Here is a 72,089-nt window from a genome sequence, read left to right as displayed (position 1 = left end):
ATCCAAAAATGAAGTATAAAGACAAAAAAATGGTAATAATAATACTAGTAACTTTATAACTCCCTAGGGAAAACGCTTTTTCTATAGTTCCTAAGCCTGCGTGCAATTCCACATTTCCTGAGCGAGTGTGATGATAAAATATAAAGTTGATTTTAATTTCGACAGTTAAAAGAAACTTGAATTCTTATAAACATTAGGTATTTTAGTCACTTTCAAAGTAAAAATAATAAACAACACTATACTTACTTACTTATAAGAAAACAACTTAAATATTATTGACGTTTTTTTTATGATGAATAGGCAGGCGTTTGACCACGGTCCCACCTGATGGTAAGTGATGATGTGGTCTACGGTGGAGCACGCTTACCTATGAGATACCTATTAACTCTTGCCTTGAAGAGCCCCAAATTGTACTCATGCGGAAACACAGACTCGGGCGCGTGATGAAATAAAGATATGCCACTATTATCAAACAAATTAATCCTAGTTACAGATGTAATGTTGATGATGTATGTTGTTGATGTGTTGTTGTCGGATGTTGCCTATATATTATGTACCTGCGCCATACGACTAAATAACAGATGTAGTGAACATGAACAATCAATCATTTGTCATCGTATTTTCTCGGAAACGTTCGTATTTGTCATTCTACTTCAGTCAATCTTTGTACTTTTTGTACCGAGACTGACTGAAATAGCATAACACGTTTTCACACCACCAATTCGAAAAAGGGGCTTTTCTTCCCTGCTAGGAGGGACCAAAGTGGCACTTTTCTTCCCTGCTAGGAGGGATCAAAGTAACACTTTTCTGTTCTAGGACACTATTTTTGCATATTTTTGCACATTATTTTTTTAGCTTATATAATATAATTACCTCATAGGTGATGTGAAAAGCAGTATGTGTCACATGGTAGCAAAATCATTTCCATCTTGGGCGTAACACACTTGAATCCCTCACTACGCTCAGGATTCTACTTTAGAATCTCTCGTTACTCTCGGGATTCTATTATAGAATCCTTCGCTTCGTTTAGGATTCAATGTACGCCCTCGCCGTAAATATGTCATTTTGCTCCCTTGTAACACAATCTACTATTGTGCGTTTCCGTGAAAATATGAGAGCAAAGGATTATTCACTACATCATCTGTGGTATTTTAGTACTAAAATAAAAGTATCTCACGTCGTTTGAAATACTACAGACATCGTTACATTCTTCATACTTATTAACATGTTTAATACATATTTATTTCCCACACAAGCAATAATCATATTCTCAGTACGGGAACGAAGTTAATTTTGTAAAATGAACAAGTTATTTTTCTAAAATACCAATTAGCTACAGCTCGAATGCATCATGAGTAATTTTATCTGAATTCAGGGAAGAAACGCGATGTGGATTTTCCAACGAGAAGAAAATAATTGCATTAAGCAATGCAGGGTTCCGCGAACGGTCGCCATCAGATATATCAGAGCGGCCGAGGCCAGTGTTCAGTTATTTGTGAGCACCTTGGCCGCTCCGATATATCTGATGGCAACTGATATACCCGAAAAGTTTTTAAAGAATACAGCCATATTCTGACTTGACAGCACTGAATCAGTACGTAAGTTTTTTAGCGATAGGTGTAGTATCAGCCGTATCTACGCAAATCGTAGTGGCATATATGGGGTAATATAGCTTTTTGCGAAATATAAATTGTAATGTTTGATATAAAATGATGAAAAACATATATGTATACCTACGCTGCGTATTACCTAAGAACCACGTAAGTATTGGTCTACTCCAGCTTCCATATATTTGTATATAAGTTAAATACCGTGCCTGTTTGTGAAGCATTTTTTATCATTCCTGAATAAATAATATCCGTATTCGTCCAGTTTCCATACGCGCTCGAGATAATTATATTTCTATTCCTTTTCGACTCGAGATATCTTTTAAATTAAAACGTATGTGGACTTCACGTTTTTATAAATACATTTAAGAATTTGTTTTTGAAAGAGATAGGTATTTCAAATTAATTTACCAAACAAAGGCAAATAATTGTCAGTGAAACGACAGCTACATTTTCTTTTGTATCTAAGTGTAGAAATTATGCTTGGATATTTGAAACACAAAAAACGTTTTTATTTTAATGTAAGTACTTATACTTATATTGACCGGGATATAGACCGTGATTACCTTTTGTATTGTTTTTGAGCTCCCGATATTTCAACTCAGTTACATGCATCTTGTTCACGAGTGACTGAAGAATTAGCGGGTAGTATATCCCGGTCAATATAAGTCTAGTGAAACTAACCGTGAATTATTCAAAAATCGTACTTATAATTGTTAAGAATGGATACCTAGTTGAATAGTTTTATAATGGATAGTTGAATAGTGTTTAATTTTATATACTTGAAACACTGTTGGACTTTAATAAACCTTGTTTTCCAAGTACCTAATAGGATGTTTTGTTCTGTTAAAAAAAATTATTGTCTAGATTTTTAGTATTAACTCAATTCTTGAAAATACATAGTTCCACAATATATTTCATTTTACGTACTTGCAACGTACAACGTAACGTACTTCCAATTTTTATTTAACCACAATTACACCAACTTTATGTGTCAGATAAAAAACCGGCCAAGTGCGAGTCGGACTCATGTGATTTGGCGTATTTTTCATGTGAAACGTGAGTGAAATTTCTTTAAAAAACCCTTAGGGGTCGGATCAAAAACTAAGCAATTAAGTCCGACTCACGCTTGACTGCACATTTCTAATAGGTTTTCCTGTGGTAAAGATTGATTATGTGTATTTTTTTCAAAATTTTTGACCTAGTAGTTTCGGAAATAAGGCCTATTTTCTTGAATAACTTCTAAACTGTCTATCCTAAAATTACAAAAAATATATATTTGAGATTCTCATAATGAGCTCTTTCATTTGATATATAACACGATATAGTTTCAAAAACTTTATTTTTTAATTTTCTCATCTACCCCCCAAAAGTGGCCCCCGTGTTTAAAATTCATTTGTTTACGTTACATGTCTGGCTTTGGGTCACAAACTTACATATGTATACCAAATATCAACTTAATTGGTCCAGTAGTTTCGGAGAAAATAGGCTGTGACAGACGGACAGACAGATAGACAGACGCATGAGTGATCCTATTATAAGGGTTCCGTTTTTTTCCTTTTGAGATACGGAACCCTAAAATGGATATTGAATATAAATATAGCCAAAGTACTAATGTGACTACAGTGTGAATATTACGTTAGTTTTAACGTTGCTATCTTTAGTTAGAACATTACAGTGTTACTCGTACTTTAAACGAAATATTAAAATTCTTCATTTACAGAATTTCTTTGTTAAACAATGAAGAGAATAACATCAAAGCACTACAATTAATCAGTTTCAGCGTATTTCCAGTCACCTAAATACCCTTACTTTTTCTTCGTATTTACAAAATACCAGACATAACAAATAACAAAACCTCATTTTCTGTTAAAGGTTTAGAATAAACTCAAAGGAATAGCGAAGAAAATATTTAAAAAAGGAAGAAGATCAAACCGGGGTTGTAAGAAAAAACTTGTTTCCACAACAATATCTGTCCGTTCATTTATAACAAAATAGTTTGTCTGGATGCGCCTTCATTATTTGCAAGAGGAACTAAAATGGATAAAGCTTTCTATTCACAAAAGGTAGAAAAATATGTAACCAAAACTTTGAAATAATTATTGGCTTTGGCCAACCTCACTTTAATCTGTTAGTCTTTTTATGCTTTTAAAACAGGTAACTCATGTGATCATAGAAGGGAAAGTTGAAGCAAAGAGGAAGGAGGGAAGACCAAGGAGAGCGTACATGCATCAAATAAAGGAAAAACTCAACGTCGTGTCGTATCAGGCTGTCAAAGAGAAGGCAGAGGACCGCGAAACATGGAAATTGCTCCACCGACAAGAGACTTACTCTTAAGTATATGATGATGATGAACTCACGTGAGTTCCGAGTACGCACTCGGAATAAAATTGAAGTCGATTATTGCTCAACGTGTTTCGATAATCATTAACAAGAGCTGTGGGTATGGGTCATACACATTAAAAAACCTGGGATAACACGGGGCACTTATACTACATTGACGTAGCAAAATATTTTATCGACAATTAAATATATCGATGTTACTGTCAACATCTAAATCCAAATGTTCTTTTGTCTGCATGCTTTTCTTTTTTGTGTACTATATTGTGGCGTCAAATAAATGTATTTTCTTTCTTTCTTTCTTTCTTTAAATGTTCTACAAAATAAATATATTTATTAAAAAATCGCTATACTGCTTCTTAAATTCTAAAAAGGTGTTTTTAAACTAGATCAGTATTTCCACATTGCCACTAAATGTTTTATTAACATTAAACATTACTCCATCTTCATTTATTGCTAAAAGCACATAAAAAATGAAATTTGCCTTAAGTCATAAAAATACCATTAGGTAGGTAACATTAACCATTTCGAGACAAACCTTATTTATTATGTAAAATATGCCTGAAAGGAGTTCTTTATCAAAACTTTTTTGACAATATAATGACTGCAGCTGATGGATGCAAAACATATATCGACATCTTTTTTATCGATATCAAATCCCTAGAATGTGGCCCGAGTAATCACAGGTTTGCACATTACACACTTTATTGTATGTTTAATTCGTCGGCATCTTTCCTGCAGATATCTGACGAAGCTTTTTGCAGAAATTATGGTTTGAGTATTAATGCGGAATAGTTAAGTTTGTGAAGATGCTTGTGAGGATTACCTTTGTATTTGATTATGTTTTTTTTTTCTAAATGATGTCATTTTGTTATCATTCTCCCGTGTGTCTCGCTCACGCCAATACATGTACGGATAAGTACGAGCCAAATGCACTCGCGAACGATAACTAAATATGTCATTTATTTACATACAAGATATATACAGTGGTACTACGTAAACGAAATTAATAACTAGCTTAAATCTAAAATAGGCCCTTGAGGCATTGTACCAAGGATGCTGGCGGCATTTCCCCGCTGTATCGCAATGCTGATACGTTGTGCGAGAAAGTGGCCAGCTCTTCGGTCACCAGTTACGTCAACCAGACGCTTCGCGATTTCTGCAAACAACTTATGCGCGCTGGGACCCCATGGACCTAGAGTTTCAACTCCAAATGGAACGAAATGATACTCTCTACCGAGGCTAATATGTCATTTAGATGTAACTTTGTAATTTTCAATTGGCCTTATGGTTTAACCAATTACTTATCAAAGCCTTATAAACGGAAAAAAGCTTAAAAAAGCCTAAACTCGATTCAAGCGTTATTTTGTAGAAATCGTACCATAAATAGCAGTCAGAATTCTCCTCACTCAGAGCGCAAGCCAAAGATGTCCGTCTTTCTTATACATTGTTATCAATAAAATTTCATTTTCATTTTCATTTTCATTTAACATTCCTGTATTATTCAAGTTCATAATTATAAAGCTTAGAATAAATTTAAAAGTGGAAAAAATTACTGCTTTGGGTGAGACTTGAACTCACGGCCTCTGGATCTGAGTTCAAGTCTCACCCAAGGTAGTAATTTTTCCACTTTTAAATTTATTCTAAGCTTAATAGCATCGATCGCAGACGTTTCTGCTTGTTAAAAATTAATTCATAATTATATTCATTCGGTTAATATCGTTACTTGGTCATAACACAAAAAAGAATAACATCTGACAATTGTTTTTTACTTTTTGGATGTCAAGTCTCTTTAAAAGGATGTCATACGATTTTACAGATATCATCCGAGATGTAAAAAGCTAGATGAAACTTAAGCTGGTACGATACGTATTCAAACTGCACCAGCATTAAGCTGCAGTTGCGCTGACACTGGTTAGCAAACGCGTGTAGCTCAGTGAGTTGGTGAAACAGCCAGCAAAGTAAGCTTCCATAAGCCGAGCTCAAAAATACGGTTTTATTTGCAAGTTGAGCTCTTATAGTAGGTAAATTGGGAACTCAAAATCCGTAATAATAATTCTAACACTAATTGCCGGCTGCATATAATTATAGGCAGCTGTCTGACCGACGGAGAGTGTTTGTACTTAAAGTAAAGTAAAAATCATTTATTGTACACAAAGATTTAGGCAGAAACAAAAATTAACTGGTCTTAAAACTAAGGGACAATTATGTACATGTATGCATTAACAATGAAGATTGTATCGGTTCTTACACTAGGCGTAGCCTGTCACGTAGGTAACCAATCCAAACTTGAGTTATGGGTGTTTTCTATCTTCTTCTTCTTTATCCAACCCTCTTCTCAGCAGCTCATCTGGAGTCGAGTCTCCTTACTCTCCTTATACAATTGCGCCAGAGAGCTCTGTTGTCTGAGTAGTTCGGCTATCCTGTCTCATTTCCTTTTGTACTTTGGCCCACCAAGTAGCGGGATCTACCTCGTCTTATTGGTTTGGTATGTTTAGAACATTTTTGACTACATCATCGTCTTCTCGTCTGGAGACGTGTATGAACCAACGTAGTCGGCTTTCCTTTATTTTTTCAGCTATTGGAGCTACTTCAAAGGATCCTCTCACATGTTCGTTGCCGACTTTGTCCAGGTGGTTCACTCTGTCTGCCCTTCTGAGCATTATCATGTTTTCTATTATCTATATGTAGGTATCTATTATATTATATTGGCGTCTTGTCATGTCAATGCAACATTGCGGGGCTAGGTCAATTTGCGATGATTGTCCTATAATATTTATATTTTATTTATTTCTAAAACGGAGTTGTACTCTATATAAATATTTTTTGGTTGGTTTTAATGGAGTAATATAAAAGAAAATGATAACTTGATTGAATAAACATATTCAACGCCATATTAAAATTAGATTCTCAAAACCTCCCTGTCTTAAAGCGTGTATGTAATAAATTTGCATTTTATCTTCAACAAACGACAAAATCTAAACGAAGTTATAAATAGACAAGACCCGAAATTACGTCTTTAACCAGAAACACAAATTAATCGTCTTTCAAGAAGCGCTTAAACGACATTTGCATCTAGGACTCATAATACCTTTTTACAATTAAGCAGTATATAAAAACGACGTAAGTGGTATATGTTTTGGGGGAGTTTAATGCGTTTTTGTAAAATTGTTTGGGTATTCTGTACATTTCGTTAATCGGGCCCCGCAGCGGTGGCACGTACGCAGTATTTTCCCGGACTAGCGACAGCCTATCAAAGAATCATTGTTCTGACACACAGCCAGTAAAATGGCACAATATTGTTTTAAGTGGGCGGATCTTACAAAGTTTTAACCGTGATATCATTACTGATGTCTTCATCACGATTGTTACGTGAGTTTGTTTCTTTACATAAAAAACGTGTATTTACATAAAAAGTAAATTTCAAACTTCCCCTCTAAATTCTCATTTAGTTAAACTAAACAACTCTAAAATTTTAGACATGTAGGCATTTATAAAATTGATCTAGATTTTTTTATGGACATGATCTGTCAGTGTCAAAAGTGATGTTTCTGGTTAATGTAACGTCACTTTTGACTGACAGATCATGATAATGGTCACCCGTGAACATGATGCATGTAACTGCGTCGAAATATCGGGAGCTCATAAATAATACAAAAGGTGACAGATAATATCCATAACAAATTCAGATCAAAATTTCATAACCCGTTAATACAACCCCGCAACCAATACCCGTAAAAGCGTAGCAATATTTAAAAACAAATTAAAGAAATGGTTAATCGAGCAAGCGTTCTACGACCATAAAGAGTTCTTTAAATTAGGAACTTAGGTAGATGTAAGAGATTAAATACAACCTACATTATGTAGCGAAAATTCATACTTAAATATAATCTTTATACACTGTATAAAATGTGACATGTAATTTATATTATTAATAAATATTATGATTATGATTATACAATCACAGTAAGCCTCTGATACACGTGGCAACGCATAACAAGCTGTAACTATAATTAGTTATCTCTGTCTATATTTGGTCGTTCCCTCATGATTACAATGTATGATACGTCTTCGTCGGCTTCTATTCATGTCGTTTTATTGATTTAACCACTTGGTAGGAGACTTGCCTCGACGGTTGCCTTCAGTGTTCCCAACTGCGATCAACTTTTCTTGGCTTTCACAATACCTTTGAACCACGAATACACGTTAAGTTACTATTGTTTGTTGTTAAGTTACTTATACAGCTAAAAATAGCTTAATAATGAGTACCCAGCATTTAAAAAAATAAGAATCTAAACCGTTATACAATAGCTATAAAGTTTTTTAAATCAAGCAGCCGTGTGTCCACGATTCTGCTCGCCTAAGCAACGGCGTGACAATAAGACGGATTGTAATGAAGTTTCATTACACGTGATAAATCTCCGTCTTCGCTTTGCAATTTTCACATTTTCTCAAACTTAGGTACTAAGTTATTGCAAATCTTCAATCAAACACGTTCTTCATTTTTATATGGCTTTACCGTTTTAGAAAACTTGTTCATTCAAGCATAGAGACGTTCTTTGACATTGACAATTATGTACGTGACATCGCCTAGAAACTTTTTAACGTGGATAAAAGTCTGTGTCATTATATTTTATTAAAATTTCAAATTCTACGTGTACGATATGAATTTATTTTTGGGTACCTGTCGAATTGCCTAACTACCTAACGAATTACCTAACGCAGCGTATTACGTAGACGAACAACACGCGAACGCAAAGCGGCGCGGCGCGGAGCGGGGTGAATCAATCCTTTGATACCTATAGAAGTGTCCTAAGTGGGCGATCTCGTTGCGAACGCAAACGCCTTGGGCCCGCCGCACCGCGACTCGCCGCGTCGCTTCGCGTTTGCGAGTGTTCGCCTACGTAAGACGCAGCGTTATACAATCAGTTTGATACTTTTACTTCAATATCTATTTTCTTAAGGCCCAATAAGACTTAGAAACATTTTTCTAAAACATTTTTCACTAAAACTCGTTTTTGAAAGTAGGTATAAAAACATAGGCAACTATGAAATATGAAGACTACCCTCATCAATTTGGAGAACTCATATTTCGTTTTTCAATCGAAACCAAAATAAAATGCCATAAACAGAAGCCGTATTCCATCGGGCCTGAATCAGTTCAGAGCAGTCATTACAATCGCTTGCCAAGCACTAGTAAATTGACCAATCATGTCTACCATTATGTGCTCTCTCCTACTACGCATAGTTATACCCCCACCACACTATTCTCCTCACGCTGCTCCCCGCGCTGCCGCACTGTTGCCCTCTCCTCTGGCCACACACTGTCTACTTGTGCATTAAGGGGGTTTTCAGAAAAAATGGTACCATTTACTTTTTTTCAAAAAACCATCATCTTTTGGGTTATTTAGACTCAGTATCACAAGCACTATTGAATGAGATAAAGAAAAAAAGTGTACTCAGTTTTTCATACAAATTTTGGGTATCAGTTTTGTAAAAATGTATGTGAAAATGCGTTACAAAACTAACATTTTCTTGGGGACATTTTTTTTCTTTTTATATGGATAGTCCTTGTGATTCTGAGTAGAAATAATCCAAAAGTTGAAAATGCCCTTAAGGATTTGCCACACTCGCGTTCGGCGGTCAGGTCAAACCCGCATTATGTATGAACAACATTGACAGCAACCTTTGAAGTTGAAGTTTGACCTGACCGCTGCCCGCAGAACGCATCCAGTGTGGCAAATGCCCTTAATCGCAACGCTCCACACTAGATATTTCCGGTCCTTTGACTCGTGCCAAAAACGGACAAAATAGGGAGCGGTGGGCATGACGAGGAGCATGATGTGCAGTATGACGAGAGTAACGTTCCCACACTAGGTCTCTGCCTACTTTCCTTACTACTTCCCATGCCACTCGACTAGTTGTTGGCAGGGGTAATTAAAGGGATCTCGAGGTCAAGAATCACTGGCTAGCACAAGATCTCGACCTACCCGCATTTTGCGAGGAATGGGAATACCCATCCAGCGTAAAACCGCTTATCTTAAAAACCTGGGCACGGTCGGCGCTAACGAACCCTTTCGAAAAGTATTGGATATCCCCTAGTTTGATTGGAAAATTTAATGTGTTTCGGATTTGGAAGGTAAGCATGTAATCTGGTTGGTTTGAAGCCGTAAGGAAATAACGGGAACGATATGTTGTAAACAAGTTGATGAAGTTATTTTGTGTGAGAAAATGAGTTTTTTTTTGCTACAGTGTGGCTACCACCAGTTTGGCACTGATAATGTGAACGTAACTTACTTTCAATATTAAAGCGAGCGAGATGTATATAAAGTAAATTACATAGACGATGGCGTATATGTCAGTTTTATACACTGTCAGTGACTCGTGGTACGGGTATAGACGTAAATATGAGACCTTGAGTATTTTATAATTATAAATTGCTTTATATAAATGATTTGTTTTTGTTTTGACAAATCAGCTTTTAAGATGAAGTAAATACAATGCACACATAATTTGATACTAAAAATTAAAAGAAAAAAAAAACAGTTAAAGTGGGTTCATAAAGGGTAATTCGCCAAATAAAGGCAAATTGTAAACAGGAGTATATTTTCAGTAATTTAAGTAAAAGGTTAAAAAACTCGCGCAATGGCCTGTAATTCGCGTGGCGCGCCGTATCTTTAGTCCCCTTTAAACTTCGTGGCTTTAATTTCTTGTATTTCCTAATATACAATCAATTCAATATTCACATGTATGGTAGCGAAAGTTGGGTCTGGCAGAAGAGGCATGCGAGCCAAGTGAATGCAGTGGAAATGAGAGTGTTGAGAAGTGTGTGTGGTGTGAGATTACAAGATATAATTAGGAACAGTGTGATAAGGGAAAAGTGTGGACTGAATGAAGATGTAGTGACAAAAATTGAGAAAGGTATGTTGAGATGTTTTGGAAACGTGGAAAGAATGAGTGAAAGAAGGCTAACAAAGAGAGTGTATAAGGGAGAGGTAGAAACGGGAGTTGGAAGGGGTAGACCTCGGCGGACTTTCCCTGATCAGATCGGGGAAATCCTGAAGAAAGGCCAGGTCAAGAGCACCCTAAACCGGCGCGCGTGTATGAGGAATGTTATGAAAGTCAAAGAAGCGAAAGAGGTATGTCAGGATCATAGCAAGTGGAAATCCGTAGTCTCTGCCTACCCCTCCTGGAAATAGGCGTGATTATGTTTATGTACATATCTATGTATGTATGTATGTCTATATCCAGATATAGTCGTAAACGCATCCCGCTCAAGGATACCCAATAAGGGTAATAAGGCACGTACAAGTAATGTTCGCCACGGCGACACAACATGCATATTGGCTCACGTGCCTAGGCCCCAGCATGGAGTGATTTCGGCCAAAACGGGACCTTGTTGAAAATAAATAGGATTTCGTACTGTGCAATGAAATATTTGGTGATATTTTATTTTTTTGTGGCCTCCGTAGGGTAGCCAGTAAATTGCTGTTCGAATGAGCCAGTAAATAGGTTTTTTCCTTTTGGGATTAGACTTTGTTTGAGACAACGCATGGGTATGAGTATGACGTATGACAGCCATCTAGCATTATATTATACTAGCTTTTGCCTACGACTTCGTCTGCGTGGAATTAGTAATTTGGTTACCTTAATTTTAAAACAAATCTGCTATCAGTAATAGGGTCCCGTTTTTACCCTTTGGGTAAGGAACCCTAATTAAAGCAACTAAACTTTGAGGTCTTTACTACTATTAGAGTTTTGAATGATTCACGGTTAGTTTCACTAGACTTATATTGACCGGGATATAGACCGTGATTACCTTTTGTATTATTTGTGAGCTCCCGATATTTCGACGCAGTTACATGACAAGCAACCAACCAACAAGTGTGAATGCGACCGTTGGTAACGTTGAAAGTCAACGCAGCCGACGCGCAAGAATGAGGGTAGACAGAGCGCTGTCTACACAACTTTGACACCCACCCGTTATCTTCAGTCACCCGTGAACATGATTCATGTAACTGCGTCGAAATATCGGGAGCTCACAAATAATACAAAAGGTAATCACGGTCTATATCCCGGTCAATATAAGTCTAGTCTTTACTACTACTTTTCACGGGATAATCGGCAAAGGCTGTATATTTTTATCCTGAAATAAATAAATCTAATCTAATCTAATCTAATCTAATACATTGGGCAATCTTTCAATATTTATAGCAAAAATGCGAATCAAACTAGAGCCTGATTCAGATTTAACATCCGTAGCAACGGTTTTGACACGAACTTGACGTCGTCACGGTCACGGTGGTTGGATCGCATCTTTCGCAGAAATATTACTTTCTCTCTCTCACACACACATTCTTGAGCGAACTTCATGGTCGTATCAATATATCTGTAGTTAACTCTGCATCCATTTATAGATCTAATCGATGCCTAAATGGTGTCAGGTACGAGTAGTTATCGTTGTCGCGTTAATTGGGATCGGACTCGGAAAATAAAGTTATTTAGACATCGTTGTGATGTCAGTGGCCCGTGTCTCGAAAGCTTGTAACTTGTATATTTCTAGTACTTGTATTTGTACAAGCGGATGTCACTTTTTTTTTTTTTTTATTCAACAGATTACACAGTATGACAGTTAAAACCAATTCACTGTGGAATTTATATAAAGTGTATACAATTATGTAATCAATTATATATAAAGTGTATACAATTATGTAATCAATTATATAACAGACCCATTTAAAAATATAAATCTAATATATAACAGACGACTCACGTTTATCCATCGCCTCACAGAACTTCATACACTCTCTACAGACAATAGACCAGTCGCTTGCAAAAACATCACATTCCGGTGCTGATGCGAGGGAGCGCGTTAAGCAGTTGAAGAGCGCGAACTATGGGAGACTTACTATTGGACACAGTGCGTGTTCTTGGTACAGCCATTAGCTGAGGCATTAGTGGTCGGAAATTAAATTTGGCCTTAAATATCTATTGACGGTACAAGTAAACGTACCAGCTGCGTCACCAGTTCTGGGCAGTCCGAGGCTCCTCTCAAGATGCTACAGGCAGTAACCATAAGACCAAAGTTACGCCTTACTTCCAGAGAATTAAATCCCAAAAAGCCATACAGAAATTTCGAGGGATACAAGTATGGATAGCAGCCGTACATCCTTTTATATAAAAATCGCAAAAAGGCCTTTTGAATTTTCTTCAGAAGCAATATGTACGTGGTCTCATGGGGATTCCAGACGATAGATGCTGTTTCCAGTTTTTGATAGCTCTTGTTAGAAAGGGATTTCCACTTGTATTACAAGTTATAAGCTTTTGAGAAACGGGCCCCAGGTCATCAGGTGTAAGTTTGAATTTGCCACTTGATGAGGAAATGGATAATCCAATGTATGTACTTCTTTGTTGTGATTTTTCTGACATTTAGATTTTAATCTAGAAACATTCTAGACTAGTATTTTTTATACATTTTTTTTATGTTTGACGATCCTTTTGTGAAATTCTTAGTATTAAATTTGATCTGTAATTTAATATTATTATGGAATAATATTAACATCAATAAATTGCTCGAATAATTAGCTTAAGATAATATGTACATATGTGCTTGTTACTAGGCCTACATGAATAAAGTATATTTGAACTTTGAACCTCTTAGTTTACCTCAGATCAAAACCGTAACAATTAGTTAAATCCGAACCGGCCCCATGTTTTGAAACGTGACGTACGTGAACATTAGCTCAACCTGAGTTTCACGAAGTCTTCATAAGAACTCCTATACCGCCGGCTCAGTTGGTACGCGGCCCTCACGGCGTTCGGTCGTGTCCACGTCCCTCGTTCCCGCGCTCGTGTATCCACGTGTTTGTTGAACTGAAATACGGTAGGTTATTTTTTGTGTTATTGTGCTGCTAAGGTTTGCTTAAAATGTGTGCGATGTGCGACGTTGAAAGAAGGTTGATGGAGAAATCGTCACAAAAAAAGATATTTTGAAAACAAAATTATAAAAAAATAAATAATAAAGCGGCTAGGTACCTAGCCCAGTTGTAGGTACCCAGGTGTGTACGTTAATACTGTTAATAGTAAAAAAAAAGTTTATAATTTTAAATTTTATTTAGATTAGTCTTTTGTTAGTTTTTTTTATTAAAATTACAATAAAATAAAAATCTACAAAAACGTATGGTTAACTAAATAAAAAATAACAAAATAAAACACGTTTTCGGCCTATTCTTCTAAGAAAATTGAATTGCCTAAAATTTCAAAAGCGAATTACATGCTTGAAAAGGTTTAGTTTGTCTCGGAAACTTGTGAAGGAGACAGAAACGTGCCTCGCGTACTAAAGAGGAGGTGGGGAAAAACGGACCAGCACGTTCGCTCGTAAAAATTAGAATCTGGTAGAAATCTGCTAATTACTGACCTAAATTTTGTTAACTTGCTTTTCTCAGTTTATATAACAAAACGGTGGAATCTGAATTAAGGTTTTATTTTTTTAATTTCTTATTGGAACGTTAACTTTACTTAGACACAGAGGGATGAGAAATTCCTCGATATCAGTTTCTGGTCATATTAAGTAAATGTCTGAGGTCTAGATTCGGACCAAGCTCTGCATGGCATTTGAAATGACAGCGTGGCAATGTCAGCATAAATGTCAAATTTCTATGAAAATACGACGTCGTTTATAATGACACTCCCTCGCTTTGTTCTATTCAAGTCAGTATAAATTTAGCTTAGACGAATTCTAATTAGCGCGATTCCATATGAAATGAAAATTCCTTAATGATGTTCTTAAGTTTTTGGTATTAATATAAATAAGTAACTTACTGTGCGTAACCTTAATTAATTACGCAAATAAAAACTAATTTGATGCTGTGAAACTAAAATATTGATATTTATTATTTAACTAGTTGTAGCTGTTTTTAGTGTTCCGTGCAAAACTTTGTTTTGACAAACGGAACACTTATGGGATCACTTCGGTCTTACAAATCAGTTAAATGCGTTTTTCTCAGAGACCGTTTGACATAGATACCTAAAATTTGAAACAGTTATAGCAATTACCACCACTAATATTGAAAATAAGTCAAAACCGCTTATTTCTTTTTTTTTGTTATAGGTAATTAAATGTGACAATTATAAGTTAATTAGCTCCACAAAACTACAATTCGTTTGACTGTGTATTCGTATCAGTCTCTTTTTCTACTTAGTTGTATTATACCATAACTAGCTTTTGCCCGCGACTTCGTCTGCGTGGACTTAGTAACCCCAGCTAGAGTAAGAATAGCGCCTGGAGAAAGTCTTATAGCAATTATTCAATTTGAGCATATTATGCACACAAATTAGCAGACACTTCATTAATTATCTCAATTCCACCCCGCTTTTTACTTTCTTAAGGGATGATTTTCGGGATAAAAACTATCCTATGTCCTTCTCAGGTACTCAACCTATTTCTATACCAAATTTCATCTAAATCGATTCAGCGGTTTAAGCGTGAAGAGGGAACACACAGACAGACAGACAGACAGACAGACTTTCGCATTTATAATATTAGTATGGATTTGAAGCTGAGCAGATGTAAAATATGAATACCTACAGTCGAAGGCAAAAATATTGATCCAGACAAATGGCTCATAAATATGTGAACACGACTATTGTCTGAGGTGTAAGAGCGTACACATATTTTTGAAACTTTGGGAATGTATATATATTTATGCCCTTGACTGTACATAATTATACCATAATTAACATAAATCACTCATTATTTAAATTTATTGGATTTTGATTTTATTGTTGAACGTTTTGTTTTTATTTTTAATGTAATTACTAACACATAGATAGCTATAACGATGGTACTAACAATATTGTATGGAATTCTGAATGTTCTGAAATAAAGATATATTTTTTTTTTGTAAATTACTTATCATTTTGCTGACTGTACGTAATACATTGCCGTTCGATTTTTTTTAATTAATCGCATTCTGTTAGGGATAAATTAAAAAAAAATGTTACCGTATCATAGCACTAAAATCTATGCCCCGTTTCAATTTGTGATTGTATTATTGATTTATTTATCGTATGGCGTTTACACACTGGTTATAATATATATATATATATATATATATATATATATATATATATATATATAACTAAATCAGGCCCGTAGTTTTATGAATAAGGGGGTTAGAGTGTTTTCAATTTTAATACAAATACACAAGTAAAAAAAAAAAGGCCAAGTGCGAGTCGGACTCGCGTTCCAAGGGTTCCGTACATTACACAATTTAAACATTGTATTTTTTATGTGAAACGTGAGTGAAATGTCTTTAAAAAACCCGTAGGGGTCGGATCAAAAACTAAGTAATTAAGCCCGATTCACGCTTGACTGCACATTTCTAATCCTGGTTTTCCTGTAATCTATAGGTAAAGATCTATTTTGTGTATTTTTTTCAAAATTTTAGACCTAGTAGTTTCGGAGATAAAGAGCGGGGGAATGGTCATTTTTTGCCTATTTTCTTGAATAACTTCTAAATTGTTTATCCTAAAATTATAAAAATAATACATTTGAGATTCTCACAATGAGCTCTTTCATTTGATATGTAACACGATATAGTTTGAAAAACTTTATGTTTGAAATTCATTTGTTTACGTTACATGTTCGTCTTTGGGTCATAAACTTACATAATATTATACCAAATTTCAACTTAATTGGTCCAGTAGTTTCGGAGAAAATAGGCTGTGACAGACGGACAGACAGACAGACAGACAGACGCACGAGTGGTCCTATAAGGGTTCTGTTTTTTCCTTTTAAGGTACGGAACCCTAAAAACAGATAAAGACAAACGATTCATACCTAATTCAGGCCAGTAACGCGTTTATAAATAACGCCATAAGTATATCTATTACGCGGGACACCAGAAAAGGTTGGGTATCTTTTTTATAAGCTATTATTTAGTTTCACTTGTTTGACAGATTCGTTTTAACTTTTAACTAGTTTAGTACCTCAAATATTGGAAGAGGCAGTATAATCGGCACGCCAACGTGTATTGAAGTTTTTTTCGAAAAATACTTTCATACACGTAAACGAATATTAATTTACTTTCCATCAGGCATAACAACCTGTATTTGACATAAAGAAAACAGTTTTACATGGAGTATATTGAGTGAAAATTCGGTAAGAGCCGTAGTGACTGGTGGGCCCTGGTGTGCCGAGGCCAAAGCGTTCGTTGCAGCCCTAGCCCGACGCCTAAGGGACTGCGGAGCCGATTCCCGTTCTGGTGAGTACCTGACGCAAAGAATTTCCCTAGCCATACAACGTGGTAACTCCGCCAGTATACTAGGGACCTTTGCTCCGGGCACTCACTGGAACAATTTTAGTTTTTAATTTAGTTTATTTTTAATATTAATATATTTTTAGGACCTATCTATCTAATATCTATTTTGTAAACAATTGAATGGGTTTCCAAATTACACTTTTTAATATTATTTAAATTAATTACACAGCATTACAGTATTTTTACCTAGGCACTGCGAAACTACAAAACAAATTAAAATACAAAGAAACATATTAGGTACATGGTGTCCAGCGGCACATTTCCGATTTCGAAATTTGATTAAAAAGAAACTAAAACATCTAAGCCATAACTATGTTTTTTTTAGATAAATGCGGTTTTTTTTTTTAGAAAATCACATTTTCAAAATGACGACCTTCGCTGTGTACGCACTCCTCAACTTTTTCCGCATATCCGTAATCCGATTCCGGTTCCGTATCCGGTTGATGATTGAGGTGTTAGATGTCCCCTAATATATTATTACTAGACCCGCCCCGGCTTCGCACGGGTAGTTCAACAAATTTACACAAAACCTTTACGAATTATACACATAAACCTTCCTCTTGAATCACTCTATCTATTAAAAAAAACAGCATCAAAATTCATTGCGTAGTTTTAAAGATCTAAGCTTACGTATGGACAGACACACTTCCCGACTTCCAATGGAGCTGAAAATTTTGCATTTGGATTATAAGTCTGGTGACAATGAAATATTATGATACCATCGAGCTGATTTGATGATGGAGACAGGTGGCCATTGGAACTCTGTGATAAAACAACGAAACCTAATTGTGCTTGGGGTTTTTAGAATTGTCTTAGAGTAGTTGCCCGTGGAAAAAACCGGCCAAGTGCGAGTCGGACTCGCGCACCGAGGATTCCGTACTTTTTAGTATTTGTTGTTATAGCGGCAACAGAAATACATCTGTTTAAATTTCAACTGTCTAGCTATCACGGTTCATGAGATACAGCCTGGTGACAGACAGACAGACGGATAGCGGAGTCTTAGTAATAGGGTCCCGTTTTTACCCTTTGGGTACGAAACCCTAAAAAGTACAGTCAGCGATAAAAGCTTGTACCAAAAAATAAATTTACCGAAAACTTTATAATTATATTTACGTTATCATTACTCAAACCGTCTCTAAACGAAGACAATGAAATGAAATTCATTTTGCCATAATTTTGAAAATCAACATGCGTATAATCGTTTATAGGTAAATATTGTTTATAATTTTAACATTGCCATTTCTTTTAGCCCCAAGAAGGATTACTTATAGCCCTCAAGGGCCACATCAGTTTGATTTTCTTTGTCAATATTTTTACATTGTACAAGAAAATAATTCTTTGCTTGCTTTTCCTGCTTCACAGATTTATTTGACGAGACTAAGAAAAGAGATTTTATTGTTAACAAATAAACGATATTTTACCTGACTGCCACGTAAAATAATAAACTATTTTCTAATAATAAAGGTTAAGGAGAATATTTATTTTCTTTCGACTGTTTGTGTATTTACTCATAATGTTCTTGGTCATAGCTTTAACATAGAGTAACTTATACTAGAGCGGTACTGTCATAGTAAATTTTGTAACCACAGTAAATTCACTGCCATCTGTCGACACACTTTAAAACTAAAAATGAAGATTTATAAAAATACGATAGAATGTATTTAAATATAGATAAATGATTTTTTTGTTTGCATTAATTATTTTTATGATTTTGACCCATGTTCTTTCACTGATATGCGTTAAAATTGTTAAATAACAAACGAAACCGTCAACGCCATCTATACGACTGTAGGCCAAAACTAGTAGCGCCCTCTGAACGAGTATCAAATTTTCTTGATTTTCGAGGCACGTTTTTCCTTAGACTGTATCCATCTATTACGGAGTTATATCTATCTTTGGCTTTAAGAAAACATTAGTTCTCAATGTTTATTTTCAGTATGCCCGTTAAAGTTTTGTTAACCTAATTTAATGTTGATCTTTAGATGGACAGGTTAGTTTACTTTAGAAATGGTACTTATTCACCAATTAGTATCGATCGATATCGATAGAATGACGTCAATTTGTCAAAATATTTGTGAATACGTACCATTTCTAAAGTAAACTAACCTGTCCATCTAAAGATCAACATTAAATTTGGTCATCAAAACTTAACCGGCTTACTGAAAATAAACATTTAGAACTAATGTTTTCTTAAAGCTATGACCAAGAACATGATGAGTAGATACGTAAACAGTCGAAAGAAAATAAAGATGCTCCTTAACCTTTATTACAACAATGCCTAGTTTCCCCCTTTGGATTGGAAGGTCAGATGGCAGTGGCTTTCGTAAAAACTAGGCTACGCCAATTCTCGGGATAAGTTGCCAAGCGGACCCCAGGCTCCTATGAGCCGTAGAAAAAGCCGGATTAAACTAATATTTTTCAAAAACCGCCCAAGTGCGAGTTCCGTACCATTACGGCATAAAAACGCAAAATAAATCAAGTGTGTTGTATGGGAGCTCCACTTAAATTTTTATTTTGTTATATTTTTAGTATTTGTTGTTATAGCGGTCTCTTCTTCTTCCTCGCGTTATCCCGGCATTTTGCCACGGCTTCTGGGAGCCTGGGGTCCGCTTGACAACTAATCCTAAGAATTGACGTAGGCACTAGTTTTTACGAAAGCGACTGCCATCTGACCTTCCAACCCAGAGGGGGAACTAGGCCTTGTTAGGATCAGTCCGGTTTCCTCACGATGTTTTCCTTCGCCGAAAAGCGACTGGTAAATATCAAATGCTATTTCGTACATAAGTTCCGAAAAACTCATTGGTACGAGCCGGGGTTTGAACCCGCGACCTCCGGATTGAAAGTCGCACGCTCTTACCGCTAGGCCACCAGCGCTTTTTATTTGTTGTTATAGCGGTAACAGAAATATATCATCTGTGAAAATTTCAACTATCTAGCTATCACGGTTCATGAGATACAAGACGGACAGTGGAGTCTTAATATGTAAAAGGGTCCCGTTTTTACCCTTAGGGTACTGAACTCTAATAATAAGCTTAACCCAGTCTTAAATTAATGAAGAAAATATTTTCAACCAATTTAACAACCAATCAATTTAGCGACGACATCGTAAATCCATACTAATATTATAAATGCGAAAGTATATTTGTCTGTCTGTTTTTCTGTCTTTCTGTCTGTGGGTTCCCTCTTCACGCTTAAACCGCTGAATCGATTTAGATGAAATTTGGCATAGAGATAGATTGAGTCCCTGAGAAGGACAGTTCTGTTTTTATCCCGAAAATCATCCCTTAGGAAATTAAAAAGCGGGGTGAAATTGAGATAATTAATGAAGTGCCTGCTAATTTGTGTGCATAATATGCTCAAATTGAATGATTGCTATGAGAATATTTCCAGGCGCTATACTTACTTTAGCTGCTGTTACTAAGTCCACGCAGACGAAGTCGCGGGCAAAAGCTAGTTGTAAATAATACAGTATTCTAATTATAGTTCACAATAAATAATTAAAGTATTCGTATACCAATGAAACAGAGGTCAACAACGGTCGATATCAGTACAGCTACAACCAGTTTGGCACTGATATAAACTAGCGCGAACGTCACTTACTTTTTATGCATCTCGCTCGTACTCGCATATTATTTCGAGCGAGTTGTATAGAAAGGAAATTAAATAAATAAAAAAAACCGTTTATTTCAGACTTCATAATGGTAAATACATGTTAGTACTTAATACTATCTTAAGTAACTAAACTTAAATTATTATTTGTATCTCCTTGGATATCACGGGCCTATGCATCCCGGTCTTTTGATAGGCTTGCGTGGGGATATAGATCCAACACGTAGAGGCCCCTTGGAGAGCTTTAATGTCATGTAGAATTATTATTATTATTAGTGTATTTCTATTTTGGCAGGAGCCAGGGTACACTCATCGGCTGCTACATACTCATGTGTACGCGTCTACCAATGAGTGCACCCTGGTCCAGTGCACGATAAGCTGACTGTCGAGCCTGTCAGCTATAACTGCTAGGAGACTGTCGCGGCTGTCCCGCAGGCGCCGTAGCGCGGCCGCGCAGCGCACTCGCATGATGGCCGGAAACCCGTCCACGCGCGCATCCGCGAACATCCCGGACGCGCTCCACCAGCGAGGCAACCGCAACAGCGCCCTGAATGCATTGTTATATTGGACGCGCAGGTCACTTAGCGACCTTTGCGTATAGCTGGTCCATAGTGCACATGTATAAAAAGTCGTGCAAAAAGCTCGAAATAGACGTACGAATTACGTAGACGTTATCGAATATGTCAGTTTAGCAATGCTAAGGCAGTCGTGGTGAGACTACAGACATGCTAGCATGAGTTGCGTTCTCGCGGGCGACTCCATACACGAGATTTCAAGTATGGACTCGCGCATGGTAGACGGTCAGGTGTCATTATCATCACTGTCTACAATTGTCTTTTGTATTAATTCATGTTTTAAATATATTAATAACGGGTCACTCACGTATTTGAATGCGGAGGGCTGCGGCCCGCAGTTTGCGCCGGTCCGTCACCGTAAACGCAAGCTCCTGATGATACTCCTCGGTACGGAGTGAAACATGTCGAGCGTTTTTCGACTTAAAAACGTGAGTGATCTGTTATTAATATATTTTAATATGTCTGTGTCTCACGGAAGTTTTGTCATTCATGTATTATCTCGAAATTGAAGTTATTTGATGTACAACTTCATAGAAAAAGTATTGAATATATCTGATTCTGTGATCTTCTAGTCATATGTTATCTGGAATTAAATAAAAGTAATAGAAAATAAATAAAATTACTGAGAAACTGTAATATATGACATCTATTGACGACCGGTTTGGCCTAGTGGGTAGTGACCCTGCCTGTGAAGCCGATGGTCCTGGGTTCGAATCCCGGTAAGGGCATTTATTTGTGTGATGAGCACAGATATTTGTTCCTGAGTCATGGGTGTTTTCTATGTATTTAAGTATTTATATATTATATATATCGTTGCCTGAGTACCCATAACACAAGCCTCCTTAGGCTTACCGTGGGACTTAGTCAATCTGTGTAAGAATGTGCTATAATATTTATTTATTTATTATTATTAGTCTCTTTATTTATTATTTTTCTTATGTTAGGTTTTTTATAATATGCATATAAAAGTAAAATATAAAAACACTTACAAAACAATACAAAATACATATAAACAAATTATAAAAAACCTAACCTAGGGTGCCGCCAGCAGCGGGGCAGGGCCCAAGCTGCCGGTGGTCAGGGCCGCAGAGAGAGGAACCGGCGGACTATCCGCGCCGTGTCCAAGATCACCGCCTTCTGCATCTGACCCTTGATCCAACCACCTAGCGAGAGTCTCTCAAGGTGTTGGTCGAGACTCTTCTCTATGAGACCGTTCGCTGAAACGACTATCGGGACAATGATCGTCGAATCAACATCCCACATGGCGGTTATCTCGTGAGCCAAGTCTAGGTACTTACTGGACTTGTCCTTCTCGGCTTTCACGAGATTCTCATCATGGGGGATGGTGATGTCGACGAGCACAGCCCGGCGCTGCGATCGATCTATTATCACAATGTCAGGCTTATTGGCTACAATAGTCCTGTCAGTGATGATAGATCGATCCCAATAGAGCGTGGCACGACCATTCTCGAGAACTGGCACAGGTAAATACTTGTAGTACGGTACTTCGCAGTCCACAAAGCCGTATAGAAGAGCAAGCTGCTGGTGAATAATCCTGGCTACGAGATTATGTCTGTGCAAGTACTCGCCGTTAGCAAGATGAGAACAACCGGAAATGATATGCCTGAGTGACTCTCCGGGACGGCGGCATGCCCGACAAATGTCGACCGTGTCGTTATTATTATTATTATATTACAGTTTATAATTTATATATAGTAGTGTGACTACTTTAAAAACACAAAATAATTTGATTTGTTTCCAACCTTGTTAAAAGTACTGAAAAGTAATACGAGTACTTATATCGAGTCATTGTCTGAGCAAGTGAGCACACAACGAAACTTCTTTTCAAAATATTAAATTCCACACCAAGTGACAGACGGTGACAAATTTCTAGTCTGAATAATTTAGAGTATTTTAGAGTATACAAATGAGTTTGTCGTCTCATTCCACAAGTGAATAAAATTTTAACAACGTAAATTATTTCAAGGCATGAAATCCGATACATCATTATAGTAGAGGATTATTGCCATTATTATAATTTTAGCGAATTTTGGCTACGGATTCTTTACAGTATTTTAAATTAGATTATTTACCGTAAAATGGGATGAGTTGGAGCAAAGATAGATATAACTCCGTAATAGATAGATACAGTCTAAGGAAAAAAAGTGCCTCGAAAATCAAGAAAATTTGATTCTCGTTCAGAGGGCGCTACTAGTTTTGGCCTACAGTCGAATAGATGGCATTGACGGTTTCGTTTGTTATTTAACAATTTTAACGCATATCAGTGAAAGAACATGGGTCAAAATCATAAAAATAATTAATGCAAATAAAAAAAAAAAACATTTATCTATATTTAAATACATTCTATCATAATTTTATAAATCTTCATTTTTAGTTTTAAAGTGTGTCGACAGATGGCAGTGAATTTACTGGGGTTACAAAATTTACTATGACAGTACCGCTCTAGTATAAGTTACTCTATATGGTTGGAGCAAAACTGACATTCAAAACTTGATAACATTTTTTATTTACATATGCAAACTGAATTGTGTATATAATACTTATAAGTGTACCGGACGTTTTTATTTTATTTTGGGTAGTTCCATTTCATAACTTTGACGATAAACAGGAAAAACCACCTCCCCGTAGTCCCTCGTAATTGGGATGAGATGGGTTTTCATACAAAGGTGATTTTTGAAGATTGTAGGATCGTTTTTTTATTTTATTATTAGTATTACTATAGCTCTATTTTAAATTGGAATACATTATTTTTGTAGCAGTAGCCTTAAAAACCCATCTCACCTCCCTTTCAAGTTTGAATTGGCCTCCGCTTCGTTATAAAGATATTGAAGGTAATATTTTGCAAGTGCTCTAAAGCTACTAAAAAAGGATTCTATGAAATTTAACCCAAAGAGATGAAAATGGCATTGAAAGTTTTTAGCGATAAGTTGGGAGCTGACGTATAAAATACGAGGGCTGGTCCGAAAGTTGTTAGCTGCGATTCTACTCATGCGATCAGGTAGATTCGTTTCTAAAATCATTTTTGTAATTATTTTTCGATACCCTATTTAGTTCCCAAAAGCGCGTAGCAAAAAGAGCGTATTCCCATCTTAAAGGCCGGCAACGCACTTACAACCCCACTGGTGTTGCGGGTGTCCATGGGCGGCGGTAATCGCTTACCATCAGGTGATCCGTCTCCTATTTCATAAAAAAAAAACAGTCGTACTAATTACGCGGATAGTTGTAATAACGACTTTATATCGGTGTACTATATTACTAATTACATTTCATTGTAGTTAGTTTTAGTTTTATTATTTATTTTATGTGTAATTGTTATATTTTTTTTGTAATACTCTTTGTATTCAACATTAAAATAACATTTTTTTTTTCTGAAATTAGTACGATTGTAAACTATTTAGGAAACGAATTTTAGTAATCAGGGAAACATTAATATTATATTTACTGTATAACAGATATGTTGGTAAAATTTAATCAACCAGTCTACATTGAATAGCCTGCCTAATAATTACCATTTGCATATAGTTATAATAATGATAGTCAATTTACTGTATGTGAATTTAACGGTAATTATAGATAGATTAACCATCTGCAATTAACGCAAATCATCTGTAATTATAATTAACGTGATACGGGATGCTTAGTTATTTTAAAGAAGAAAATGAGGTTCCAAATGGATACTGTAAACCCATGTTTAGCCTTGGGATAGCCAGAAATAGAATTGTCAATTTAAAGAATTGTCAATTTAAAAAATCTGAATACTTTATAAACAGGCATCGGAGTTTTTGTCGCATAGACTAATAGCAAGCTATGGAGTCGACATTTGCCATAACTGTAAACTCTTATTCATACTAAATTTTTTTTTTACATTTAAGCCATTTATTTAATTTATCTTAAAATGCCTTTAGAACGATAGGTCGTGTATATTATCTTAGTCGAATTTGATAAAAAAATATATTTTTCTATTACATTATGAATTCATAACTTCAACTATTTTAACATACAACTATACAAACTACATCGCTGCGAAAGACCTAATGTCCGGCCAAGTGCGAGTCGGACTCGGGCACCGAGGGTTCCATACTTTTTAGTATTTGTTGTTATAGCGGCAACAGATTTTTTTTATTTTTATTTATTTATTTATTGAGAAACAAACAGTTTTAAAATAAACATAAGCAATTTAGCTAATAGCTACAAATTGATTTTTTATAGACCTATAGCTTCCTAATTCACATATCGAGGTACAATGAGGGCTATCGTTTTTTTGCTCACCAGTTGGCGCCTCTGTTGATGGTGGTCCAAAAGACTAAAGAACAGCTGTCAGTCATTGAAGTGACAAGTGACATTTGACATTTCGAACTATGGAAAAGACCACCATCTACACTAGCGCCCCTAGCGGCGAATTCATACGCGTTAGCCCTCATTAAAAAGTAATGATAAATAGTGCAAACTTGTAGTACCTAGTAGTTGTACATAATCAAAACAATAGTATACCTACTAATAACAATAGTAAAAACATCATCTGTGAAAATTTCAATTGTCTAGCTATCGAGGTTCATGAGATACAGCCTGGTGACAGACAGACAGACGGACAGCGGAGTCTTAGTAATAGGGTCCCGTTTTTACCCTTTGGGTACGGAACCCTAAAAAATGGTCTTTGTATGGAGAGTAGGCCGACTTGGACCGCCCCATAGAAAAAAAACTTTGTTTTGCGCAAAAAAATATTTTTTCCGCTTTTTCCTAATTAGAACACGATACCGAATGTGCCCTTATACGGATCCCCACTATTTTGGTTACATCCTGTATAATGTTACTTAAATGTTCATGACAAGTTTTTAACGTTATTTCAGCTTGTCATTTTAAAATGAGAGCGTTACTTCGTTTGTATGGTGCTTTTTGGCAGTGGGTTCGTGAAGGGTAAATATTAACATCTCACTCTACCAAATAGTTACCTCTCGCTCTTGCAGGCACAGAATAAGTAATAGAATCATATAGAAAGGCCACGCACCGCCCCGCCCCGACTCGAATTACCTCGCCCCGCGACAACAGATTGACGGCCGTTTGCCGGCCGCTCAGTACTGTTTTTAAGCAACTTACACAACGACGCATATGCGTCCGGAATTCGGACTTGAGAAAAAGATTTTTTGGTAGTCTGGGCTCCATGCACAATGGACAGATCAATTGTTGGTTGGCAGAGCCTATATCGGACAAAGCAATCAGTGTTTACCACTTTATTGACCTCTCCCTTAAGTAGGGAACTATGAAAGCACCTATGAGGCTGACATGTTTACCTAGAGTGTCCAAAGCCTCTATAAAAACTAGATAAAAAAATAAAAAAACAAGGACGCATGCCGCGTGTACAGACGTGCCGTTCACACATAGAAACGCAAGCGATTTTCGATGTATAGCGTGTCCGCCCTGGTTGCAGGGCTGCAAATAGGGCAGAAAATACTAGATTTTACAATGTAGGCAACAAAAGCTTGTCAACACAATTCGCTCTCAATCCGCATCACTGCAACGTAAATACAAATCAATTCGCGTTGAACGAGTTAACACCAATTCATTTGTACGTTCGCAGTGTTAAAACCAAAAGGACTTACGAGTATGTCACATTAAGGTGCAGTGGGTTAAGACAGCAGAGTTTTTGAAACATGGTAACGCTTTTTAGGGTTGCGTACCCAAAGGGTAAAAACAGGACCCTATAGGGGATATTACTGCAATGTTCTGCCACCAGAGTGCACCACTAGCCTTTTTAGTAAACCATAGAGTAACTTATAGTTACATACTGTACCTAATAAAATATGACATTTATGCATCAAGGCGGTTTGTTTACAGAGGACCTACCGGGAAACGCGAATCCGAAATTTCGCTATCTGCCTCTTTATCGCTCGAATATGGAATAGTGACAGAGATGTTAGATAACGAAATTTCGATTTTCTTGTTTCGCGATAGACCCTCAGATTGTGGTAGTGGCGCCACCTACGCAGTTTCGCCTAATATTCCCTATTACTAAGACTCCACTGTCCGTCTGTCTGTCACCTGGCTGTATCTCATGAACCGTGATAGCTAGAAAGTTGACATTTTCACAGATGATGTATTTCTGTTGCCGCTATAGCAACAAATACTAAAAACAGAATAAAATTAATATATATGTGGGGCATACAACAAAATTGTTTTTTTTTTTTTGTTTTTTGTTTTTTTTGCGTAATGGTACGGAACCCTTCGTGCGCGAGTCCGACTCGCATTTGGCCGGTTCTTTTAGATCATAATACGATTGCTAAAAGTATGATTAGCCATTTTGATGCATTATCTAGTAAATTCAACAATTCGAAACCTATTGAAACAACTTTTGCTCGATAGGAAAAAATCATAAACGTAATTCTAAGACTCAACATAAAACCATTGTGACTATTTTCGCACAAAATATTTTAATATGAAAAGTGCTTCCAAAAATGCGTAATGGCAGTATTGGTCGAACCCATTGATTACTTTTTTTTGTTAAAAAATAACAAAAATATTGATATTACTTGATATCCGCGATTCCGAGCACGCGCGGGCGTCCACTTAGTGCTCAGCGAGCTGTGTTCGAAGAAGGACCTGAACTTACTGCACCTTAAACCGTATGGACGTCGTAATTATGTTGCCTCTGATTTCGTTTCATTACGATGCAAAAGTGTACTAGTACAGACTGATGTTTGGTCGTGTTTGCCTTTGAACTTACTGCACCTTAAACCGTATCGACGTCGTTATTATGTTGCCTACTGATTTCGTTTCATTACGATGCAAAAGTGTACTAGTACAGACTGATGTTTGGTCGTGTTTGCCTTTGAACTTACTGCACCTTAAACCGTATCGACGTCGTAATTATGTTGCCTACTGATTTCGTTTCATTACGATGCAAAAGTGTACTAGTACAGACTGATGTTTGGTCGTGTTTGCCTTTGAACTTACTGCACCATAAACCGTATCGACGTCGTTATTATTTTGCCTACTGATTTCGTTTCATTACGATGCAAAAGTGTACTAGTACAGATGATTGGTCGTATTTGCCTTTGAACTTATTGCACCTTAAACCGTATCGACGTCGTAATTATGTTGACTGATTTCGTTTCATTACGATGCAAAAGTGTACAAGTACAGATGATTGGTCGTGTTTGCCTTTGAACTTACTGCACCTTAAACCGTATCGACGTCGTAATTATGTTGCCTACTGATTTCGTTTCATTACGATGCAAAAGTGTACTAGTACAGACTGATGTTTGGTCGTGTTTGCCTTTGAACTTACTGCACCTTAAACCGTATCGACGTCGTAATTATGTTGACTGATTTCGTTTCATTATGATGCAAAAGTATACTGGTACAGATGTTTGGTTGTGTTTGTCTTTGAACTTACTGCACCGTAAACCGTATCCACGTCGTAATAATGTTGCCTACTGATTTAGTTTAATTACGATTTGCAAAAACCGGCAAAAAATCACGTTTGTTGTGTGGGAGCCCCACTTAAATATTTATTTTGTTTCATTTTAGTATTTGTTGTTATAGCGGCAACAGAGATACATCATGTGAGAAAATTTCAGCTTTCTATCTATCACGGTTCATGAGATTCAGCCTGGTGACAGACGCACAGACAGAAGGACGGACAGCGGAGTCTTAGTAATAGGGTCCCGTTTTTCGCCTTTGATTCAGGTACCTTAAAAATACGTGAGAAACCGTAAAATTAGCTTAATGTTAGTATGGCTCACGACAGTTTAAAAACAATCAAGGAGACCGAGGTGAGTTGTGACATCGTCGATTTTGTGAAATTTATTAACTTAGTTCACCTTACTAACACACGAGCACTGTTGCGAGCTCGCTAATAGTTAATAGGTTCCAAAAAATTGACAATGTCACAACTCTCCTCTGTTACAACTCACCTCGGTCTCCCCTACAATAGAGTAACAAATGGTACCTACTCTCAATTAGGAATGCAACAGAATCTAGTTTTAAAATAGCGATAATGGAGACTAAAGGAGTTGAGATAAAAAAACAAAATGGAGCTAATGGGACAATGAAACTGAACTGCAATGTCTGCACCTTTTGGTCCGTATTTAAAATAATGGAAATTGTAGAAAAGAAAAAACCGTTTAATTGGTAGCGTATGTTTAAATACCGGTTTTGTTTCAACCATTTTTTATATGAGAACGTTTATTCTTGTGCTTTCTGTTAGCCACTTTTGAACTCAAATTGCAGGAAATAATAGTTATTTGTTTTACAAGCGGGCAAAGTTGTTGTTTAACCTCTTGTGCTAATATTGATACCCGAGCAAGCGAAAGATTCCAACATTGAACCACGAGCGTAGCGAGTGGTTCGAAAAATGGAATCTTGAGCGTCGCGAGTGTTCAAGGCAATAGGGTTAAACAATTTTTTGCCACCGAGTGAAACACAAAATTTTTCACCACACCAACACAAGGAAAATACTAACTGTAAAATATCAAACAAAATCAAAGCAAATCGATTCAAAATGAATGTTAATATTGTCATTCAAAATCATCATTTAAAAGTCAATTCTACCAGCAAACATAAGAAAACAACTTAAAATTTGCATTTGATTACTTTCCCTCACATGTGAATAAAATGCAACTTTCTTATCAGTCTTTGAACAATCAAGAGAGCCTTTACCAGCTGGTGTGGTGAAAAACGGTTTGTAAAGCAGTCTTAATTTATTATTAGCTGTGTTTTTTCAATAACTATTTACTTTGTTTTTTTTAATGCTTTGTATTGGTGGCACTATGGTGCTTTTTAGGGTTCCGTACCCAAAGGGTAAAAACGGGACCCTATTACTAAGACTCCACTGTCCGTCTGTCCGTCTATCCGTCTGTCTGTCACCAGGCTGTATCTCATGAACCGTGATAGCTAGACAGTTGAAATTTTCACAGATGATGTATTTCTGTTGCCGCTTTAACAACAAATACTAAAAAAGTACGGAACCCTCGGTGGGCGAGTCCGACTCGCACTTGGCCGGTTTTTTTTGTGTTTGTAAGTACATAAAAAGATTTAAAAAAAAATATAAGAAACATTTTTACTTAAGTAGGTACCTACGTAATTATTTCATTCGCTTGATAAAATAAATATATGTCATCGGAACCCACGTTAGAAACAATAATATATCATTCCTACCCGTTTAGCAAACAACGCTTGTTAAACAAAATACACTTTAGCTTATACCTATTAGAACAGAAATACAGGGTGACCAATCTGAATGATAATAATATTCATATTGTAGATTTCACATGAAAGAACTTGTATTTAATATTTTACTAATATCCTAATTAACATGAATGAATATTTATACTATAAATATTACGTATGATATTTCCCAAATAATATCTTTTATATTATGTGTGTGTATTGTGTTGTTATTATTTTTTATTATTATTATGGTGTTAAAAAAGCTTTCAACACCAAAAAACACCTATTTAAAGCAAAGATATCCCGAAACATTAGAAAGCCATTTATCAAGACCTACGTCTGGAGTATAGCGTTATATGGTAGCGAAACGTGGACATTAACCCAGCGTGATAGAGACAGACTAAGCGCTTTTGAAATGTGGACATGGAGAAGAATGGAAGGTATAAGCTGGAAGGAAAGGAAAACGAATGCAGAAGTATTGGATTTGGTAGGTGAGAAGCGATCTCTGCTGAGAATGATTGAAAACAGAAGGGGAAACATGTTGGGGCACCTGATACGGCACGATAGTTACATAAAGTCTATAATAGAAGGAAGAATAGAAAAAGGGAGAGGCTGAGGAAGACCGAGACGTGCGTTTTTGGACCAAGCCAAGGAGAAAATCAACGTAGTGACGTATCAGGAGCTCAAAACAGTGGCAGAAAGAAGAACGGAGTGGCGGTTACTCCACCGACAAGAGCCTGGCTCTTAAGAGTTATGATGATGATATTTTATATTTATATCCCTAATCAAAAAACCTATTTTCGAATCGAAAACTGACAACATGATAATTTTTAGTTTATATTTAGGTACGAGTAATAAATATTTCGCCTTATCTTTAGTATTTATACCTTCACTCCAAAATCATTTAGTATCTATTGCAGGTATAGTAATTTTTATAAAACGGTTATTTTGTATATTTTTTTTAAATAAATGACAACTGCTTTTTAATGTCGAAGATTGAATCATATGTCTTAAATCAAAGCGAATCATTTCGCGTAACCTGAAGATGCGGGTTCAATTCCCGCCTCGGCCACCGGTAGACTTGGTCAGTTTTTCTTTAGTGTATAATTATTATCTATTTCAGTTTATAATTTATATATAGTAGTGTGACTACTTAAAAATACAAATCAAAAATAATATCATAAAATAATTTGATTTGTTCCCTAGTCGAATGTATCTTTAAAATAATTTTAAGTGGCTTTTATAGTTTTAGTTTTCCTTTTACTGTGCCATTTTGGCTTACCCTGTATATCAATATGTCTATGGTCAATTGTTGTGTATTGTCAATATAAGTCTAGTGAAACTAACCGTGGATCATTCAAAACTGTTACCCTGTATGTCGGTTTATTAACTCGGCCGGTCATAATTGGTTTATTGGTTCAACTGATGAATGTTTACACAAATATAATAAAGACATGAAACAACAAAGTCTGGACGCTCAACTCATCAACACGACGTTATGTGGGTGTACCTATTATCTACTATTTCGTGCTATTCGTTAAAAGGAGTTATTATTCTAGTTTACTTTGGAATTATAGCAATACAAGACCAGTCTAGGAGGTGTCGAAAATAATGATTTGTAACAAAAAAATTTTTCCGAATAAAAAAAATATAAACTGAAATAAATGTTATATACTAAGAAAAAGTGACCAAGGTCTCCAGTGCCCCAGGCTGGCTTGGTGTATTGGCAGGTTGGACTGGAGGCCTTGGTCACTTTTTCTTAGTATATGACATTTATTTCAGTTTATAATTTATAAAAAAAATAATAAAAAATAAAAAATAAAATTCATTTATTTCAGACAAACATGGTCCATAATATTTTTGTTAGTTATTAATTAAAACTTATAACTACGGTTAACTTAAAAATAAACTTGAATAACTATGAAATAAAACTATGAAAACGGATTATATCGCGTATATTGAATTTATAATACATCCCGACGTTTCGAACTCTTTACAGCGTTCGTGGTCAACGGGTGACACTAACTTAAATAACTTGAATAACTATCTTAGGTGCTAAAGATAAATGCAGAGAGGACCAGTGTCTTATCAGGCCACTGTCCCATCTGTCAGCCACGACGGTCAGGAGACTGTGGCGGCTGTCGCGCACCCTGCGGAGCGTCGCGGCGCAGCGCTTGCGCAGTATCGCGTGGAATCCGTCCACATGAGCATCCGCGAACATGCCCGACGCACTGCAGTACCGAGGCAGCCGCAACAGTACCCTGAACGCGTCATTATATTGTACGCGCATGGCGTTGAAAGCCCTTTGCGTGTACCGAGTCCACAGGCTGCAGGTGTACAGCGATGTACAGAACGCTCGAAATAATGTTACTTTAACTTGCGCTGTACACCGGCTGAACCTGCGAGCTATCATATTGGCCCTGACGGCCAGGGCCCTCCGCTCCCTCTCAATATCGGCGTCATCACGGAAATCGTCGCTTACCAAGTGCCCAAGGTATTTAAATGAGGAAACCCTTTTCAGTTCCACGCCATTCAAACGAATGGGTGGGACGTGTGATGGGCACTTGCTTCCCGCTTTGAACACCATATATTCGCTCTTGCTTACATTATATTTAAGGTTATGCGTTAGGGCATATGACTCAAACCTTTCAATAAGCAATCTCAGTCCACCGACCGACGGACTCAACAGTACCATGTCATCGGCATAGCTTATGTTATTGAAACAGACCCTATTTTATATAGTAGTGTTACTACTTAAAATAAAAACAAATTAAAGTGTTTTCTGAAAATATTTTAATTTGTTCCAATAATTCTAACAGTAAAAAAAAAATAGTCTAAAAAGTCGCCTAAAATTGAGGAGTAGGTTTTGGAAGGATTTGGACAGCAATACATTTTTGTAACAGCCAATGAACGACTGGTTAGTTTAAATAAAAAAAAACTTTATCAAACTAGAAATAAAAGCATTAAAAAAAACACAGGACCAGGTATACAATATTTTCGCCAAACTGAAGACAGTTTGTTGGCGAATAGTGTGCTCTCAATTTTCTGTGTACTTTCTTGAGTTTCTTGAACTACAAACAGAGTAGGTACAGGACAAACTGTAGGTATCTACATAGGTTTAGTTATTATTTATTTATTTATTAACAATAAATTTAAGGCTACATTTCTTAAGAATAATAGTTATTTTAATACTTTTTAGTTATCGCTTTAAATTAGTTGAAATCGCATGTCATTGTTTTTTTTTATTGTGATTCAAATCAAAGTTTACTTAATTTCAGATACAAAATATTGGATGACTTGTTTTTAGCCTTAAAACCGGTGCATGATTTTTTGCACTAGTTATATACATGAAACTGACAAGAGAATTAACGTGCAAATTAAAAAAATGCCTTTATCAATAAATAGGGTTTTTTCACAACGGAACGTGTGTCGGTTAAAATAGTTTTATTCTGCCCTCAGACTTTCAGTAACCAATAACAACCGACAATTCAATTTCAGTATCGAATATCCAGTAAAATAACTCCATTTAGTTGTGTTCGATGGAACGTTTACGTGTAGGTACCTCTTGCCCCAACTGGGTGACAATAGTTATTTGAGCAACAAGAGAGGAAAGTTGGTTTTTCTTGCGAGTGTTTATTTTGAGTCCCGAGAAAGCGAAAGACTCAAAAACACGAGATGTTAAATAACTTTGCTCTCGTGTTGCACACATACTTTTTCACCTCAGTAGTGAGAACATATTAAAGGTTAGAATGTATTTCGAATTACATAGAATAATACAGAGAAAAAAAAAGTCATAAAAGTATGAAGTGGCAGTTCATGGCCTTCACTAAATTAAACAGCTACTTTGTTTCACTCCCTGGAGTGAGGAAAGTCGCACTTTTTTCACTCCCTGGACTGAGGAAAGTCGCACTTTCCTCACTCCAGGGAGTGAAGAAAGTAGGCTTGTTCGAGCTGCTGATGTGAAAAGAAAATAGTTTTTGAAGTAAAACTTTTTTAGGCGCTCAGATTTTTTTCTGACGGAAGTAACGCTCAGTAGTGACACACGCACAATAGGGCACACGTCAAAGTGCCAACATAGCGATAAATGTCATCGTCAAAGAAGTTTTACTTCAATCGCGCGTAAAGATTATACGCACACACATGTCTTACTTCAATCGTGCGTAAATAATAATAATAAAATAATAAAATTCTTTATTTAAGACCATCGGGGATCATTGGGTTAGTAATTACTTTAAATTTAAATAATCTTGTCTAAGTGTTAGAACTATATACATAACTATCCTTAATAACTATAACTATACTACTTATAACTATACATTTATTTATTACTGCGTGCGTGTATCAAGCAGCAGTTATTCAGACACAGGCAATCCATTCTGTTTGCTAAAATTCTGAGAATGCTGTTGGAGCTGGCCCTCACTCTGCGCACAAGGGATGTAGCTCGCTTGCGCATGGTGGTGTAGAAGTAGTCTACTCGCGCCTCCGCGAACATCCCCGATGCACTACAGAATTTAAGCAGCCCCATCAGCACTCTGAAAGCGTTGTTATATTGAACACGCAGAGCGCTGTACCGTTTATGTGTATAATCAGCCCACGGGTTGCTTGTGTAAAAGGTCGTACAGCAAGCCCTAAAAAGGGTGACTTTTACATCTTTGGAGCAGTGAGCAAACCTGCGAGCTATCATTAAATTAAATTCTTGGCTAGGCACCAAGGTCCATCTCCGAACGCAATTCAGCTAGTCGCTCAGTTAGGACGACGGACAGGCGTGACCGCCGTCCATTTGTATTGGGCTTATTATAGCTGGTACCTAATATTTTCAGTCAACCCCGACCAGTCGCGTTGCTTTTATTTTAATTAAGTAATTGTATAAAATTACCCAAGTTAAATTACTTACAGTGACAGTGACATTTAGTGACTATTTAAAAAGTTATGTACTGATTGTATAAAATATTAAACATAATTTTTCGTGGGTTTAAATTATTTTTTTATTTTTTTCTTACAAAAAGATGGATCATGCTTACCTAAAAGATGTCTATTCACTCTCGATTTAATTCGCACTTAGTTATCATACATGAAAGCTTTAAACCAAAAATCGCATAATATGATGAACTGATTACATCACCCTTTTATGTTTGTCTGTGACAGAGTGTCTAGACGTAATTAAGGGAAAAGGATCCAACCAACCCACAAAAATCTGTCAATACAATTTGAACTTTCTGTCAAAAACAAAAGTTTTGAATGACAGATTTTTGAGAATGCATCCTTGTTGATAATTTAAGTCCACCTATGTTGCTAAGACCGAACGTGGGGTACTCGTATTTTTCTTTGAATAAAGTTTTCATATATACATATGTGTGACAGGAAGGGTGCCATAAGGCCGCGTCCCCTGCCTCTGCCTACTCACTAGGGAAAACAGTCGGGGGCATAAATAATAAACGTAAACATTTCAAATACATGTATGTATGTACATGATATCCTTGATACAGCGTGATCATTAAAATCTCAAGAAGTATGTTAATTATATGGGGTCATTTTCATTGTAATTATTTATTTATTACGAAAATAAGACAGATTTATTTCTATCTATAAATTGTATATACAGATGTCAATCACAATGAAAAAATCAACGTCTCACAATAAAAAAAAGGAAAAATATATTAACATTTAAGATTTATTTCTGTTTACGCCACGTAATACATAGTTTTTACATGTATTTTGCAGGCCTTTTATATTACCTCCAATTCGACAAAAATGGTATTTAATTTCATACCTTATCAGTGACAATCAATATGAAAGTCGCCAGAGATTTCATGGCACTGACTGCAAAACGTTTGTTTACTTTAATATTGTCTTCGGTTACCGCGATCTACTCATGAAATATCATAGTTTCATAGTTCACTTTGCTCGGAAATATCAGTTCCTATAATTGGCTTCCTGTATCTACTATAATTTTAATGTTAATGTCACAGCAGCTGTTGGATCTCCAAATAAATAAAATAAAATATAAAAAATATATATTTTACTATACCTTGTCTAAAATATATCTTGAAAGCTCTTAAAAGGTTAGGTGGGGTAAGAGCGAATCCTTGTAGGGAATTTTCACTGTTTCTCTTGCTCCGAGCGAAATGAACTATGTTTCTCTTACCCCACATAACCTTAATGGTTTCTAGAATCAGGGTAAACAGATTGTTTTATGATGTAAGTTTTAGGTGATGTTTAGGCTTTACACCATAATGTTATACACAAAAATACAAACCGCAGTTATACCAAATTTTATTTTTGATATTTGGTCACCAACAAACACAACCTTTTTTCAAGCATTAAAAAGTGTGTTGAAACCAGCCTACTTGTAAACATTGGATTAATAAAAGATTAACCCAACCGTTCATATGTGTTCACGCATGCTATGAATTAATTATAGAGAAAGCATTCACTTTTCTACCGTTTTTTATCACAAACTAGAACGACGTATCCGACCGCTTTTCTCTAACATTTTTATTTATTTCGCGTATGAAGAATGTTACCTTTACCACATTGTCAAACCATGCAAGCCCCTAAGTATATTAATCAACCTTTTTTTACCCCAACAAAGGGTGTTTTAACTAATTAGGAGGTCAAACGCGTGAGGCAACTGTAGCTGGCTAGTAAAATACTTATTTAGGGGAGAGTGGGGCAAAAAGGTGTGGCAGGTAATGGGGAAACAGTGAAATGTACCGTACATATTCCTGTGCAAGTTTTACTACAAGCGGATTTTTTCTTTAATTTGGCTTATCCTTGTAAAGACCCACCATAGCAGGTTTTTCAATTTTTAATTTGAACCTTGTTCTATAAGTAAATTTGAACGAATTTCGTTTGTTTTACAACGCAGTAAAACAAAAGAAATGCTACTTTATTTGTTTCATAAACGGTTCGAATTAGATTGCAATGAATATGTTCATTTTAATGTATATTTAGACTTACGAGGTTAAGAAATAAAAGTTAAGGCGGATTTTTTATTCAATAATTCCATTCATTATAACACTATAAATATATTTCATAAATACGACTTAGTATATATAATTTTGTATAGGTACAATCGGGGACATTCCCGGTGAACCACCTTCAGGGGCAAAAATCATTTAAACGTCTTGCAGGCGATATCATAAAAGTGATGACCAATAGCATGGCACTTAAAAATGTGGGTGTAGAAAAAAAAGGTTAGCTGAGGTACAGTTTATTGCCCTTTGTCTTTGTAACGAGCGGCATTTGGAATCCTAAATGCATCGTAATTGGTTATCTTTATGGGGAGGCGAAGCTTAAGTTAAACAACAACAACTAATAAACTGTCCTTAAACAATAGCTCATTACCTGTTTTTACCCTTTTCATTATTAACATAAAGAATCCTAAATGCATCGTAATTGGTTATCTTTATGGGGAGGCGAAGCTTAAGTTAAACAACAACAACTAATAAACTGTCCTTAAACAATAGCTCATTACCTGTTTTTACCCTTTTCATTATTAACATAAAGAATCCTAAATGCATCGTAATTGGTTATCTTTATGGGGAGGCGAAGCTTAAGTTAAACAACAACAACTAATAAACTGTCCTTAAACAATAGCTCATTACCTGTTTTTACCCTTTTCATTATTAACATAAAGAATCCTAAATGCATCGTAATTGGTTATCTTTATGGGGAGGCGAAGCTTAAGTTAAACAACAACAACTAATAAACTGTCCTTAAACAATAGCTCATTACCTGTTTTTACCCTTTTCATTATTAACATAAAGAATCCTAAATGCATCGTAATTGGTTATCTTTATGGGGAGGCGAAGCTTAAGTTAAACAACAACAACTAATAAACTGTCCTTAAACAATAGCTCATTACCTGTTTTTACCCTTTTCATTATTAACATAAAGAATCCTAAATGCATCGTAATTGGTTATCTCTATGGGAGGCGGAGTTAAGCTCGCTCGTAAGGATCGCGGTAAAAAAAATCTAAAGTGGTTCACCGGGAATGTCCCCGATAGTACCTATCGTTTGTTTTCAGAAAACTTTACTTATTTTTATATATCAAACGAAACATATTTTTTAACCTTGCGGCAAAAAATGTTAACATATTTATAAATAAAGAATCGAATGAGTAATTAAAAACACATAATTAAAAATAATTATATTTAAACGCAAAGGTATCTTTTTCAAACAGAAATGGAATAATTACCTATGTTTAGTTTTTACTTTTAGTCCAACAAATTATTATATAGGTAAATTAAATTTGTAATTATGTTAATTAAGTTTGAAACCCTTAATTAACGAAAATAGTGAACTACTTACAGTAATGAGTTTTAATACGCGTCTATCAGGCCAATTCGAACATACACTGACATCAAAATTACATCTATTACATCTAAATGATGATATTGTCTTCGGTTACCGCGATAGTTACTCATGAAATAAAACTATTAAAATCCCCGCGCGCGGGTGTCAGTCACCCGTTGACCACGAACGCTGTAAAGGGTTCGAAACATCGGGATGTATTATAAATTCAATATAGATTAGATTACATTAAATTAGATTAGATTCGATTCGATTGGATTAGGTTAGATTAGGTTAGATTAGACTAGATTAGATTAGATTAGATATTTATTCTCATAATATGAAATTACATTATAAATCATGCTAGACTAATCTACATGAATTTATATACGCGATATAATCCGTTTTCATAGTTTTATTTAATCTAAATAATGATAAATGATAAATATTTAATAACATTAATGTGGATTTGTTTCGTAATGTTTTACAATTAGGATTTTCCTCGTGTTGGCGTGCTGAAAGTTTGTGTAACTCGTTAGCAAAGTTTGTTTAACCCCTGGATCCGTTGCTCAAGAATCCAAATTTCGAACCATTCGCTACGCGCGTGATTTGGTATCTTTCGCTTTGCTCAGGTATCAATATTAACACGCACTATTAGTGCTTGAGAAAGGAGACCTAGGCTCTCCGAAACATGTCGCGCGAGTGACTAAAACAAGTGAGTCTAAATCGTGAAATTATTCAATGTTAGTATGTCTCACAACAGTTTAAATTCGATTAATATTAACAAGAGGATTTAAACAACTTTGCCCACTTTTAAATCAAATAATGACATTTGAATGAAACGGAAATAACTGACGAACGGAAGACCGTAAATTTTACATACAATGTTGCTACATGAGACAATATTCCTAAACAGTATGTGACTGTAAAATATGAAAGTAGAATTATTTCTTCGCAAGTAAAGCCACAAAAAGCCTTAACCTGTCCCCTGGCACCAACGTGGTGTTCCATTGCTCGAGGCTGTTTCTTTTTATGTCAAGATAAAATAAAAGTCGAAAATGACGTTCTATCTGTAAAAATAACGTCTCTTGTTTATTTAGGCTACCGTACCCAAAGGGTAAAAACGGGACCCTATTACTAAAACTCCTCTGTCCGTCTGTCTGTCTGTCCGTCCGTCTGTCTGTCCGTTTGTCTGTCGCCAGGCTGTATCTCATGAACCGTGATAGCTAGACAGTTGAAATTTTCACAGATGATGTATTTCTGTTGCCGCTACACAACAATAAATACAAGTAGGGAACCCTCGGTGGGCCAGTCCGACTCGCACTTGGCCGGTTTTGTATGAAGTGCTTAGTCATGTCAAATTAACTTTGTTAGGTTAGAACAATGTAAGGTAGTGTCATTATGAAGGTCTTATTTTGATATGAAAAAATTTCTTACGAAAATATTGATAAAAGCGCTTGCATTAATGTAAAAACCATTGCTCAGATGTTACTGCATCCTACGATACCCCGATAAGTTTATTTAATGTTAAATAATGACGTTAATGACTGGTACATTTTCAACACCTACGAGCTATGAAGTTATTGCTAAAACAACAATAAGTTTTTGGCAAAAATTTCATTTTTGGTTCAAGCTTTTATCACTGACTGTACTTTTTTTCCACAGGCAACTAATACTAAATACGAGACGATTTTAAAAACCGCAAACACAATTAGGTTGCGTTGTTTTATCACAGAGTTCCTATGACCACCTCCTGTCTTCATCATCAGATCAGCTCGATGGTACCATAATATTGCATTGTCACCCGACTTACATGCGTATGCAAATTTTCAGCTTCATCGGAAACTGGGAAGATGGTTAAATTACTTACCTTAGATTCCATTACATAGTTAGTTACAGAGTTCCTATGACCACCTCCTGTCTTCATCATTAGATCAGCTCGATGGTACCATAATATTGCATTGTCACCCGACTTACATGCGTATGTAAATTTTCAGCTTCATCGGAAACTGGGAAGATGGTTAAATTAGTAACCTTAGATTCCATTACATGTTAGTTACAGTTCCTATGACCACCTCCTGTCTTCATCATTAGATCAGCTCGATGGTACCATAATATTGCATTGTCACCCGACTTACATGCGTATGTAAATTTTCAGCTTCATCGGAAACTGGGAAGATGGTTAAATTAGTAACCTTAGATTCCATTACATGTTAGTTACAGTTCCTATGACCACCTCCTGTCTTCATCATTAGATCAGCTCGATGGTACCATAATATTGCATTGTCACCCGACTTACATGCGTATGTAAATTTTCAGCTTCATTGGAAACTGGGAAGATGGTTAAATTAGTAACCTTAGATTCCATTACGTTAGTTACATACAGGTCGACCTAATAAAAGTGTTCACACACAAATAGGTTTTACTTAAATTCACTACATAAGTTGATATTGTCGGTAAGTGTATTTCTAATTAAAAAATGCAATTATTCTATATTTATTTAAAGAAAAAACATGAATTTGCCTAATAAACATAAAGTGCTCTATACTCAGCAACGTCCAATATATAATACGACTGAACGTCTTTTCTTTTTGCGGCTATTTCATTACTTTACGCTGAACCTGGCAATGTCCAACTTACTTGACATATGTTTTTTTCGGAATTATTATAAATATATTTTTTTCATGATTTTTCTACAGTAAACAACCACATAATAACCAAAAAAACGATACAACAGAGTTCTTTTAAGATTTTTTTCCCTTGTCGATTAAAGGGTTCACTGTGCTGCTCAAAGCGTAGCATTTTACAAATGAAATTGCATTTACGCATAGAATAACTTATACTAGAGCGGTACTGTCATAGTAAATTTTGTAACCCCAATAAATTCACTGCCATCTGTCACACTTTAAAACTAAAAATGAAGATTTATAAAAATATGATAAAATGTTTTTAAATATAGATAAATGATTTTTTTTATTTGCATTAATTATTTTCATGATTTTGACCCATGTTCTTTCACTGATATGCGTTAAAATTGTTAAATAACAAACGAAACCGTCAACGCCATCTATACGACTGTAGGCCAAAACTAGTAGCGCCCTCTGAACGAGAATCAAATTTTCTTGATTTTCGAGGCACGTTTTTTCCTTAGACTGTATCTATCTATTACGGAGTTATATCTATCTTTGATTTACGTAAACGCTACATATTGCGGCGTTTGTGTAATCTGTGTACACCTTTTGCATATTTCCATATATCGGGTATGTTATGTAACAAACAGCAAAGTCCTTTCAATATGCGTAATCCAAAATATACAATCAAATGTTACCACACACCACGCATATCTAACTTGCATATCAAACGTATCATTCCGCTAAAACGTCAATATGTCCATCCAAATTCGTCCCGCATACAAATAGAAGCCATATTTATGTCCGTATCGCTATGCGGTTTGCGTAAAATGCAAATGCAACAGTACTGCTGTTAAACAGGTCATATCCTTCATACTGATTCTATGGAACTTGTGACGTTATGAAAGCTATATTGCAATAGTTTCTCGTATGCAGTGTGGTAAACAAATGAGTATGTCATGTTTGTTATTGTAATGGAAGACAAACTTGGAGCCGAGGACGCTATTCTGGCAACGCTAGAATTAAAGGGGAATTGAATAGCAATTTGATTTCCAATGCGTGCCTTCACAGTGAATAAAGTAGGTACCCATGTTTCCAGGAACCTGTTATTTAAGCTTGCTATTTTTAAGGTAAATAAAATTGTAAACATGAAATAAAACTATGAACACTCTTTACAGCGTTCGTGGTCAACGGGTGACACGTTGACCGTTGAGTTCGAAACGTCGGGATGTATTATAAATTCAATATACGCGATATAATCCTTGTTCATAGTTTTATTTCATGAGTAACTATCGCGGTAACCGAAGACAATAATTGTAAACATATTATAATTATCAAAGATCTCTGGGTAGTTACATTATTACATAGGTACGAAGTCAAGAACCTCTCTACCCCGTAGGCTACCGGTACTGTGAGAACGGCAGGGGCAGCAGCCGAGTTGGCTGCAGTTCGCAAGCGGGAGAAATATGAGGTCCTGGTGAACTATTTATTTGTCCTTCTTGCAGTGGAAATTACGGGGTGCTGGTGTACGGAGGCCAAGGCCTTTTTCGGGGAAGTGGGGAGACGCATGCGGGAGAGAGGTTTGGATCCTCGCCCTTCCTGATGCAAAGATTGTCCATCGCGGTTCAACGTGGCAACGCGGCGAGCGTCATGGGCACCTTTGCTTCGGGGGGGTCGCGGGACGATTTTCGGGACGGCTGAAATGTGACTTATTATTATTAGTGTTAGTTTCTAGTATAGTATAGTTTAGAGTAAGAGTAATTTGTTATTGTGATGTATGTATATTTGATTTAATTTAATGTAATTTAGTATAAATTTATTGGTAAAAGAAACATATACAGTTACACGTCATTTAATTACTTAATTACTATTTACATTTTATTAATTATCGTATCGAAACGCGTTGCCTGTATGCACGTATCAACGACTAACCTTGTTTTGTAAATTTTATTATCTGTAATTCCATGAGTCTCATGTACGGTGGGACGTGATGCGCCTTCAAATTACTCAAGAAATAGAGATAAACAGTTTTGAAGACGACTAAGGAACAAATTAAATTATTTTTATGATATACTAGCGACCCGCCCCGGCTTCGCATGGGTAGTTCAACTAACTTACACAACACCTTTACAAATTAATATACCTTCCTCTTGAAACACTATCTATTAAAAAAACCGCATCAAAATCCGTTGCCTAGCTTTAAAGACCTAAGCATACATAGGGACAGACATACATACAGAGCGGAAAGCGACTTCATTTTATACTATTGTAGTGCTTTCATATTGTGTTTTTTTAGTAGTCACACTTCTTAAAAAAAAACAGTCTATTTCAGTTTATAGTTTTGAAGACTGTTTTAAATTCCAAATTCCAATAATTAAGAAAATAAATCTGGTAAAAAATCATACGAAAATAAATCGTATATTAAATGTCTCAAAAATTTTAGGCCTTACAAAACGTATATGACTTAAAGCAAACACTTTAAAACAAATATAATTATACATATGTAAAAATACCAAATACAAATGTACAAATGTATAAATACCTACACAGTTAAGCTTAATAAATGTGTAAAAAAATTACATTGGCGACACACTTAGTCTTTTAGGAGTATATAAGCAACAATGGAAAGCGAGAATGTGACAAGGCAATAATAAAGCTTTCTCTGTCACACATATTGCATGTTCCATAAGAACATTCCGTTCGGTCTTTGACCGAGCGAATGTAAAGCGTCTTCGTTTCAACTTGTGCAAAATATATTTCGGAAATATTTCAAAATTGCGAAGCCATGAGGGTTTTGCATCCACAGTTCACCGTCTAGTTGCTATTACTACCTTGTCGTATCTAAAGGTATGCTTTAGTACTTAGTCTGAGGTAATATTTGAATTAGGTTAAGATGCAGAACTCTGCTCAAAGTTGCGATTGGCGTATCGATACTGCAAAGTTATGATGTTATTCTCGTTCGGATATTGCATTGATCTGAAGTTAGACTGGGTATTATAATTATTTAGTTGTATCACAATACATATATCTTTGAAGCAATTCCTTTATCTTCCTTGCGTTATGCCTGCATTGTTGCCACGGCTCATGGGAGCCCGGGGTCCGCTTGGCAACTAATCCCATGGCGTAGGGACTAGATTTTACTACAAGCGACTGCCAGTGCCATATGACCTTTCAAACCAGAGGGTAAACTAGATTGGGGTTAGTCCGGTTTCCCCACGATGTTTTCACCGAAACGCGACTGGTAAATATCAAATGATATTTCGTACACAACTTCCGAAACACTCATTGGTACGAGGCGGGGTTTGAACCCGCGACCTCCGGATTGCAAGTCGCACGCTCTTACCGTTAGGCCACCAGCGCTTAGAAGCAAATAGTTATTTAAATAAAATATTATTAGGTGGATACATTTAAAAATAAAGTTGTTGTAATTATCTGTTATTAGTGGTAACAACTTCGTGGAAACAGGTGGGAATTGCCCGGCGTGCAAGAAATAATGTATGAAATATTTTTATACGTATGTCACTAAAAATAATATTCTTTGTTGCTACTGTACTGATATTGCCTATTTCAGATAAAATATTTAACTCCTTATTGATTTCCAATCAGCAGTGGAATATATAAATTAAAAAAATATCTTTATTGAAGAACTTCCAAAATTCCATAAAATATAGAAGAAGCTCTCAGTACATTTTGACTTCCAAAAATGTTTTGGTACTTTGAATATTACTCCGATAGGTACTCCATGTCCCGCTATTAAAAAAAGTTGTGATTGGCCAATAAAAGTTTTGATTGGGTAAAATAAAAATCTATATGTCAAACCTTTTGCGCGGTATTCTCGTAAGGGTGGGTTACATTTGGCCTGGGTGCCTAGCCAAGGTGACATCGCTTGCGCTTGAGATTAATTCAGTGTGGGATATATTATTAAATTGACATTATGCCAAATTGTTATCTGGTTGGTTTCAGCCAGGTTTCAGCTAACTATCCGCGTTTTATATCTTTTATTAGACCCTTACGTGTGGTTTTCACGCGGGCCAAAGTTACCCTCTGTCGCCTTTACAGTACAATATTTTGTAGGGTTAATGTCTTTAATTTTAAATTTTTATCAATGTTATTTTATATTTTTAATTTTTATTTTATATTTTTGTAATGTGCTAAAATATGGGTTTTTAAGACCTGAAATAAATGTTATTTTTTATTTGACTTGACGCTGTCAACATGCGCGCAGTACAGTTGAGGTCATTTTTAGGGTTCCGTACCCAAAGGGTAAAAACGGGACCCTATTACTAAAACTCCTCTGTCCGTCTGTCTGTCACCAGGCTGTATCTCATGAACCGTGGTAGCTAGACAGTTGAAATCTTCACAGATGATGTATTTCTACTGCCGCTATAACAACAAATACGAAAAACAGAATAAAATAAATATTTTAGTGGGGCTCCCATACAACAAACGTGATTTTTTTGCCGTTTTTGCGTAATAGTACGGAACCCTTCGTCCGACTCGCACTTGGCCGGTTTTTAATGCTCATATGACACTTGTATTGTATAGGTGTAAATTAAAAAAAATATATCTATAATTCATTAATAGGGAACATAAAAAACACATAAAAACAGTAAATATTTTTTATGTTATAGAAAATCTAACATTAATTCAAAGTGAAGTACTTATTCATTAAATTTAAATTTATAGTCTTAAGCATTTCAAACAGTAAAGCATTAAAACCTTACCTTGCTGAAATATTATACCTACGCCTGTAAGAAAACGCTAACTTACATAATCCTTACATTATTCATCATTTTTGTAATTTTATTCATTTATGCGACAGACACACGCCACATATGCTGTTTTTTAAGAAAAATAAAACAACTTCGTGATGCACACTTGATGATTTCTTCTTTTCTTGCTGTTGTTGTCTGTACATGTTCGTACTTGTGTTGTGATCGTTACGAATAAATATCCTTTATCTTTTTATCTTAACTTATGGGCCTTACTCCTACAAGTAAATAATAAATATGTTTTTCGAATTTTCATTGTTTATCATCAATATTGATGATTACTTTTCAGATGATAAATAGAAAAAAAAATTTTTTTTTGCATACAATGTGGTCACCCTACTCATTTATTAAGTGACCATAATTACTTAGTAATAAGATTAATTTCTTATTACTAAGTAATTATGGTCACCCGCTGTATGGAAAGCGGCAAGACGTCACATTGAGTAGGGTGACCACATTGTATGAAAAAAATTTTTTTTTATTTTTTTTTCTAATTATCATCTGAAAAGTAATCATTAATATTGGTGATAAACAATAGTTAACATTAGGCTCATCCTTGAATTCTGTATGATGTTTTGTTCTCCTGCTCCACGACCCCGAAATCACCCTGTATACATGGGGCTTCATATTACATGGTAACTATTACTTCATCTATACGGAACATTTCGAAATATATGAAACTACTTCGTGAATTTTCAGAGAAACACGAATGTCGATTTTAAGGTTTCGCCACTGGTTATTAATACTAGCTCGTACGGGAATGTTACTGAGTATTTGGTGGGTTTCTTGTTACGGGCATAATTTAATTGTAAGCTTCTAATACGGAACATTTCGAAATATATGAAACTACCACGTGAATTTTCAGAGAAACACGAATGTCGATTTTAAGGTTTCGCCACTGGTTATTAATACTAGCTCGTACGGGAATGTTACTGAGTATTTGGTGGGTTTCTTGTTACGGGTATAATTTAATTGTAAGCTTCTAATACGGAACATTTCGAAATATACGAAACTACCACGTGAATTTTCAGAGAAACACGAATGTCTTTTTTAAGGTTTCGCCACTGGTTATTAATACTAGCTCGTACGGGAATGTTACTGAGTATTTGGTGGGTTTCTTGTTACGGGCATAATTTAATTGTAAGCTTCTAATGTGATTTATTGTTATAAGTGAAGACAATTAAAGCTAAGCGGTGAGACACAGCTTTCTAACTGAAGGTATGTATGTATGTATGTATGTATGTATGTATGTATGTATGTATGTATGTATGTAAACACTTTATTGTACATAAGACAGATTACAAACACAATAAAAGAACATAAATATATACAATGTACAAAGGCGGACTTATCCCTATAAGGGATCTCTTCCAGTCAACCTTTGAGCAATTGAGAATGAAACAATAAACAGACAAACGAACACTATGAACAGAAAGTAAATTATGGTTCAATTATTACAAACGTAAATAATTAAAACCTGTAATCTAGAATATAAAATAAACTTATATATATATGTATATATATATATATATATATACAATACATATCCATATAAACACAAATATATACCTATAAATATACATATATACATATATATATATATATATATATATATTATCACAACTAAATAAATAATCTTAGTACTCAACTAAGTACAACACAAGTCATCAGAAAGCCACAACTTATGTAATTTTCCCTTGAGTCTGTAGTCTTGAGTGAGTAAGGTCGCGGGTTCAGTGATCAAACACTCATATTTGTGAGTTTCTGCAGTTTCGTGTGTATGTGTGTCGATCCGTATTATGTATGTACCTTTAAATAATATGTTACTGTATTGCACATAAACAAGGTTATACACAAAAGACAAAACAAAGTAAAATCAGTCTGATTCAAACTTTAAGATACGTCAAAAATTTGCCAAAGATAAGACATGGATCGGATATGTTAGTGTCAAAAGTGATGTTTCTTCAAACACAAAAACGTCACTTTTTCCACTGGCATATCCGATCCATATCGTATATTTAGCAAAATTTTAACGTATATTAAAGTTCGAATCAGGCCTTTATTGTAATATTGAATCAAGCGTCTACAGAATACTGCTACAAGCTACGGCGTAGCGCTACGAGCGTGTTGTAGTCGAAAGCATATTCGGATTTTAACATTGCCAATGAACGATTTGGTTTGATTGCACTTTTTTTTTTATGAAATAGGAAGCAAACAAGCAGACGGATCACCTGATGGTAAGCGATTACCTCCGCCCATGGACACCCGCAACACCAGACAAACATCATGCTATTGTCTTTATGTATAAAAATGAAACATTTATTCTGGCGAAATAAACCCTATTTTTACATTTAAGTAATTATTCTGACAAACTGTAAGACAGTTTGACATATTTATTTCCTAAATTTCCTAAATTTCAAAACGACTTAGTCTGATAATCCCCCTTGCCGTTACTTAATAAGTCGCCCGAAACACAGGGAATCCTAGTTCAGGCACATATAAACCATTAATATTTTTTAAGTCTTTGTTTTATAACTATGTAACCATGCAATACGTGTTTTAAATAAATTATGTGTTTATGTTTAAAATTGTTTCCTTCATAAAATGGCCAAATGATATAATGACATTTTCAAAGTCTCAAAATATTAATAAAAGTATGTTTCATCAAATGCCGATATTTTTATCGCCCGCTCGCTTGCCGTTAAAACAAATAGCTCATTGGAAGTATTTATATTTACAAATAAAAAATATTTCTTAAAATAATTTGATTTATTCCCTAGTTGGATAGATGGCAGCACCATCTCTCTCGCTATATAGATATCAAGTAAAGGATTCGTATGGGAGACCTTGAACATATTTATTTGCTGTACGTATATACTTTTATTTAGATAACATTACACGTGTAGGGGAGACCAGGACAAAACGGGATATCAAAGGAAAAATATTCATATTAAGGAAAATTCAACTGATTAATGAAATAACTTTTACATATATTTTATTTTTATATATTTTAATGTCCCAATGTAATGTGATATGATCCTAAGTTGGTCGAAATAAATGATTTTATTATTATTTATTATTATATATAGCAACATCAGTAACTTTTACATAATCAACTTGTGTTACTATCTAAATCACTTAAAATAGACTAGAATAGAATATAGTTTATTTGCGTTAATTATGGTAGTTAGCAGATATTACTCAGTTTTTTCTAGGTCGCGACATAATCAGCTGAATAAAGGCATGCTAATATTACGGCCTTAAACACTAATTATCAACCTTATAAATCATACCATTAAACTATCGATCAAGAATTGCATACATTAAATTTGGAATGTTCTCATAAAATAATATCTATTTTAAATAACACTAAATGGAGCAATGTCAAGGGTAAAATATAAAAATTAATAAAATACATTCACTCAATTGTCAGCATGCACAAAACAAAATAAAGATAAATTAATTCAACATGCATTTAGGTAACCTATTTACATAAATGTTAATATATTTTCCTTTTTTATTGTGGGACGTACCACATTATTACAATCTATATAAATTGTATATACAGATGTCAAACACAATAAAAAATCAACGATGATCAGATCAACTCCGGTCAACGTGGGACACGAACCCACATCCTTGGATTGCCGGTCCAATGCGTTACCAATTGCGCGTCCCACGTTGACCAGTTGATCTAATCATCGTTGATTTTTTCATTGTGATTGGCATCTGTATATACAATTTATATAAACCTTTTTTTTTATACTACGTCGGTGGAAAACAAGCATACGGCCCGCCTGCAACTTCAGAGGAGTTACATGCGCGTTGCCGACCCTAACACTCCTCTCCCTCGTTGAGCTCTGGCAACCTTACTCGCCGGCAGGAACACAACACTATGAGTAGGGTCTAGTGTTATTTGGCTGCGGTTTTCTGTAAGGTGGAGGTACTTCCCCAGTTGGGCTCTGCTCTAGATCTGGAATGACATCCGCTGTCCTGTGCCCTACCACACAAAGCGAGATGTCATTCGCAGTGCCCATACCTCTCTTTTGGACATAGTTTAAGGACATACCCGGGTCCGGACGTAGTTTATGGACATACCCGGGTCCAACACATTTACATTATTTATATACATAAATAAAAGTAAGAATGATCAAAATATATTATAAGCTATTAATAAATAATGAAGCGCTATCGATTGTCAACTTAATAACCAGTATTTAACGCAAGACGTCATATAAAGGTTGGCGCACACTTAACAAGGCCACCTCCATCCGAGCCCTTCAATAATGTTAGATACAAAATTTACCTCTCAACTTCGTGATGTGTCGCCAGAAAATAAACATTCAGCTCAGCTGGTGGTAAGCGGTCAACATAGGTCATGCTCCCAGGGGTACCTATTACAGGGATGATGACACATGTTGAATTTTATAATAAAATCGAGATAGCAAATGAGCAATTTATCACAATAATTTTGATATTAAAATAATATATTGAAATAATACAGGAGTTGAAAGTCAAAATTTAAGTAATTTTTTAACATCCAAAAAGGAAAAAATAACCTTACTTTTTTCCTAATACATTAATTTTATACTAAGACCCATAGTTTTTATTGACTAAAACTAATAATTTAAATTTACAATATTAGTAAACTTTTACATTAGTTTTAACTTGTTAATAGGGGGCGGGCGTAAAGCCAGAAAATTAGAAAGGGACAAAAGATATGGCTATGTATATCTGTGTACAAATATTATATACATTACGAAAAAAAATATTAGAAAAAAGTTAATCATTCCTTTTCAGAAGAATAAAATGTAGTCAAAATAGACTAAAGATTTTCATGAATTATGTAAAACTGAAAAGCATTTTGTGCTAAAATTTGGTAAGTAATGTTACAGTACCGCCTCTTTTTAGTCTAAAAATATTCCGTCTAAAAGCGGCTTGGAGCAAAACGAGCGTTCTAGAATTAGATCATGAACCCATTCTACGTGAAAAAGGTAAATTGCAGCTTAAAGTCAGGTATTTCTAGTTAAGGTTTGTAAAATTTTACAAAATCACCGAGAAGAATAACACTTTGCTTACCTATCACGAGCAGTTGTCAATTTTTTTCAAATATTCCCTATTTTTGTATTCAGAAAAAAAGGTAGGCCACAGGAGGTTTTTAGAAAAAATGTAGCATTTCCTTCTCTTTTTGTAAAACTAATAACATTTGAGTTGTTTCGACTCAGAATCATGACTCATGAGAGCTATTGATTAAAAGATAGGAAAAAAAATTATTCCCCATTATTCCTAGATAGTCCTTGTGAGCCATCATAAGAATAACCCAAAATTTAATAGTTTTTCCAAAAAAAAGTAAACGGTTGGTTTCTACCCTTTTTTATGAAAATGCCCATGTGTAAGCTTATTTAAATTTGATAAGTACTCGCTTCGTCACCTAACACTACTACTAAAATATTTCATTTGAATAATGAACAATTTGGGCATTGTCAAGCAAATATTCTAATTTATTTTAATCTGTCCGATATGACCTTCAAAGTCTTCAAACCTTCAAAAAAAGAGCGTACTCCTATCTGAAACGCGGCAACCGGCCGCCAGCAATGCACCTACAACCTGTCTGCTCGTTTGCCTGCTATATCATAAAAAACACATGCTTCGTGTTATCCATTAGGCATTAGATAAAGGCAGTAGACGCGAATAAGCAAAATGTAGCGAGTAAGCGCGAATGCCAACAAAGAAAAGATATCCGAAACACCACTATGGCAAAATCACTCTACAAATTGTGTTCAAGACCAAAAACGAGTCTATACAAAAAGGGACAGTAGGAAATACGAAACAACGGGTAAAGAGATGCCGTTGTGACTGCATCATACGTCGGAAATGGTCGTTTAAATCTGGGAACTGGAACGAGTACAGTAGACCGAGAGGCGACTGCTTCTTGATTTTAACATAGAAACTTAAAAGGAACATTTTGTTCCAAAGAACCATAATCTCGATTTTGGAGGTAACAAATCTTACAAAATATTTAAAACCCTTAAATTTAGCTGACAATAAAATCCCGTCAAATCTCTAAAAATGTGAAATTCTAATAACTAGACTACTCCTATATTCTGTTTTTTTATTCCGTAGACTAAAATGAAATTCCATGTGGTACTAAGAAATGTCATGTCTTACACATGAAACGTCATTTTAGTATACGGAATAAAAAAACAGACCTTAGTATAAATGAAGGGTTAGTGTTGCGGTTTTATTTCCAAATGGTCGATACAATTTATTTGCGTAACTTTTTTTAAAATCTGGTTTACTATAAAAATCTTCTCTAGTGAATCATTGAATGTAGATAGTAAGGACAAAAAATGTACGTATTTTTACAGTTTTAATTTGCCCTTGTCTCATTTTTATCGCTCTCCTATAAATTATGTTAAATTGGGTATCGTGACCTAAATAATACATTGAAACCATTTAATTACATCAATTATAGCTGATTATTGACTGCATAATGAATAATTGATGACGCCCTGCTCTATAATTAAGGCTGGTTACAATAATTGTTTATAAGTTGAATAGAGAAGCATGGCGGGAAAGTATTCGACTGAAAAGAAGACAATAATTGTTAGTATAATAATTATAATGAGATTCATGACTGGAATGTGATTTTACCTACCTACCTTGTATGTTATTAGAGTTTTTTATTAATTTCCACCTGGAGTGTGGAGTGTATTCCAAAAAGTAGGTAATATCAATGTCCAAAATATAGATAGAAAATCTTTTGGTTATTGGTTCCCTCTAAATTGCTAACAATGAAAGTTCTCATTTTATACAGGGTGAAACTAAATCGTTAAATAAATGTATAATTATTAAGAGGTAGATAAACTATTCTTCTTAATCCTCTCTGCATTTTAAGTCCTATTTTGACTGATTAATCGTATCTTCAGGTGTTTAGAAAAGGCCTATTCAATTTATTTTTTTCAAAAAAATACAATTGTAAAAGGATGTTATTTTCATTTTATTTTAAGTATGTCGTATCTCACTTAAACTCACTATTTAGAACGAAACGCACTGCAAGTATTTTCAAAACGAGATTGTTAGTCTATCCGCGATCAGTAGGTACCCATACAAAAATCAAATTTGCCTCCGGATCTCGGACTTGGTAGAACTAGAACGAATACAAAATACGGCGCCCCAGTTACATAGGCAGACCAACTTCGCAGCTATTCAACCTTGTTGCTATATAACGTTATCAGAAAACCTTAAACGCTTACTTTTGCGGTGAATTTAATAGTATATTATACAGCAAGGGCATAAAGTAACCAATTTTATCCGTGCGCTCGGGCCGTGAGGTCGAGAATAAAATTGGCATTTATGTCCTAGTTATATATTCTGCTTTTCACTTACATTGCGAGGAAAATATACAGTAATATCAAATATTTAAGGTTTTTATTTTTTACTTTTTTAGTTTTTTTAGTTTTTACTTTTTTTAGTTTTTTAGTGAGTTTTATTTTATTTTTATTCTATTTATTTTTTACCGTATTTCTTTTTATGTTTTATTGTATTGTATGTAATGGGTCTATTGCCTGAATAAAGAAACATTCATTCATTCATTCATTCATTCATTTACTAAAGAGATGAGTACTCACTACCAGGCCCGCGCACGGCCGCCACTGCAGCAGCTCTGCAGTGGTAGTTTGTATGGCAGGTTTTGGACTTTTATGGCTAACTCAATAAGGATAGTAATAGATGTTGTTATACTTGTTATATCGCCTAAATAAAATTGAAAGTTTTCTTTGTATGTATGCTGCACATACATACATACGTCTCTTTTCCGGAAATAATTTCATTTCAAACCTGGGAACAATCTGATTTTTTCCATAGTTTTTAGTGATAAAATGACAAACCTAATAAGTCTAAGTTTTACTTCCCTGTTCAATTAGTTAGCGATACAGGTAGCTTATCTCAACTGGTTGCTTGGATTTAACGGTCAGAGAGCAATTGCATCATTTGCGCCCGCATGCTAGTTAAAGGATGCACAATCCAGCGGGTTAATTATCTGCACCAAGTTAGGAGCACTAGATGAGACAGTTGTTTTTCAAACACTTTGTAGCTGTTCGTGCTTAGCGATTATTATTTGGTGTTCACATTAGTGCCCATATTTTATTTCCCAACCAACAAACTGTCTTGCAATTTGGCAGAATAAATCAATGTAAAAATAGGGTTTATTTCGCCAGAATAAATGTTTTTTTTAAATATATGTAATAAAATATTTAAAAAAAATATTGCCACTACCAGAAAAAATTAAAGATATAAATTTTACAAGAGACAAAACAAAATACACAATACACTTAATTTCACAAAAACACTATATTACATCATATTGATGTTAGGTACAATGCAAGTTTGAATTAGCCTCATATTGTTTTAAAATAGGCAATTTCCAAAATAAAATTCTCAATTGGTGACCAACTGTGTTCGTTATGCTTTCAAATGTCCCGGGCACTAGTCACCTATTCAGCACGAATTATAAAATAAAATAACACAGTTTTTACTCATTCTGTAAAACGAAAACTTGTTTGGCGTCAAACAACATTTTTTCCCTCTTCATTAGCGTCAAAAAAAATTTGTTCTTATTTTCGAGATAGCGTGCGAAATCAAAAGAGTTCACAGTCCAGAGCGAAAACACACATTTTATTTCCGTAGCGTATCCAGTGAGAAAGTGTCGTTACTTTTATTCCGTGTTAATTATCAAAGCGCCCATAAATTCCGCCCTCCGTGTGTCCCGTTACTCATAAACCCGTGTGAACGCACACAAAGACTTACATAGAATACAAATTGACGCTACTTACGCCGTTTTAAGTTTTGTGTGTATTTACAGTGTTACACAGAAGGAAGTATCTTTAAAGCGATTTATTGTTACATAGGTCATTTTGAATTGTTTGGACGTTATAAATAAGGGTCATTGACCTAAGTTTTATTATTATGTATGCAAATGGTAAAGCGCGAGTAATTTCCTTTGTTTGAGGGTTTTTGAGCAAATTTCGTGTTTTGTGGCAATGTTATGGCAATTAATGAATTATTATGTTCATTGTAACAATAGGCTCTGATTGTTTTTAACTGCAAATACACAAATATGAGTTCTTATTATTTAGCATTCAATATTGAAAATTTTGAAATGAGCCCGAATTACATCCATTGTGTGATTATCCGGAAATGAAACATGAAATGTGATTTTGAAGTAAATCAGCCGGCCAAGGTGACAATCGCTATCTCTTCGACAAAGAAACGCTTTGTGCCTCTCTTTCACTCTTCCATATTAGTGCGACAGTGACAGTTGCGTTTCGATCGCTACGGAGCGTAAGCGATTGGCATGTTAGCTACGCGGCCAGGAGTATGTAACGCTGCATAACGCGAAGCGGCGCGGCGCAATACAATTAAATGCACCATTTGGTCGATTCTAATTTAAGAATTTGTTATGGTTTTGACACGATCTTGGTGTTTGGCGCGCATCGCACGCGCGAATTTTAAGGTCTCCCCAGATATATCGACGCGGAATCGGCAACACCCGATAGAAAAAAGCTTTATGTCTGCTCAATAATAGCGAAAAAGCCGTCGACGCTTTGGCAGGCGTCGGCCGATGCGAGCCGAGCCGAACGACTTTTTCGCTCTTGTTGCGCAGACATAAAGCTTTTTCTATCAGCTTTTGCCGATTCTGCGTCGATATATCTGGGGAGACCCTTACTTTATTTCACATCCACCAATTAGCGTGAGCGATGTTCAAGGCCGTATCAAAATAAGATTAAAACCGTATCACGTTGTTTAATCTGAATCGGCGAGGAATATGTGTAGGAAGAAGATACAGTCATGATTTTTCACATAAGCAGATAAGACAGGAACATGAAAAAATTACAGCCTAGGCCAAAAGTTATATATATATATATATTATGCTTTCTTTGCGAATTGCGAAGACAATGTCTTACCTAAAAGTTTTGTTCTTGGTGATACATTGAAATTGGTCTCCCAAAAATTAGGTGACAAAACATAGCAATAGAAAAATTCACATATCTTAGATAATCATTAAGTAATTAGTTATTTGAAAAATCCAAATTGCCTTTACAATACATGATATGCTTAAAAAATTAAGTGCGTTAAAGTTATTCCAGTTATTCCAAAGAATCAATGCTGATAAACATTTTTCTCCTCACAAGCATTTGAATCCTTTCAAAATTTAAAATAATAACGTAGCATTTTTTTATTTTATTTGTGTATCTAAGTACCTACTTTTGTGCATATTCAAGAGGTATAAGTATTTCTATTCACGATATAAAAATCTCTCTGTACTTTTACTGAATGGAAAGACGAAAATACAGTCCAAATGGAAAATTCAAAGCGTTTGGTCGTTCTGGACAAAAAGACGATTCCTATCAAACTGTATTGATTTTTAGATTCGTCTGGAGTTCGAGAAAAAAAATATACAGTTTTTGCCAGTGCAGTGTACACGGCGCGGCGAAATTTATACAATACAAATCTTCTTTATTGCTCACCAATATAAAAAGGACATGACATACAAATTTATTTATTTATTTATCGTATGGCAATTATATTTTACACTGTTCATTTATTAGCTAGCTTATAATCTAAATCTACATTTGTCCAAGTAGGTGATGGCTGCACTCGTTACGGTTTTAAAATCTTCCACTGGGCCATCGTACTTTGTCAGTGGGCACTCCAAGACGATATGCCGAACAGTTTTGGCGATATGCCGAACAGGCGAAATTGACAATGTGAAACTTGAATTGGATCTTCGGCAATTTTTTTTTTAAGTTTCTTTTTTAGAACTGTAATTTTGCTAATATGGAATTTATATGAAACATTACACAATCACGTCACGGTCATCCCACCTACTTTTTATATTTTTATCCGATTTATTAAATAAAACCTGTGTTTAAAAATAACTGCTATCTATGTTTTTCTAATAATTATCTTGGTGCTTTATTTCATGCATTGTGTGAATTAATTTATTTTTAATACAGTCAAATACTCTATTGATGTTATGTCAGGAACGACATATTTTTTAACCCCCTTTTGCCTTTTCGTTCCTTGGACAGTCGCACCTTATTTTCAAACACTTATAGTCGCTAAGGAGTCCACATACCGTAGTATTGTATGGTATATAATGAGAATGATTGAGATTTGATGTTTATGCATAGATATTTCTTAAATTAGGAAACAGTTTATTATTGGGGAATTATTGCAAAAATTAATTAAATTCAAAAAATTGCTTCGTTTTAACGTTTTTTTTTGGCACTCATATTCTATGCTAACTTTCATAACTCTTTGTACCTTGTTTCCTGAACTATTCTTATCTTAAACAATTGTCATATTAAAATAAAATAAAAAGATCACAATTCATGCTTGCGATCGCGATGCACCTGACTGACAGGCGAAATTACGAATGAATGTGAAAAACTAAAGGTGAAAAACAAGTACAATGGCATTGTTAACAAATTAGTGTTCAAAAAACCGGCCAAGTGCGAGTCGGACTCGCGCACCGAGGGTTCCGTACTTTTTAGTATTTGTTGTTGTAGCGGCAACAGAAATACATCATCTGTGAAAATTTCAACTGTCTAGCTATCACGGTTCATGAGATACAGCCTGGTGACAGACGGACAGACGGACAGCGGAGTCTTAGTAATAGGGTCCCGTTTTTACCCTTTGGGTACGGAACCCTAAAAAGAAGGCCACTGGGTCATGTAGACCCATTAGCGACTATTAAAGTGTTAACCAAAATCATTTGGAAATTTGACTATGCTGATTTGTTACATTCAGCCAAGATCCCCACGATTGCCAAAAATTACCGATTGCTATGATGTAATTTAGCATACTGCGAAGAATTATTTAAGGTTGAGCTTTAAAATTGGTGCAAAAATGAGCAGATGTATTTTTGTAAAGATACTTATTATTTTTATCCTGTGTCATAGGTAGGTTAGTTATTTACAGTTACAGCCATGTCATAAAACTGATAAATAAAATCAGTACATTGTCTCCACTAAAAAAATAGTTTTTTTTTTCAATCGAGAAATGACAGTTGTCTAGTTGGAGCTTAATAAAGCGCTTATTGAGCTTAATTGGACGAGCGACAGGATGCTGGCGTGACAAAAGCGTTAATTAATGCACTTTTAAGCTTTAATTTCGGGTTAACAACTTTATAGGCTCTGTGTGGTGAAAGTTTGTAAATGACGGAGCGAATTAAAATTAAATTTTGGCTTTCCATCCGATAAGGGTCGTTATGCCCCTTAAGCATAAGGACCCCTCTCTAATGGAAAGCCACATTCTACTTGGACACTACTCGCGTTTGGAGGGTATGGTTTCATGGCGAGATAAAGAATATATGTCATTATTATTTATCTCCACGGGACTTAATCGCGTAAAATAGTTTTAAAATGTACCTCCGACGTTTCGAGGACGGCGTTGTCCCCGTGGTCTCAGAGAAAACTGGCTAAAGTTGACATCAACATCTTCTAGGCGCGCGAGTTTTTCGAACTACCCGCACTTGGTCTTGTTTATTAACTTGAACGTTTTGCGCACTAGGGATGCTACCGGGTCGACACACAACACAACGAAACGTCGGAGGTACATTTTAAAACTATTTTACGCGATTAAGTCCCGTGGAGATAAATAATAATGAGTAAAAATCGTGAAAGTTTAAATCGGTGTTAAGAATATATGTATAATATATTGATAAGGTAAACCTTTTCTGCTTAAAGTTATAGAATGACACCAACACAAAATTAACGTTTGAATTTAATGTAGTTAAGTGCATGGGTATATTATAACTACTAAGCGAATTATTGCAGCCTACTTAATCATATATATGTATGCAATTATGTTTAAAAAGAAAGACTGCTAAATAAATTCTTATTGTCTACTTAGATTTATGTATGCATGTACCTATTCAAAAGTACTCGTACTTAATAAATTAAAAACAGTAAACAACTTTAAGCAATAAGTACATTTGTTAGACATAAATCCATAAACTTACATTAAAATACTGCTTACTTGAAAAACCTTTTCCTACTAATTTAAATTATTTTGTTTAGAAACGGAGTTATCGTTATTTCACTTCTATATGGAACAACAACTGCTATTGTTAGCTGAACAATAGTTAAAATACTTATCGCACAAGTCCTCAATCGGTGATTCAAAAGTTTCGTAGAAAAGCACTGTCGGAGTTTACACTTCACAGTCAGCTTTAAGTCGTTCCAAGGTACAAACTTGGAGGCGCCACGTCATTTTAAAATTCTCCGCCCGAATACGGACTCCTAACTTAACTACCACGTAATGCGACTCGCTTTACTATTTCTTTGTTCCGCAAACAAAATTGAACTTCGCGCCTTTTTCGCAAAAGTGTCAATGGAGTCGCAGTTGGTACCTTAACGTCCGACTCCGATACAACCTTATCAGCAACTTCGCTAATGCGCGACACAAAGCGAAAGATAAGAAAAGAACAAAGGTAACTCTCACTAAATGCCTTCTCTTTGTTTCAGATAAAGATTGCCCGATGTGAAAGAAGATGGACCTTAAATATCTAATCCTAATGATTGCCTTCGCGACAATTGAAATCAACGTAACTGAGAGCCGGCAAAATGACAAGCGGCGATGGAAATCGGATAAAAGCGTTTATTCACAATACGTCAATATTTGCGACATTCAAGACCGGGGCTCCAAGGTACATTGCTATTGTGAGAGCACGAAGTTAAAGACGGCTACGAAAGCGGATTGCTGGGTTTTTAATGGCGGAATCGCCGAAGATGACCCATTTTGGTCGAACTTTTATTCTCAACCTAAAATAGAAAGACTCACGTTTAATGTGAGAGCAGACGGCGGGCTCACCTATATACCTGCAAAAGTCATAATTAGACTAGAAAAGCTGCAGTATTTCAACATCCACTATGCGAACATATCATATGTACCACCTTTCGCGTTTACTAACTCGTCAACATTAAGAGAGATATCGTTGCCGAAAAACAAAATAACGAAACTCGAGAGAATGTCTTTCGCACATTTGATATTGTTGGCCAATGTAAGTTTGATGGAGAATCAGATTTCAGAGTTGGAACGGGACGTATTCTACATGCTACCGAACTTACAGCGGCTGTACTTATCAAAGAACACTATAAGTGTTCTTCATGAAGGCTGCTTCAAGCATCTCAACAATTTGGTGAAATTGGAGCTCGACAGTAATTTGCTGACTGTAGTAATCAGGGAGAACTTCCAAGGTCTATCCAACTTGATTACTCTCGACATGAGGAACAACAAATTGACGATGATAGGCGACTTGGCATTTTCCGAACTTTGGGCCCTCCAGGAACTTTACCTGGACGGGAACGAAATAGAATTTATATCGGAGAGGGGTTTTGGTGGATTGGCGCAACTGAGGAAACTTTATTTGGCTGATAATAAGTTGGGAACATTAGACGCCGGCGCTTTGGACGATTTTCAGAAGTTGACTGTTTTGGATTTGAGGAATAACAATTTGGAAACTCTTAAACAGGAGACTATGCAAAGTATCCTGGAAAACATGAAGTCGAATTATGCCTTAATCTCTCTTGACGGTAAGTTCTAAATGATAACCCGCTGAATAAATTAGTTTCATTCAATTAATTTAAACGTAATTTTATTATCCTGGGGCTTAAAAGAAGACAGTAAATTAAGTTGAAAACGTTTCAATTTATCGTAAAATAGTAAAATCGTTGGTTTGCCGTATCAATTAAGATTTCTTAATTTGAAAAAATGGTAATAGTAAAATCTCATCTGAATGTTCGACAAAAGTATGGTTTACTTTAAAATAAAATTGCTCAAATTAATCGTTTCGATTGTTTTTTTTTAAATAAATAACTTAAAAAACTTAAGTTTAGTGTCAACATGGTTTATAGCACAATTTTATGCAAAAGTATAGCTGAAATATTTTCCGTATAATATATAAAGTAGAATGCATTGTGGATTTAACACATGACACCAGTTGAGTAAAGAAATAGAAGCGTCTCTTAAAATAACACTGAGATCTTAAAGTTAGATAGGGACGCATTCTTTATACAATAAATATAGTACTTTAAATTCGTAATCCAAGTAGTTGGGTTTTCAAACTACTCGACTACAAACGAAATACATACATATATATATATATACATAATCACGCCTATTTCCCGGAGGGGTAGGCAGAGACCACGGATTTCCACTTGCTACGATCCTAACATACCTCTTTCGCTTCCTTCACTTTTATAACATTCCTCATACACGCTCGCCGGTACAAACGAAATACTCAACTGGAATCGTAAGGACCACCTAATTTTATTTTTAAAATAGAACCAATATCCATTAATATAAATAACACTATCGCTTTTCGCTAAAATATTTAGGATTTGGGTACTAGTAAATTTTTCAGCCAAAGTATCATACAAATTGTTCGAGCCGATATAGAGTATGTTTACTTTGTTGTTCAAATTACTTCAAAGATGTCGCTGTTCCCGACGCAAACTAGATAACAGTAGTATTACTTAGAATCTATATAAGAAACTGTCACATATCGGAATAAATGATTGGTAACGTAGCAACTTGTATCTTTATAAACACCAAAGATAGATATAACTCCGTAATAGATGGATACAGTCTAAGGAAAAAACGTGCCTCGAAAATCACGAAAATTTGATTCTCGATCAGATGGCGCCACTAGTTTTGCCCTACTCTCGTATAGAGGGCGTTGACGGTTTCGTTTGTTATTTATAATTTTAACGCATATCAGTGAAAGAACGGGTCAAAATCATATAAAAATAATTAATGCAAATAAAAAAAATCATTTATCCATATTTAAATACATTTTAACGTATTTTTATAAATCTTCATTTTTAGTTCTAAAGTGTGTCGATAGATGGCAGTGAATTTACAGTGGTTACAAAATTTACTATGACAGTACCGCTTTATCTTATTATATCCTCTGTGTAAACACAAATCATCAGACATAAATAAAAACCACCAGACAACGAGACAGAGAAACACAAAAGCGTTGTTTACCGCATCTACACTAACACGTCTATCACCCATGTACCTCGCCCGCGGATCTGTGAGGTGAGAACTCGAGGTGGCGCTACCTAACTCCTCCTCCTCGTATTATGCGCTGTTTTGCGCTAAAATTCTACGAATAATATAAATAATAACGTTATCAACTATAAAAAACCGGCCAAGTGCAAGTCGAACTCGCCCACCGAGGGTTCCGTACTTTTTAGGAACCGGACTAGGATATGAAACTGCGATTCATTTAATGTTTAGAACTTTAATAAATAAAAAAAAGACGCACGGGCGAATGATAACAAAATGACTTTATTTTGACATAAAAATCAAATTGGCCTCAAGGATAATGCAGGTATAGTCGTGGGTGCAGAATGTATGTAAAATATAATTTAGCTTCTGAAGAACATGCACTATGATAAAGCTGCATTATATATTCAAGCTAATTCTCCCGGGTTTGTATTCGCCTCGGATTGTACGTAAGAGGATTACCAACTAGCTAATTTGAAATTAAACGAATTAAACCAACGGGAATGCAACAAATGCTCAGCAAATTAATTTAGTATTAGGATAGTTTGTGTACGTCGTTGGTAATAGCTTGCGGGATTTAGCGAAAATTTAAATCCCTTAACATTAAAAAGCACGTATAATATAGATAATAATTATGGTCATTTAAAATGTTGGGCGATGAAAGTAACGGATGAAAGAAGAGTGCACGCAGCGGAAATGAGAATGTTGAGATGGATGTGTGGAGTGACGAGAAAGGATCGGATTAAAAATCAGTATATTAGGGGAAGTTTGAAAGTAGCACCAGTAACGGAGAAGATAAGAAGTAGTAGGTTAGCGTGGTATGGGCATGTGATGAGGAGGGATGAATGCCATATAGGCAAAAGAATGTTAGGGATGAATGTTGATGGACGGAGAGCGTATGGTAGACCCAAAAAGCGATGGATGGATTGTGTGAAAGAGGATATGAGAAAGAAAGGAGTGAGTGCTGAGGTGACGAAAGATAGAGGAGAATGGAAGAGAAAAACATGTTGTGCCGACCCCACATAACGTGGGATAAGGGCAGGAAGAAGAAGAAGAATGTGTATAAATTTCATAATCCGTAAACAATTTCAATGTTGAATTACATTTACACAAAATACAATACTAATTTTAAATATAGACTAACTACCTTATCTATAGGGTCAAGGCGAGAACCGTGGCTCGGAAAAAAATAGCCGAGTATAGTGGCTCACTCAACCTAATTCCAACATGAGGGAGGCTATTAGCTTCCCTACTACTACAGCAGAAAGATTCAGTAATCGATCGAGGAATTCGTAGTTCATGCACATCCATGAACTACGAATTCATTTCATTTTATTCAATTGAACGAACAATGGTTATTCTAACACGTAAGGGTGCTACAGTTTAGTGCGATATTTGGGCGGTTGAGTCACTGTTTGCGTTGAGCCACTGTTCCCGCCTTGACCCAACCTAATAAAATTAAAAACCTCTTTAAGTCGATAACCTCTAGAAGACGTAAACTCGTTAACAAGAACTTTTTAGCGTTTTCCTTAAGATTCGTTTTATCGAGGTTCCACTGTATTTTTAAAACATTGTTAAAAGCATTTTTTTCCACAGGCAACAAGCTCACCTGCGACTGTCGTCTCCTCTGGCTTCACCAGCTCAAGAACGAAACCCGGAGCAAACGCGTAAAAGCCTCCCTCGAACGTCTCAGCTGCATCATGGACCTCAAACTCAAAACGGACCTCGGCAAAAAGAAAAACGACATACCGAAAAACCCGACGTCAACACATGACTACGACAATGATGAATTTGACGATGATAAGTACGATGACACCATGCAAGATGACACTGTAGGTAATAAAGTTGAATACAGAAAAAGGTTACTAGAAATATCAAAAGATATGCTACCTTGTCATAATAAATTAAGTTATGAAGCGTCTTATTCACCTCCGACGCAAGACGAAGTGAAATATTATTATTCAGCGTCGAGTAATGTTGTTGTAGCAATGACGGTACATATTACAATCTTAGTTAGTTTAGTATTGTAAATACGGGTAGATCATTTGTAAATAATTAATGTGATTTAGCTATTATAAGAATACATCCAGCGGTTGGTTGATGTTTTTTTGACGACGACAAATTCATTTCAGGTTTTTTTTAATTATAAACTGATCGGCGATTGGCCCTAGTCACACCTGATGGAAAGTGAAGACAGGGCCTAAGATGGAGCTCACCGGTTCAGTAATAGCCACCAAGTACCAATATAAGACTTAGCTAACTTAGCGGTTTCACTTGCGTATTTTTAGTCACTCGCGCGACAAGTTTGGCACTAGGCTCTCTGAAACATGTCGCGCGAGTGACTAAAAATACGTGAGTGAAAACGCTAAGTTAGCTAATTTAATATGTCTCACGATAGATTAAATTCAATATAAGACTGTTATCTTTAAATTATTATTTTAGTTGTTATATTTTTATATTTCGTTAAATTATGCTATTTTGATAATTTTTTGTTACAAAATAGTAGGTAAATAGCATCACCCAGCCCCTCATTTCTGATTTACTAAATATTAGGTACTAAGCTTCATTAAGTCTGTTTGAATTTATAATAGTAACTAAGTTTACAAATTACTCTAGAATATTTAACAGTAAGCTGAAAAATTTAATGTAAATTTCGAATGAAATTATGTATCTATAATTTATACAGGACTCTTTACTCTTTTTATGTCATACGTCATGTAAATATGTCTATATGCCAGTAATTGTTATTGGCTGTTTGAAAACATAACGGCTTGGCTACGACTTTGCGCGACTGACGACGGCGGCGGCGATAACCATAGGTTGGAGCGGAACACAGCGATCGGACCTTTCGTTCCCACCTTTGGTTGTCGCCGCCGCCGTCGTGAATCGCGCAAAGTCGTTGCCGAGCCGTAAGGCTGCAAATTGGACGCACTCCACCGGCGGGCCGGTGAGCGAACAATCAAGGCCGTTCATATAATTGGTCGAAAGAAGCGTATGAATTAATGGCCTTGATTTGCCGCTCACCGCCCCGCCGCGCCGGTCGCGTGCGTTCAATCCGCGGCTTAAGGTTTACTTTAGGTGTATGTAGCTGATCACCAAGTCAAATGACATTAATTTAAACTGTCACGATTTTTACTCATTATTATTCACAACGACGCAAAATGCAAGTACTACTACTAAGAGTGCGCAAAACGTTCTAGTTAATAAATAAGACCAAGTGCGGGTAGTTCGAAAAACTCGCGCCTAGAAAATGTTGATGTCAAATTTAGCCAGTCTTCTCTGAGACCAAGGGCACAATGCCGTCCTCGAAACGTCGGAGGTAAATTTAAAACTTAATTTTACGCGATTGAGTCCCGTCGTTGTGAATAATTATTATTAAATGACATTGTACTGTAGATATTTTTAGCTGATTATTCCTACCTTATACACTAAAACGTTCGCGGGAGGTATACGTGTGACCTAAATATTTACTATATTTTTCAGGGTTTTGTAATATTTGCCCCCAACATTAGGTAAGCTCAATACGGGTAAGTGGCTTTTAATTAAAATCATATCATATCAATCATAATAAGAAATGAAGTTGATGTTCTTAAAACTTGAATGTTCTTCCTATGCAGAAGCAAATAAATAGAAATAGATTTTTTTTAATACTACGTCGGTGGCAAATAAGCATAGGGCCAGCCTGATGTTAAACGGTCTCCATAGCCTATGTACGCCTGCAATACCAGAGGAGTTGCATGCGCGTTGCCGAGCCTAAACCTCCTCACCCTCGTTGAGCTCTGGCAACCTTACTCACCGGCAGGAACACAACACTATGAGTAGAGTCTAGTGTTATTTGGCTGCGGTTTCCTGTAAGCTGGAGGCACCTACTTCCCCAGTTGGGCTCTGCTCTTGATCTGGAATGACACATTGTGCTGTGCCTTACCACACAAATAAGCGAGACCGATCACATTCAATAGTGCCCATACCTCTCTTAATAAATTTGAAATTTCAGCTAACCGCAACCGCAAAATGATTAAATGTTAGGATTACCAAACGCATTCGAAATATATCCTGAATAACATAGCATTTAGTATTATTATGACTAGGTACTTAGTATTTCAAAATCTAAGAGTTAGACCACCGAGTTAGGAGCAATTTATTAATTAAGACGAAAGAGGACCCGCGCGAAATCGCCTTTTTGTACAAACGTAGTCCTTGTTTTCCTCTCTGGATATTAACATTATTGAAAATATTTCCACACAACTTGTTGTATATCAACCATATGCCTCTACGTTTGATTTTTTACGAATTTTTAATTATTTTAATAGTTAGGAGGAGCATTTTAAAATTAGTATAAAATCAGTTTTTCGCTCTTAATTTTTACAATAATCAAAAAAATCGAAAGTCGAACGTAGGGAAATAGCTATGGTTCATATACATCAAATTATCTAAAAATATTGTCCATAATGTCAATATCTGGAGAACAAAATGGGGAGTGCGTTTGTATGGAAAAACGACGGTACTCTTTCCTCTTAATTCGGCTCTGAATCCACTGTTCTCTAAAGTGTACCATTATCTAAATTCACAAATAAAATTAGAATCTATTTTTGTTACCTAGAATGCTGTAAATAAGTGGTTGGTGTTGTTGCTTGAACGATTCATTCCAATTATTTTCGTAAGCTAGAATAATGAGCACTAACTTTCAGATAAAACTTCATTTTAAAAATAATATTTTATACAAAAAACTGATTGTATAAATTCTATTCTATCACACAAAAGAACTTACTTAAATGCCTGGAATTTATTTAATAGGCTTATCTACTTATATTTGTATTTATGATTACTTATGAAGCTAAAATATTTTTTTTATCTTTTTGTCAATTATTATTTTTATTAAATAGCTGGAAATTTTCTCGTATGAACTATAATTTATTTAATGGAACTCAATTCAACTTTTACTTTGGTCTTTGACGACCTGTCTGGCCGTCTGGCCCTCTGGGTAGTGACCCTGCCTATGAAGCCGATGGTCCTGGGTTCGAATCCCGGTATGGGCATTTATTTGTGTGAGCATGAATATTTGTAAATGAATTATTATTATATTTGTTCATGAGTCACGGATGTTTTCTTACATATTTACGTATTTATATAAGTGTTACATAATATCGTTTTATGAATACCCACAACACAAGCCTTCCTGAGCTTATTGTGGGGCTTACCCGCCAGTTCGAAGTCACTTTTGACACTGACATATGTAATCCATATCGCAATATTTGACGTATATTAAGGTTCGAATCGGGCCGTTAGTCAATTTGTGTAAGAATGCACAATATCTAATTTTTTTTACTTAACAAATTGATACCCTTTTAAGATCACGGACAGCATCATCAGACAGCATCTCGCTTTTTAACACATTCACTGCCAAGAATAGTCTAGTCTAGTGTGTTTATTTTGTATTGGAAATGGGGCGCTTGGCACTGAGTGTTAAAAATTGTTCAAGCCAAATGCGATGCGGGTGGAGTCAAAATGAGATTTGGAGAGTAGAAACATGCCTCCTGGTCCCTAATATTTTATCTTTATTCAATTTGTCTCATGTTTAAGTTAATAATTGTTTTTAAAGAAGTTCCATAAAAGACAACTGAATTTTATAATAATTATTGTGTTAGAAAATGAACATTGATTACATAAATGATAAAACTGTTATCTCTAATAAAACCTACATAGAGACCTTCAAGTTTATGATATTGTATTATCATAATTGAAATCGATGTAAACCTACATATGATCTAGATAAGTCTATGTAAATATTTAATTATAATGGCAATTATACCATTGATTTGTGTACCAAAGATTATTTTGTAAAATATAATTATAATTACTATTTAGTACTCATTAGGCATTTAGCATTCTGGTTCGATGCTTTCATGTAAACGCACTTTGTAAATATTTGACATGATAAAATTTGCTGTTATTTAAGGTCTGGAAACAATAAATTGATACTTTTCCAGTTGGAGTTTGTTTCAGTCCCAGAATTTTCCTGAAATACGCGAAATTGTGTAAATAAATCTGTCGGGCCGCTGTGCATTTCACGAGTAGTGAACACAAATTGTACCGTGCAAACGCAAAATATCCTTTCTTTTTCTGTAACCGTACGAGAAGGTATCTTATCTCGATTTTATATTTATCTGATGTTAATATTATTCCGTACTTAATAAAACCGGACAAGTGCGAGTCGGAATCGCCCACCTAGGGTTCCGTACTTTTAAGTATTTGTTGTTATAGCGGCAACAGAAATACATCATCTGTGAAAATTACAACTGACTATCACGGTTGATGATATACAGCCTGGTGACGGACAGACGGACAGAGGAGTCTTAGTAATAGGGTCCCGTTTTTACCCTTTGGGTACGGAACCCTAATAACTAACTAGTTATTAGATAAAGATAAGATAAAGAAAGTTTATTATTCAAGTAGGCATATTATAATGCGCTTATGCTACTACTAGTTAGGAACTAGTGCGAGTGAGACTTACATTCGTTTAACCCTTTATAGAACACACTAGCGCCACTTGCACCATCCCACTAACCCGGGGTTGACCGGTTAAACCGTTAACCCAGTGTCAAATTGTACTTGTAACCATGGTAAAACCAAACTTTCTAAGCCTAGGCCTCTCGGCAAGGTGCCCATCACACCCCTAACACCATTTATACGTCATTATGACGTCGCTGACGTCACTTTGCTCCCTGGGACAGGCAGCATTCCCGCTTTGTATAGCGACAGCAATCCTTTAGTGTAAGGCCTGAGTGGACGCTCAAAGCGGAGCGTTCGGCGGGGCGTGCAGCGTGGCGTCGGGCTCACAAGTGATTTGAGCAGCGTGCACTAAGGCCGCTTCTATACGTTTGCATTTGTTTAATATGCACGCCGCACGCCCCGCCCCGCTGCACGCTCAACTTGAGCGTCCACTCAGGCCTAACACTTAGAATATTTTTTTGTATTTTTTTATGCCGAATTATTAGGACCTAAAGAGGCGACGAGGCTTGAATCGTGTAATTACTTTTAATCGGTTCTAGTCTGGTAGTTAAAGGTAAATTAAATTCAAATCAATTCGACAAGCTTACAACCATATGATACGTCCTTGACAAGTCAATAACGTTATGAAAATCAATGAACAATCAAGGCGGATGATTCCAGTTGTAAAAATATACTTAATATTTATGTAGATACTCACCAATTTGGACGTTACTGACATTTATAAAAACATTAAAATATAAACTATAAAAATTTTGTATAAAAATAATATGTTGTTAAAAAATAATGAAATTCATTGTAAAATCATTGTCTTATAACAATTTAAATAATAATAAAAATAAGCGTGAACCCTAAAAAGTTCACCAAAAACTGACCATTTTATAACAATGATTGCATACAATGGCGAAAAATAACATACAATCAAAGAAAACGCCGTTGTTTTATTGCTACACTAGTGACGTAGAATTAAAGCTCGATGCAGTGCTGCCTATAAATCTAACTAGAAGTAGGCAAAAACATTTTAGCGATGTTAAAATAGTTCGCTGCAGTTTTGACGAGTAAAAACATAGTTTTTCGTTCGAAGGCCTAATGCATGCGGGAAATGTAAATTGTAAAAATAAGATCAACTATTGTGCTGAAAAGGGATTTTGTTTGTTTTTTTTCTGTTGCAATTTAGGTATGTATAAATGTCTATAAAGTACCTTACTTTAGTGTGTTTTTTAACTATGAAGCCCATAGGAAATAATACATAATTTTATTGCCTCATAATCATAATTGGAGGTATTGTTTTCTGCATACAGCTGTACGCAGCGAAGACGCATGTTAAATTCTATAAGGGTATTTCCTCGGACCATTAGTATTTTGTGCAACAAGTACATAATAAGGGTTCTTAAAATTCAAGGGCCGAGGTTACAAAACGAAACGATGTTGAATTTTAAGACCTAATCTTTGCTTAGATATTTACCTAGAAGTGAGAATGAGAGCCCCGGCGCGGCGCAGTGTTCTTAGGATCCTAACGGCGGTGTTCTTAGGAATATCCATACAATATTAAGCAAACTGTTGTTCATGAAATAAAACTATGAAAACGGATTATATCGCGTATATTGAATTTATAATACATCGCGACGTTTCGAACTCTTTACAGCGTTCGTGGTCAACGGGTGACAAACGCTGTAAAGAGTTCGAAACGTCGGGATGTATTATAAATTCAATATACGCGATATAATCCGTTTTCATAGTTTTATTTCATGAGTAACTATCGCGGTAACCGAAGACAAACTGTTGTTTTTTAGGGTTCCGTACCCAAAGGTTAAAAACGGGACCCTATTACTAAGACTCCGCTGTCCGTCTGTCCGTCTGTCTGTCACCAGGCTGTATCTCATGAACCGTGATAGCTAGACAGCTGAAATTTTCACAGATGATGTATTTCTGTTGCCGCTATAACAACAAATACTAAAAATTACGGAACGCTCGGTGCGCGAGTCCGACTCGCACTTGGCCGGTTTTTATTTTTCAGGTGGTAATTATTCCAGTTTGACCAAATTTGCGAATGACCAAAGCCCAACCACGCTTGATTGTATTTGTCTGAACTTTCGTCAGTATGTTTGCCGGTCCGGGCTCTGATTACCCTTTGTTGTAGTATGTATGTGCACAAACGAGCGGCTTATGAAAGCGAGATTAGGAAATATCGTCGCTATACTTACTCAACCTCATATCTGCAACAATCATTTGATGGAAATGTCGCTTTTCTTTCATTCGGAATACGGGTGTTTTTGTCATCAAATGAGTGTTGCAGATACGAGGTTGAGTAAGTATATCGGCGATATATTCCAAGGGAGTTGGATCGCATCGGTTGCAATTCATTTTAGGTTGCAAATTACCTCCGGCCAATTCGAGCGTACATTTGGACATCAAAAATATATCATTTAGTTATCGTACGCGCATGCATTTCGCTCGTGCTTGTTCATTGGCCGGGTTATGCTTACTGAGCATCGAAACTGTGTTTTCGTAAGTCTGTGGGCCAAAAGAGAATTGCTTTTCGGCTAGCACTGATCTTCTGTCACCGTCAAAACGTTGACCGAACTTTTTGACCGACACAAATCTGTCCACAACATTTGAAGTTTGTTGTAAAACGTTTAAATAATCGCTTTTGTATATTTCAGTTTATGGTGTATGTTAAAACATTCAAAACTAATCAACAGAAACTATGTATATTAAAATATCTTGGTAACTCCAGACATTTTGAGTAACGCAAGAGACACTCAAAAGTGTAGGTCAAAAAGTTAATTGGCCCTTTTAAACGTTAAACATGCCTGAACTTAAAGTGAATACTTACGTACGGTCGGTAAGCACACGGAAAAAGAATACTTGGTAGAAGAAGAATACAATACAATCTGTAATTGCGGCATTAAAATTATGCAAAGCCTACAAATTATAGGTGCAATAAACTCGGGTAACACAGCATTTTTTCATTTCCTTCGGCTTAATACCGGAACAACTTTGTTATTTACGGTTTTTCTTTGGAATTATATTTAATACTAACAAATTCGAGTTGAATTGTTTTGGTAATTAAAGTAGGGAACTAATTATTGCTGGAGTAGTGGAGTACCGTCTGTTTGGGGTTAATTTCGATAAACTGTGTCGAGGCCGAATAAGTTTTGTAAA

General features: G+C 35.6%; 1 protein-coding gene across 2 annotated transcripts; it reads left to right on the top strand.

The window, feature by feature from the left end:
* The first annotated feature begins 13,736 nt into the window (after positions 1–13,736).
* LOC134747775 (connectin-like) lies at positions 13,737–64,525 on the top strand. 2 transcript variants are annotated; one of them, XM_063682416.1, is made up of 3 exons: positions 13,737–13,830; positions 59,870–60,937; positions 64,014–64,524. In XM_063682416.1, exons 2-3 carry the CDS (start codon positions 59,896–59,898, stop codon positions 64,445–64,447), a joined length of 1,476 nt encoding a protein of 491 aa, XP_063538486.1. In that variant the 5' UTR covers positions 13,737–13,830; positions 59,870–59,895; the 3' UTR covers positions 64,448–64,524. The 2 variants fall into 2 exon arrangements, with proteins under 2 accessions (XP_063538486.1, XP_063538487.1); XM_063682417.1 differs by having other exon boundaries at positions 13,760–13,830; positions 59,876–60,937; positions 64,014–64,525.
* The last annotated feature ends 7,564 nt before the right edge of the window (positions 64,526–72,089 follow it).

The sequence above is a fragment of the Cydia strobilella genome, chromosome 15 (assembly GCF_947568885.1).
Source record: "Cydia strobilella chromosome 15, ilCydStro3.1, whole genome shotgun sequence".
Lineage (NCBI taxonomy): Eukaryota > Metazoa > Arthropoda > Insecta > Lepidoptera > Tortricidae > Cydia > Cydia strobilella.
This window is presented reverse-complemented; position numbering and strand designations above follow the sequence as displayed.

Bases quoted from the DNA above. Each gene is read 5' to 3' on its own strand.
- LOC134747775 (XM_063682417.1), top strand. From the start codon at position 59,896: ATGGACCTTAAATATCTAATCCTAATGATTGCCTTCGCGACAATTGAA. The intron at 60,938-64,013 runs GTAAGTTCTAAA...TTTTTTCCACAG, and splicing joins TGCCTTAATCTCTCTTGACG to GCAACAAGCTCACCTGCGAC.